Below are 72,089 nucleotides of genomic sequence, written 5' to 3'. Positions count from 1 at the left end.
AATAACCGAAAAAACCAAAAACAGTAAAAAAAATAAAAAATCAGTAGAAATCATCCCCCCAGACAAGATGTGATTCAACCCCCCCGTTTGTTGTTAATAGATATATTGTTGTTACAGGCATTTATATCAGTCAGGATCGTTACGATCAATTTTGAGGCCCGTTTGTGAGGCTTGTACTGTAGGGCTATTTGAGCATTTAAGCAAGTTAATGATAAATTGCGCTCAATCCGGAAGGGTCAGCTGATTTGCGCTCAATTCGGAAGGGTCTTGGGTGAAGACCGATCCGGCAAGCAGTTCAAGGAGCAACAAGAAGGGGCTCAACGACAACAACAATCGACTGTTGGGTATCGTTAACAAGTTTTGTATCCCTTTTGGTACAAAAAGTAAGATAGTAATCTGTGGGGGGCTCGACAGTGCTGCACTGTAGTGACCCTTCACCGAACTGCGAATATCCGAGTTAAGCACCTTAATTCGGAAAATAAACAAACCCGGAGGGGTATAGTATTACTAATATTATTATTCATATAGCCTATATTAATAGTCATATATCGTTTTTCAGTGAAAAACAACGAAAACAGACCGGTTTTTAGGGTCAAAATAGCGATATTTTGATCCCCCCCACAAGTTTTGAGATATCGATATTTTTTGAAACGGAAAAAAGCGCTAAGTTAGTGTGTTACATCGTAACTGCACTACTGTAATAAGTAGAACCGGTTAACTTTAGTTCGGAAGTGGTTGGAACTAGTTTGGTACCAAAAACCAAATTTTCCCAATTTTTGATAGTAAGAAACACTAAAAATTTAGAAAATTTTTTGAAATTTTTGAGGTAGGACAGTAAAAATAGTTGTTCGGACAACGTCCACTAGTGAATCTACAAGTCTTAAAATCCGCTACCCGAAAGCCTTCCGGGTTGCAGAGAAATCGAACATAACGTGTTTGATTTGGTGGATTCATCAATCCGGAGGGGTCCAGGTAGCATAGTTTTTCGCAAATTTTTTCTACAATAGCGTTTTAGATCGGGTCTTTTGCATTGAACTAGAAGAGTATAGGCCTTCTGAGCTCGGATCAATAATTTTTAGGTCGAAAGGACCAGATTTGCGGAAAAAGTTAGGCGGAACCTATAAGAGAGAAAATTTTTTGAGTTCGGAAAAAAGACGTTTTGGTTAATAACTTTGGAACTACTGATCATATCGAGTTGATCTTGGTACCAATAGATCAGAAATTAGCTGAGCTTACTAATAGGATTAGAAATTTTTCGGAAAAGCGAGCGAGAAAATTTTTTGAGATTGTTTTTAGCAAATTACACAAATCCGGAGGGGTACACCCTTCACGTTTTATAAATTTTTCTGAAAAACCCTTATACCTCTACCAAAAGTTGATAGCGATTGAACTAAGTAACTTAGGACAGTTCTAGACAAAGAGGGAGGGCTTAAGGCACAAGACAACCATAATACAGTCGAAATTAGGCAAGTGATAAGACCCTTCACCGTTAGTGTGAATTGTCAAATAAGTGCCTTAACTTCAATCCGGAGGGGTCTAGGAAAGGACCCTATACCCTTCCCAGTTAATTCTAAACAGCATAAAAGCAACGCAGAACGTATCCGGAGGGGTATAAGCTGAAATTAAGAAAACTACGAAAAGCTACTTTGACAGAGCTAAGGGCTCCCAATCCGGAGGGGTCGAAATTTTTCAAAGTCAGAGGGGTCCGAATCCGGAGGGGTCTACTTTCCACAAAACCGGAGGGGTCCGAATCCGGAAGGGTCTTATAGTTGCTAATTCGGAGGGGTCCAAATCCGGAGGGGTCCATATTCTGACAGTCCGGAAGGGTCCTATTTGTGCCAATCCGGAGGGGTATTATTTTATTAAGGACTTAGGTAAACGAAAGAAAGACTAAAAAGCGAGAGGTATTAGGTTATTATTACACAGGCTAGGTATCAGTGACTGCACTGGTAACTTGCCTCTCAAAAAGAACCAGACTAATACAAAACAGGTCCGAACTCGGATATTCGCGACACTAAGTCTAAATTAAAAAGAGCGTGACTCATTGGTGTGGATTGAAACATAATACGTTTTTGGGAAAAGTGACTGCCCTGAGGATTTTAGTAGGTCTAGCTCGGGCAGTCCGAAGGCAGATAGGTAACACAGTACTCGGTGGGTGCAATAGACGCCCACTTGAGAAAATTACTGCCTTCAAAGTTTTGTCTGTTTGGTGCAGCACCAAGCAGGGAAAGCTTTTTCTTTGAAAAGACAGGTTCGACTATTGTACTGCGACCGACTAAGAGTACAAGACGCATACGTTTTTTTTAATATATACATTCATATTGTGTCAATATATATTTTTTGTTTTTGATTTTAAATCAACCTAAACTGTGCTTGATTGGGTAAAGACTACACTATCTTTTAAATTGACTGATAACATCATATTGTGCTAGTTTCCAGATCTTTGGACCGATAATCGGCTAGTGTGAATAAATTTTATACAAACTGTACTCTGACAACATACAGGGATTCGTGGTCACTATTTAATAGAATCTGGTGAAATTTATTGTGTTGTGTCATTATTATTGTTAATAAAACTATAAGGTCTCTTGCAATTGAGTCAAGAGTAGGCATAGGAAAGTGACAAATAAAGAATGAGTTTAGACAAATCAAGGATACCAAAACGAGGTAATAGCTCTAGGAAATTCATACCTGAAAAGCAAAGAAAAACGATGACCGATCCTTTTGTGGATTGGATCAAGCGAACCCGGTCCGATAAAGAGGGGACGGTTTCAGGCAGAATGGTTGAAACGAGAAGTCAAAAGACCTCAGAAGAGCGAAGAGAACTGTTAGAAGTGGAGGTCAATACGGACCATACCATGAACGACAACCAGGGAGTAAATGGACTGGAAGGGAGAGGCAGAAGGCTGGCGAGTGAATCTACTCCGGTAGAACAAGGCCATGATTTTGCCACTTCCACCGGGACGTTGGATCGAGAGGAGATGTCGGAACTGTCCGACATCTCAACTGAAGTAACGGCAACTAGAAGATCTCCGACAGACAACACTATGATGGCAAGCGGAACTGGAAAACAAACAACCTCATCATCGTTCTCAGAAAGAATGAAGAACACCTTCGGAAACATCTTTCCATTCAGCATGGGAGGAGGAGCAGGAAACGATGGGGAGTCCCAGGAGGAAGAGGATGAAGAGGTGCAAGGGGACTTTGGATCTCAAGTCAGTCTCAATAGTTCGATCCAGGAGAGTGAGGCACACGTCGGAAGAGAGACTGGAACCATGGATAAATTTGGTGTAGTGACAACGATAAGCAAAGAGGCAAACACACCGGGCCAGTCCAAGGACTTCGCGATTAGGACAAGTTCGGAGCCACAACCTGAAGAGAGTAGAACCAGAGGGCTTGGCAACGCGTTAGCGGATCCTGAAATAGATAATGATAAAACGTCAAGACAGAGAGTCAAGGCCCGGATCTCTACCAGCACGAAGCTACCTGGGACCGACAGAGTTACACCACCACTAGTGACGCCACTCATGGATAACGGGGCAGCACTAGAGGAAGCCTTAAACAACATAGTGGGCAGTTTAGGAGAACAAAATGAACAGATGTCGATAAGGATGAGTGAACTGGAAAGAGCAGTTCACATTGAAAGAGAAAGTCTGCGGGAAGAAATAAACCGCAACAGACAAGAAGTTGGCAGAAGCGAAAAACGCTTGAAAGAAAGAACGGACGAACATATGACGAGGAACTTGTCGCGAATGACAAGAGAGGCGGAACAGAGGGAGTTACGCTTAAGAGCCGACATGGAGAAGTTAAGAATTCAGCAAGAGCAGTCTCTTGGGTCTCTTGACACAAAGATAGACGCGATGATGGAGAGGCGAACGCAGGCTATCATGGATAGGTTGGACGGGCTACTAAGCAGCAAGAGTGGACCAAAAGAAGGAGAGCCGAACTCGGGAGGTCCCAGCAGGGAACCGAGGGTGAACTTCAATGAACATCAAAGGAGGAAGACAAATGGATCCACTAGAGGCAGGGGCAGTTCATCAGGCTATGCCACAAGGGGTAATACAGCATGGGGCCCGAACAGTAGAGCAAGTTCAACGGGGAACAGACAAACCTCGAACGAACGACCAACGCAAAGCACACATGCGACCGGGAGAAGCGATTCTGGCAACATGGGGCATACAAGCCCGAGGAGGAGTCACATGGGCCAAGCGGGAAACGCTCATGGTGATTCGGATTGCAGGGATGCACCGCACACAGAGCCTTCGACAAGGTGTGAGGACACTCAGGCGGGACACTCAAGGGATGCTACGGCAATGGCCACAGCATTTGAACCCCTGAACAGGTCTTTGGAGACATTCCTGACGCGGTTATCTAGAACCAATGAACGCAGTGAAAAGTCCAGAAGAAACTTTAAGAAGCCAAGATGCTACAAGGACGAATCTGATGGCTGTATTGATACCTGGATAGAGGTAATGAAGCTGCATTTCGAGGAAGAGGACTTGTCGGAGAGACAGGAATGCAGCGCGCTCACCAGCAACTTAGAAGGGACAGCCCTGAACTGTGTCATGGCTAAGAAACAGTATCAACGTGACACTGCTGAGAAAATCTTCGAAATCTTGTTAAACCGTTTCGGATCAGGGGTGCAGGGGCACCAGGCGATGATGCGCTTCGAGAAACGGAGGCAACGAGAAGATGAAACAATAGACAAGTTTCTCGATGATTTGGAAATGCTGAGAAGACGCAGCCAACCGGATGAGTCAAACCGAAGGATGAACCTGGCCGTAGCCTCAAAATTCATCGATGGTGTGAAAAATGATGAACTTCGTACGATGCTAGCAACGCATTACACACCACTATCAACTAATGCGCCAACACCGGAGGAGTTGAGGCTCAAATCAAAAGAGTATCTTTTGTTGAAACCTCCTTCGAGATCTGGATATTACAAGAACAATTATGGCAATTTTAACAACGGACCAGCTAACCAAGGGAACAATTGGTACAAACCGAGGGATGATATGGACAAGAGACGTTCTTGTGCTAATTGCAGTTCAACAGACCATCATGTGTCAGCATGCCCAGCTTACAAACAAGGCATGAAAGCAATAGGCTTTAGCCTCGAGGACGAAGATGCGTCAGAGTTGGATCATGAGGATTTCATGAGAGGAGTAATTGCGAAATTTGGCCCGAGGTGTTTCTTTTGTAATTTGGAAGGTCATTTTAAATCAGATTGTCCGCAATTCTGGGATGCAGTGGCAGACATCAAGCATCCAAGGCATGAAGAAGCTTTGTCAGGAGTGAAAGCAAGCAAGGCTCGACTTTTGAGCGAAGCAGAGGCACGCAGGAAGGACAAACCTCAAGAGCTGGCGGCAAAGAAAATGCAAGCAGTAACAGAAGAGGCACGTGAACCGGAACCAGCAACTGCGGCCGATGACTTCAAGATCGATTATAAGGCAGCCGCAAAGGATGCTTTAAATAGAGTACAGCAGGAATTGGTGACGAAAGAGATCGAACAAAAAGTGAAACTTGAACTGGAAAATGAAAAGCTTCAGGAGCAACTGAATACCTTCGAGGCAATGGAGTTCGAGGAGACGAAAACACCAAGCAGTTTAGATATGAAACTTAAAGTGATCTCCGGTAAGAGGTTCGGCATGGCGCCGCAGGGAAAGAAGATACAGTCGATAATCTCAGTGGCTGGACACTAGGTAATAAGAAATTTGAGTGAACCATCAGAGTTCACTTTAATGCATTTGGACACATATGCAGATTATCTGAGGCAGGTGGAGCCACGCACTGAGTCGAGAGCTGTGCGAGCACTACTAACGACGGGTGGCCCTCGCATGAAGAAACTTCATGGACGCTACTTGGAGGTCTATGGGCCGTATCAAATAATGCTGAACGTGGATGGAATCAGCATCTACACCAGGACTTACATAACAACAGATGATGACCAAATGGGGCAGATCTATTTGGGTGAAGAGGAACTCAAAGTCCGCAGGATAGGCCATGACGCCATGATGGAACAAGACGCGGTACATATTGGATATGAAGCAGATGTGACAGCACACCTGCTTGACACCAACGGAACAAAAATCGGAGTCACAGGGCTTCTGGACACAGGCGCGGTGGTGAGTGTGATGCCGATAAAAACCTGGGAGAGAATGGGCTTCACGCGGGAAGATCTGATTCCTACGAATCTCCGACTAGCCGCTGCAAATCGAGGAGCTATCTACGTAGCCGGAAGAACACCGGTGACAGTCCTTCACATGGGAGGACGGAACCTTTGGATGAGCTTCCTGGTGGTAGAGAATCTGGACGACGCCGACCAATTCATCTTGGGCAGAGATTTTGTCAGAAACTTTGACGTGATGATTGACTTGAACAACGGTCTAATACGGATTAGAAACCCGGACCGAAAGTATGTTAAGAGACCAATTAATAGGATAATAACAGATGAAAATAAGGTACCAGTTTTTTTGGATAGAAAAGTAAAGTTACAACCAGGACAAGCTGTAGTAGCAATTTTTAGAATGAGAAATTTAAATTCGTTAAGTGATAGCAAACAGGTTTGCTTAGTACCGAATCCAAATAGTCAGAGTTCGGTGATTTTAGGCCGGAGCTTCTCGGTAACGCAAAACGGACTGTGTGTCAGTGTGTTGTTGAACACACTGGACACCACGGTTTCAATCCAGCGTGGAAAGAAGCTTGGTTACGCATTGCCGATGAGGACCGACTATGAAGAGACACAAAACTTGAAGAAATATAGTGTGAAAGACTGTCCTTATCATGCCAATAAAGATAAAATTTTAAAGAGGATTGATGAATTAAAATCTATTCGTAAATTGTTTTCAATGAAATCCGAAACGGACGACGGCTTATCAAGCTGCTCGGATTTTCCGGAACGCCCCTCGTCATATGAACTAGATTCTGACAAACCGGTTTTGCCAGAAATAGAACATTTAAAAGGAAAAATAGGTGAGGGAGATTTTGAAAAATTGCGGGACCTCCTAGATCGGAACGCCGAAGTATTTTCAAAACATAAGGCGGACATCGGTTGCTGTAATTTCGTCGAACACGAAATCGAACTAGAAGAGGGCGCCGTTCCCCATAGGGAAGGCGCAAGGCGAATGACGCCACATAAATCGGAAGCGTGCCGAGCGGAAATAGAAATGTTGCTTGAATACGACATGATAGAACCCTCGAAATCACCATGGGCTTGCGGAGTAGTAATGGCGAAAAAGAAAGGGGGGCAGCTTAGATTTTGTTGCGACTTTCGTTACTTGAACGCGGTAACGATTAAAGATGCGTACCCGATACCGCGAATAGACGAGAGCCTATCCAAACTTGGTGATGCAAAGTTCTTCACCACATTGGACTTGGGTTCTGCCTTCTGGCAGGTTCCTCTGCGAAAGAAGGACAGGGAGAAAACCGGATTCGCGTGCGAATTGGGGTTGTACCAGTGGAAGAGGATGCCCTTCGGCTTGTGCAATGCAACAGCAACCTTTCAAAGGCTGATGGCTCAGGCTTTGACAGGAGTGACCAAAAAGTACGGGAATCTCTTGATGTGCTACGTGGATGACGTAGTCATAGCGACACCAACCCTGGAGGATCACATTGATCGACTCGATGAGGTCGTCGGATGTATGAAAAGAGCAGGCTTGAAATACAAACCATCGAAATGTGAAATCCTTAGGGATTCGATCAAGTACCTGGGAAGAATGGTGGACCGGCATGGTGTGAGGCCAGATCCAGAAGCAGTAGAGGCTGTGCTGACATGGAAAGCTCCTAGAACGGACACACAGCTCATGAGCTTCCTAGGGTTTGCCAATTACTACCGAGAATTCATAAAAGGATACGCGGACAAGGTGTACCCGATGCAGAAGCTGATGCGCAACAAAGGGAAAAAGTTCGAATGGAACGATGAGGCACAAGTTGCTTTCGAGAACATAAAGCGTGAACTGTGCGAAGCGCCAGTGCTGGGCATGCCTACAGAAAAGGGCATGTATGTTCTTGACACAGACGCATCGGTGGTGGCCATCTCAGGAATATTGCATCAAGAGCAAGAATGGAACGGAAGAACAGTCCTCCGTCCCATTGCATACGGCAGCAAAGTCTTGAGTGACACAGAGATGAAATATGGCGCACCAAAAGCAGAAATGTTTGCAGTAGTTACCTTCGTGGAAAAGTACCGTGCATACTTGGGGAGCGCTCCCTTCAAGTTACGCGTGGACAACAGAGCGTTATCCTGGTTGAAAACCTACTCGATGGATCAGAGTTATATTGGTAGATGGATAGTAAGACTGGATGGCTACCATATGATAATCGAACACAGGATGCGTGATAAACACCAGAATGCTGACAGTCTCAGCAAGAAAACTGAGTTCTATGAAAGATTGGAGCAGAAGCAGGCCAATCAGGCGGAAGTAAAGGAGGGATTCTCGTTTCTGGACAAAGAAACTTATGAAGCGCTTCCCTTAACGAGATGGTTGGATAAGTCTGGACATCCAATTCCGGGGCATCCTGAGTTACCTGTAGAGAAAGCAGCCGAGATAAAGATCCTGTCAAGGGAGGACCCTGTCCCCTTGGATTTGTTGCTGCGCTCGAACCTGGTCCAGCAAGAACTCTCTCGCGTGAATATAAACAGCCTCTCATTATTGGATAAAACGGTGCAAGTCACACCACAAGTGATGCGGATACTGGGTGGATTGTTGGAAAGAGAAGTGACCAGAGATGACCCCGAGTGGACAGCAGCAGTGGCATCGCTAACAGTCAGTGAGAAAGTGAAGATCATGCCGTCCAGACAACAGCACGAAGAGAACAAGAGGGATTGTAGGACAATAGTTCAGCAACTAGTATCCACAATACCCTAGGAGATTTTAAACAGTACTTCTTACGGACAGAAAGGACGGCAGAGCGGCAAGCAAAAGAGAACTGTCACCTTTGTAAACCGGGAAAAAGAGGGTGAAGAGGTAGAACAAAATCTGCTGCAAGACTATTTGTCCGGGGAGAAGGATGAGGAGAAAAACCAGCGATCACAAGATCAACACCCGGGACAAGGAAATTTGTCCGGGGAGTCCGAGATAGACGAGAAAATTCCTGATGAGAAACAGGACCTAGAGAACAAAGTTTTGTCCGGGGAGTTCAGATGGATGCGAAGGAAATACGGACATGATCTGGAGGAGCGTGCAGTCTCCAGCACAACACCTTCGACGGATGATAAGTCAGAAAGCTCGAGAATGAACACCTATTCAGACAGGGATTCGACCTCGGGATCAGAACTGTCAGAACTGGCGATACACACGCTACTAGTGGAAACTCGGGCGAGAAACCTGGACAGAGAGGTGTACCAGGATCCTGACAGTGATCGCTACCTAATACCAAGCGAAAGAGTCTTTGACAACGCAGCGGATGACTTAGAAACGATAGCGGTATCGAAACGTTCGATAAGCCTGTTGCCGCAGAAAGAGGTAGTCAGGACTGATCTTCAGCCGTTTCAACAAGAAACACAACCGTTGGCGAAGATTTGGTGCGTTAAGATGGAAGAAGACACACATCAGCCCAACGAGCTGAACAGTCAGATGAGAGTCATGAAGACGTACTTGAAGGCGAGATACAGACTCTCGGACCTTCTAAGGGCGCAGAGAAATGATCGCATGACAAGCAACCTAAAAAGGTGGATAGAAAACGGTGCACCTGACAAAGGTGACCTGGAAGAAGACAGCTATAGGATCCTGAGACAATACTTCATGCAGAAGGAGGGGAGATTATATCTGAACAAGGACGGGATCGTGGCTTGCAGGAGAAGAGAAGAAGACAAGGTCTTATACAAATATAACGCGATAGTGTTGCCGCAACTCTATCAGACAGAACTATTATTCAGGTCGCATGATCAGATGGGCCATCAAGGGATCGACAAAGTGTATCAGAGGATCCTGAAGCGCTTTGAGTGGCCTGGGATGAAAAAGGCATGCGAGTAATGGGTGACAGCATGTCTGTCATGCCAACAGGTCAAGGATCCTAGGAAGTTGCGATTTCCTTTACAATCAATTGAGTCGTCTGAATTCAACGAAGTGGTGCAGATAGATCACCAGAAGATATGCATGACAGACAGCGGTTACAACCAAGTCTTGGTCATGATAGATCACTTCACGAAGTATGCAGAGGCCGTGCCCTGCATAACTGCCTCGGCGGAAGAGACATGCGACCACCTGATCAATACGTGGATAGCAAGACACGGATGTCCAATGACGTTTCAATCGGACAATGGAACGGCTTTCGTAGGCGAGCTTACGAAAGAGCTTATGAGACGGTCACAAGTCGCTCAGGCTCACTCCACGACATACCACCCTCAGACGAATGGCTTAGTGGAAAGACAGAATAGGACGTTAGTGTCGATGCTGAGGGTATATTGTTCCAGGTACATGACCGATTGGGACAGATACCTTCCACAGGTGATGGGAGCTTATAATAGCACGCAACACTCCACCACTGGAGTCAGTCCACACATGATGCTGACGGGACACGAGAAGTCTTTACCCTTGACATTCTTCTACCCAGAGTATGAGGGAAAGAAAACATCCCCACAGGTCTACGTGAGGGATGTGATCAGACGCCAACAGGAGTTGAACGACTTGTGTAGACGAAACACTCAGCAGGCACAGGCAAGGCAGAGGAAAAGATTCGACAAGAAAGCAGCTGGTGCAAAGGCTTACTCGGTGGGAGACTACGTATGGGTATTTCAGAACGTTATACCACCGAAAGGGACAAAAAAGCTTCTGAAGAAGTGGAGGGGACCCTTCATGATTACAGAGGTGCACCAAGAGGGACGCTTTTATAGACTGAGTACTGGCCGAGCCGCCCACTACGAGAACATCAAGCCACACAATCCATCGACAGAAGACTGGTGTATACCTGCAGACATGGAAGAATGGGATTATCTAATGATGGATCCTGCTTGTGAGGTCAATGAAAAAGGCACCAGGGAGAAGAACGATGGAAACGAAGTCGTAGAGGAAGGTACGGATACACCATTGGACCTGGATCCAAACGAACAGATCGAAGCGGACGATGAAACCTTGCCCTACGCAGAGGAAGATTGGCAGGATTCCGAACAGACAGAGGTTCCCAAGAACATGGAACCAGATCTTCCGTTCACGATGCAGACTCGTCAGAAAGACGGGACGAGACTAAGAAAGAAATACAATCCTTACGGTGACGACTTTGTAGTGGATAGGATAGATCTAAAGAAAATAGTGGAGGAAGTAGTGGGTTTAGAGGAAATAACCGTGTCACAGGACATTGACATAGTCGATGATCACAACGATGAGTGGGTTGACGACTGGTCGAAACCCGAGGTGGAGTTCGACGATGAGCAACAGCAGTCAAATGAACAAGACCTGACGAACCTGCGTGTCTTAGAGTGGCTGAACGAAATGACATCAGACCCTGAAAAGACCAGCGTTACGATTCAAGACGTAGATCGCGAAAGCGCGAAATACATTAAGACCGAACGAGATGATCCTTCCTGGGCTGCCCAGGAAGGACAACTTCTCATTCCAGCTTCTAATCTTGACTTAATACCCGGTATGCGATCGACGGGGACGCCGATGGATATTTTTGTCCGGGGAGTGGGGGTAGGACTTACCCACACTGAAAACTTGATAATAAAAAAATTGAGAATAGCAAGAGAAACAGGAAACTTAGAAGCAGAAACAGGCGAAGAACCTAAGAAACCTGACATAGGCAGGGTAGTTGAGTCATATTTTAACTTACCAAATGAATATTCAAGTAACATAGTACTAACAGATAGTGATTTCATACTCACAAACAGAACATGTGCGATAGCAATCACCGCAGACATGAGTCTTAGGACGGCGCTAGCGGCAGATTTTAAGAGGGAATACAAAAACGTGGAATTCCTTTGGAAGCAAAGACCAGGGATAGGGGGCGTAGCAGCCTTACCCCCGGCGGTGTCGCAGATACCGGGAAAGTACTTATGCTTCTTGGTAACGAGGGCGACAGAGAAGCAGCACGTGGACCCAGAAAACCTAGTCTTGTCTTTGACGAGGCTGAGGGACTTCCTTGTGGAAATGGACGTGAAGGAGCTTTCGCTTCCAGTGTACGATCCAAATAGAGGAAGACTGCATCCTCGGGAATTGTACGCGCTTGTACACGTGATATTCTCTGATACGAACATACAAGTGTATCTACATAAGAAATATTACTTAAGTATAGGCTGAGTGATGAGCGAGAGGGTGTTAGGCCAAAGACCAAGTTGCATGTAATATGTGATATGTGTGTTATGTTATGTTATGTTATGTTATGTGTTAGGTTATTAAGATCATGGGTAAGTAAGCGTTAGTGACCATGAACAACTAAATGACGATCTTGGGAATAGATCCAAAGTTTGGACTGTCCAATCTTAGGTCGAATTCCAAAATTTTAGAAACCAATTGATTTTAATAAATTTTAGGGTAAATATCTTTTTATCTGAACTGTCTTTAAGCAAATTTTAACGATATATATTAAGGTGAAACTGACAGGTGTGACAGTCGTGATTCCTTTTCTAGATCCTGATTGATCATTTAATTGCTCACTTGAGTCAAAACTTGAAATCGAAATCAAATCAAACTTGGAAAGAACAGTATGGACAATTTCAACCTGGATGAATTGATGGACCTGGCAGAGGCATATGTAGGACCGATGGTAGATGCGATCTATCGTCGGCTGATCGAACGAGACTTCGCTCTGGAGGACCCAGAGGTGGTCATGTTGCTGACCGCCCTGATTAACATCTTGGGGCACGACAACCGTGGGGACCGCCCCACGGAAGTCCTGTTGATGGCAGCATATGGAGAAAGAGGAGTACTAGACCGCCCGAACATGAGAGTGATGAGGTGGAGAAACGGGGCTCTCTCAGGGAGTGACTTGGCGAATGAGCCTGGGTTGGGAAGTTCTAGGACTTACCAACCAGGTGAGATGCCAATGCCCTCCAAGCCCAAACCTGGGCTGACGAGAATGCATCGGGAGATGAACAGCGAGGCGACCTCGTCTGGTTCACCACTGAGAGCAGCTGTGCCACCAAAAGGGGCGAAAGTAACACAGAAGGTTCAGACGAACCAAACCATACAAGATCTGGACGAGATGAACGATCAGTTGAGAAGTACGAAGAAGGAGTTAGACGATATGACGAAGACCATGCTGGCGATGGAGGAAGACCGGGACATGTGGAGAAAGTTGTTTGAAGACTGCAACAAAAAGCAGGGTCAAGAGATCGAACGCTTAAGGCAGGAATACAAAGAGCGATCGGAGCAGGTGGCGGTGACGACATCCATTGAGAAAGTGATACCTGCAAGGGATATTCCTCGTGGGCAGTCCCCGATGGAGCTCTTGACACCTCGAGAAATGAGTCAAACAACGGAGACACGGCTTCCAGCAGAGACGAACCGAGTAACAATCCCGGATCCTAGTGACACCTTGGGTGATCCCGTCGTAGAACAGACAGTGAGAAAACTGATAGAGACAGCTGGACGATTGGTCGCTAACAAGAATGCACCAGGTTCCGGGGTGACTGCACCCTATGGAACGATTGACGATACGGGCAGAGTACAACTCTCCCAGACAGTAATCAGACAAGGGATGAGTAACGTGACACCACTCATGGGGAACTCGAGAATCCCAGAGAGGAAAGTAAGGAAGATGCCAGCGAAGAAAGTGTCTCGTGTAATAGACGTGCAGAAGAATAATCAATTGAAGTATAATTTCACGGGAGTTCCGGAGACAGATCCGAGAGCCTGCTTCAATCGAGCTACCTGGAGCCCAGCTGTGAACCTGCAGCAACCACCACTCGGGACATCTCACCTGATATTGGGAGACAGCTTAGTCAGAGTGCTGTCGAATTTGAGGACCTCATGGGTCACCACGGTGATGGCCTTTGGAGGCGCAACGATTGCCCAATTATATCGCATGGTGGAGCTGATGAATCCAGGGAAGATACCCAATGTGATGATCTTAGTTGGGACGAATGACATCTCCAGAGGATCAGATGAGCAGGAAGCACTGTGGGAAGCAATGATGGTGTGTTTGTTTACTACTCTCTGGCAGAAGTTCAGTTGCGCGGTACTGACCGTTTGCACGGTGCCAATGAACGCAAGAAGCCTGACAGCATCAGGAAGAAGGCACAACGAGGGAGTCATGAGATGGAACAACATCTTGAGAAACCTAGCAAATCGAAATGCCGGAAGAATGATCCTCATGGACATTGAACATGAATTGAGAGCCATGGATCAAGCCAGACTGACCACAGATGGCATCCACTTCGACAGTGTCGAAGGACAAGCTTGGTTGAATCGAGTCTTCCAAGAACGGTTGGATGAGCTGGAAGCAGAACTCTTTGTGAACCAGGTCGAAGAAAGGACGTGCAGGATCGGTTGGGAGAGGCACCGATGAGGAGAACAATTCATCCTAGGAGAAGGATAGGACCTGTCAACCAACCAATCGAAGAAGTAGCCGGCACATCTAGATCGGACACTAGATCGGAGACGACGAGTACCAGTCGAGAGGAAAGACCGAGCAGAGGCTCATTGATGTGGTCGCGATCCATACCGTCTCCTTGGCATATATACAAAGAAGAACTAATGAAGCTGGACCTACAGAGAGTGAGCTTCATCGAAGATGCAAGGAGGATGCTGAATGGAGCGACGCTATCCGTCAACAGATTGTACTCGATAACCGGCGTAGACTGGTTGATAGCCGCTAGCATAAATTTCAGCTCCACGACGGCCTTGAGATTTGCCGACTTGGAGGGACTGCCCTCCAACAACACAATAGGACCTGTGAATGCAAGACCGTTGCAAGATGTGAGATTGAACCATGATGAGAGGAATCGTGAAGAAAGGCCAGGAAGATTCCTGACGGCGAGAGCGCCGATTGGACAACACGTGAAGATATTTAGGCAATTGACGACACCACCTGGTCATGTGAAGGAGAGAGTGTACCCAAAACTAGTGAACCAAGATGGTGATGCCCAGAGATATGGCGGATTGACAGCGATAAAGAAAGATGAGACCATCTTCGCCGCCTACGACAAAGCAGAGATGAGAAAGGCCAAAATCATGGTAGTAGCGAATTCAGAGTTCGTGTACACCTCTAATTCTTTGTTTTGGCCGGACGTCATAATGCTGGCCGCAGTTGACCTAGACCTATTGCAATCAGTGTCATTGGCTATAGGGGTACAAAGGCAGACAGAAATGAACCCGATAACGATTGTGTTTGCTGGCATCAATGACCATCTACACAGTAGAGGTTTTCTGAGCAGGCTCAGAGATCCTGCAACAGCAGAAAACGCAGTATGGCCCGCGATAAAAGACATCCTGGAGTCAATGGGTGAAGTGGTAGACGCGACAAAGGAGGGATCATTCAATAAAGTGACGTTGAGAGTAGTATTTGCGTTGTCTCCGGGATATGCATATCTCCCGGATGGACTGAAATTTGTGTATGCAATGGTAGCCTTACTTTCGGAGGGAAAATATGATGTGATCATATCAGCCCCGAATCGCATGATAGAAATGGAGAACCTGAGGCCACTTAAGGCTGAACTGCCTGCAGTATGGTCAGATATCTCAAACGCGATGAGAGGGTTCAAGGACCACGCGCTACACATGTTGGTGTTGGACGAAGTGCTGGGGTTGGAACTGTCCAACTTCAGTCGGCAGCTCAAACTGAAACCAGGAATAGATGACGACCATCGAGTGATCACGGCGATGTCCAACGACTTGTGGTTCCGAGCAATGGAAGTGGCGAGTGAAGACACGAGAAGAAAGAATTCACTGGAGACGAGAGCTCATCTGGAAGCGATGGTGCTGAGAACCAAGCCGGAAGCAAACCAGTGGCTACACCTGAATCCGAGAGTATCGGCATTGGGTGCAGATGCTTTTCAGCAAGGCCCAGTAATGATCACTAAGATACACGCCTACTTGTTGAAGGAGGTGAACCTGGCGGAAAATGCCGGAGAAAAGACAGCTGAGTTCGTGAACAGAATGTGTCAGATTACTCTGGAAACCTTCTGGACCCAGGAAGTGAAAGGACAGGAGGGATTTGAAAGGACAGACAGCATGCTAGAAGGGTTGGGAGCCGGATGGACCGCGTCCTTCTTGGCAAAAGTCTACCCGAAAGTCTCGCACTACTTGATAAAGGAATTCCTCCAAGCGGTAGTGAAAGTATCGATAGTGGAATCAATAGCCCTGTTCGTGACATTTGGAGCGGAGAATTTCGTGAAAGGACCGGTGATACTGCTCACGGATGGAATACAGAACCTGCGACTAGATGGACTTCTGACATTGATCGCAATAACCCACGGAAACTTGGGAGGACTGATGAAACTGGCACGTTGTCCAGAGCAGATGAAAGAGAGAGTGAGGAATCTGGATATGAAGAAATCCACAGACTCGTGGAACAAAATAAGAGACCTGAGACACACTCTTCCAGTATCTCTTGCAGCAAAATCGCTTTGGAACCGGAGAAGACGAAACAATTGATAGAGAGGAAGATGTTAGACGACATGTTGGAGGCATGCCGCTATTAACAGATCTGAGCTTGGCTATGAGGACCGATCCCTTGGCGCTGATCAGAGGAGTCACGGAGTTCGTGACAGTGATCTATGGACCAGCAGTCACCTTTGCGTTCCCTGACGTTAAAGTGGAAGCATATAGGAGGTCGGATCTCATACCGAGAAACATCAGGTTGGCAGCTGCCAATCAGGGAGCGATCTATGTCACCGGACGAACCCCGATCATTTTACTGCAGCTCGGAGGAAGACATCTTTGGATGAGCTTCCTAGTAGTAGAGAACTTGGACGAATCCGACCAGTTCATCTTAGGAAGGGATTTCGTTCGCAACTTTGACGTCACGATCGATCTCAATGACGGATTGATTAGGATCAAGGATCCTGAGAGAAAGTATGAAAAAAGACCCCTTAATAAGATCTTAATTAATCAGGCCAAGGTGCCGATTTTTCTGGATCGAAAAGTTAGATTAAAACCAAACCAAGCCGTAGTAGCGACGTTTAGGATGAGGAACCTGAATGAACTCAGCAATGACAGACAGGTGTGTCTGGTACCAAATCCAAACAGTAAAAGCTCGGCTATTTTAGGAAGAAGCTTCTCACTCACTCAGAGCGGACTGTGTGTGAGTGTGTTATTGAACACAGAAGCAACAACAGTGACAATACAGAGGGGAAAGAAACTTGGCTACGCTTTGCCTCTGAACACAGACTTTCAGAGTGTGGAGAACTTGAAAACTTGCACCTGAACTTGAGAACTCTGCACCTGAACCTCATATCGGCAGTGGACGGTAGTACACTGAACTGGTGTGAGCAGCACGCATTGCGAGAGCTCATGAGTGAAGATCTGTTATTTGCGAAAATATCGGAGCCAGAGATGACAGTCATCAATTTTGACGATCACTTCTGTGACCGCATGGGAGAAGTAGAAAGAGGGCACATCGAGGTGTTTCCAAAGCTTTGGAATCTGAGGCCCTATGACAAAACGAATGGTGAAATGACCAGAGTGCCTCGTCTCACAGCAGCGTATCACAAGGTGAGAGAAGAGACGAAGGACTGGGGCGATTACAAGAAGCTACCCGAAGCAATCCCTGAATTCCCTCTGATAAGAAGGATGTTGCTCGGAGCAGTCTCCGTAGTACAAACTCTTAGGTTGAGAGCATTCGAAACCAATGAAAGGAGAGTAGGGAATTTCTCGGCGACGATGGATCCATACTTCGTGGGGAGAAATGCCGCCGTGTTACAGTACACACGATTTGCGTACACGGATCAAGCGACGAGAAGGCGAATAAGCAACGCTGCTACTCCCAAGCCTGAAGGATTTGATGAGGAATGGAGGGGACTAGGCTTAGCTCCAATGAGGATGAGAGGCAGGACTGAATTGCCTGAAGCCTCAGTAATCCTGACCAGTGTGAGAAAAGAGATGAAAGCTGCGGGAGTATTGCAGACGAGAATTTTCCTAGCACCCTTCGGCTGCGAAGAAATCAAAGTGGTCCATGGAGAAGAGGAAGATAAATCAGCCGGTACATTGCTCATACCGAGATTCCAGGAAGAAGCTGACAATGACAAACAAGGACCATCGAACTCGAATAGGGACAAGTCAGAAGGAGATGACAGACAGGGTGGAAACCGTCAGACTGAAGAACCCATGCAACAAGATGAAGCTGGTGGGGAGGACGACAGGGCATCGACAGGAGGAACATCCAGCCTGGATTTCAATATCTTCAGTGATCTTGAGAATAATGCAGACACGTTGGAAACGACTGAGCCAGCGGATGAAGGCATCTCGACACTGGAACCTCCGTCAGCCTTTGAGGAGATGAAACGGAATTTGCCGGAGAGCAGCTCTCCTGGCAATTCAAGAAATAACGACCAGAGAATCCTTATGGAATCACCTCGAAGGAGAAGAATAGAGGCCTCAGCCAGAGTACCTTTCTTGGGAACGCTGCCCGAAGAAGAATGGGAAGTACATCACCGAGACCACGAGAGTAGGACGGGATGTAAGCTGGACAGAGTGGCGTTCATGGAAGAAGTCTGGACTGTGATTCAGAGCTATGGGACCCAGTCCATTCTCAAAACAGGTCTCAATCAACCCTTGATGAGAGAAGTACTTGACAAGCTTGATGAGTGTGAAGGGAGACTGAGTGAGTTATTGATCGACTCAGCCACTGATGAGAGTGAAGCGAATTCTCCCATCAAGATGACACCGCAGGACAATGAAGGAGAGGTGGTGTACCTGTCAAGGACCAGGAGAGGAACGATGCGATCGAAAATGGTGATTGATAAAATCAATGCGATGAAAATGAAGTTAGGCAGCAGAGTGATGCCGAGGAGGATTGGAAAGACGAAAGTGGATTCGGAAATATCGATGAAAGCTGGTAACTCAGCGAAAAGAAAACGAGTCGAGGAAGTCATGGATTTGGGGCAAGGTGATTATCAATTGTCTGGCACAGATAGAATATTAACTGATATAGCGATGGTGCCACCCATTCTCATGGCGGGGATAAAGTCAACCGGTTATAAATCCAAAAGGAGTGACCGCACTCTGACTGGAGCAACTTTAGAAATGGAAATACTCAGTCAATGTGGAGAGAGTAAAATGAGGGACTTCAAACCATCTCCATTGAATCATGGAAAAGGAAGTGTTGCAGGACAACTGACACCAGTGGAATACAACCGACTAACAGTGTCGGAGACAGTGTCGATAGATGAACCCACCGGTGGATACATGGAGATGTTGGAATACCGGAACTCGGCTAGAGGGTATGTAGTGGCCCTGGAAGACGAAAAGGCCATGGAGGGTTATCTGGAAATGATGTTGCAAGGCACCACCCTCAAGCAGAAGGCGTATGGAACTTTGGCGTCGTCTGACGTAGAGGCGGAGACGATCGAGCAGTTAGTGAGCCTTCCATGGAAAGCAGTAGTATTGAGGTATTTCGAAGAAGAAATGAGGACTACGCCAAGAATACATGCTCTCGTGGCAGTACCTTACGTAAGGACAGAATTACAACTCAGGCTCGCCTGGTGCATGATGGGACTGACTCGCGAAGAATATGATTCGGAAGAAAGGAAGAGATCAAAGGAGGAAAAAGTTTTCCTTATGACGAATCTGAGGGATCTGATAGTCCAGGAGGGAGCAGCAGTAGCGTGTGCAAAGCGGAGAGACGCTCTCTGTTTCATTCGATTCCTGATAGAGCAGATCTCAGTACCTGCATTAAGCACTTGTGTTAAAATGTTGAAGGAAGGCGATGAGCGAACGAAAGCCATGTTCTTACTAGCAATGCTGGATATGCAGCAAAGTAAACCGATGAGGGTGAACATGAAAGAACCTGAAGAATTGGAACCCATGAAAAAGATAGACGAGATCAGGAGATTCTCAAACAAGGAGTTGAGGCTCACTAAAGAATCTATGGGAGCATTGCCGAAATCCAGTGAATACTGTGGACCGATCAAGAAGAAGTCATATAGCTATGTATCCGGGATCATAGGGATAGCGTACAATCCTTTCCTGAGTGAAGACATACGTGATTGCTTCTTTGATTATGAGCAGGCGGTGTTACTAAGGTTCTGGACGTCCAGAATTGTAACGACTAAGAGCGTTAACAATCCACAGGCCAAATTGGGATTGGTCTTGGAAGAAGAGGTGACTGCACCTTCAGTACCAAAATCCGACAAGAGAGTGGAATTTGGGTTGGGATTCTCAGATGAATTACTGAGAACGAGCTTGATGGCAGTGTGGGAATTGATGAAGCCATCGTGGTGTCCTAGTCCCAACGCTGACTCAATATTACGGGCGACACAGGACATACAGAGGGAACTGAATGCGGACTGTAACCTGCGTGACCTCAACATCATATATAATGTGATGATAACAGCCTCTAAGAGCAACGGAGAAGATAAAGTGGAGTTGCCTGGCTGGGGACCAGAAGACTGGGTCAAACCTGGTAGCTGCCTGGCGGAAGTCTGTGGACTAGAGGGTCACGTTTGTGGAAGTCTAGACTGTGTGAAAACCCTGGAGAAACAACACAAGCAGTTGACAGTATTGTTTGGAAATGTAGTGATGAAAGCAAGAACGGAAACGGAACTGATAGCAGATTGCCATGGAGGAACCGATGTGAATCTAGTGACAGCACTAGGATTCTACAGCATGTTTGGTTCTTTAGAGTCACTATTGAATCTAGAACAGAAACATGAGATGGTCACAGCCATCAGCGTAGAAGTATTCCCAGGAGTTCTGCAGACTGAGCAGAAGTATATAGGAAAATGGAGGGAAGCAATCGAAACAGAGATGAACATCAGACACAGTGAAACTTATTGTAGACCATCAGGAGCACGATATTTGGTGGGTTCAACATTGGCTCCAATGTGCAAGAGCAGATACCCTGTACATTTCGTGGCTGTGGACGTGAAGAGTACAAGAACGATCGTGGATCAAGCTTTCTCAGTGCCAAAGTGCGTGAGATTGGCGAGAATGTCTGAAAAGTCTTACGTGTTACTATGTAAGATGTTCTCAGCAGTTCCAGAGAGAACCAAAGAGGAGTTGGAGTCAATACTAGGAAAGAAGTTCATGGGATATGTGAGCGGGAACTTCAGTGACTTTGAAAAACAGAAACAGAGAGGATCAACTGTCACAGATTACAATGCAGTAGATGAGAATGATGAAATCCACCGAGTGATGATGGAAGTGGAACCATTGCTGGAAGCTTCAGGAAAACGCAATTGGAGGAGCATCATGTTGACACATGACGAGTTTCCTTGCCACTGCTTGCTGCAGACCTGGTGGTATCCCAAGTGTAGTAATTTGGTGTTGATCTGGGACTCTGGAGAGCTGCTCTCCATGGGTTTAACAGATTCATCACAGCCCATAACAATAGTGATAGTGGGAGTTATGATGGCGATACGATGGCTGGAAGCTCATGTGAGAGAAAATAATAGACAGGAGGCACCGACGAGAGAACAATTGCAGAAATTAGATTGTCTAAAAGATTTAGATCTTTTTGAGACAATGTGCAAAGTTCTATACATTCCGATGGAAGTGAAGAAGATATGGGCAAGAAAACGATTGATGCCATGGTTCAGAGCTAACATGACTGCATGGTTGTACGAGTATGCGAAAAAGCATATGTCGAAGCATGGCAGAGTATACAGTGAATATCAGCTGGACATTGGGGCAGGAGCTTTCAAGCGAGCTTTCGTGACCCATCGGAATGCAGTGACCACCGCTGTGAAAAGAATTTCCAGGACGAGCGAGCGTAGTGGAAATGAGAAGGCAGAGATGCTGAAAGAAGATTTGGAGAGAAACGTGACGTTGTGTCTCCACAACAGCTTCTGTAGAAACAGAGAATCAAACGTGGATCCCCTACCTTGCTGTAAACAGAGGGTGGAAGAGCAGAAGTGTTGGAGGACGGCTTCCAACAGCGTCAGGATAGTCAATGACGTGCTACAAGACACGGAAACCGAGAGTGCGGAGTCAGCGTCACAGGAGGAGGAAATGGAGCATTGACGAATGGTCGAGAAAACAAGAGGCGGCAAGAAAGAAAATTAGAAGAATTTAGAAGTTTTAGAACTTCTAAACGACGAAAAAAGAAGAGAACAAAGGGATAATGAAGAAAAATTAAAACTCAGAATTGTTTTATGTGTGTGAAAAACTCAAGTGAGAAACCAAGCAACCAAGTTGTAATTGAAAACTGAAACATTTAGTTGAGTTTTGAAATTGTTGCATTCATAAATTTGCAGTTTGGTTTTAGTTGAAGTGGCTTTAGAGACACTCACTTATTATTTATTTAGAAAGGCTTGAGGGAAGAGTATATTTAAATATTCCAGCCTGCATGATTGTTTTTAATCACTTAGGAAGACTGATCACTTTGTGGTGACATGAAAAACTTGAGCAACTTCTTGAGGAGGGAGGTTGTTGCATTGTTCTTTCTAACCACAAGGTCTCTTGGTTTTAATATTCAGGACAATAAACAAGCAAGATTTCCGAAGGGAAGGAGCATAGTAGGATAATTTTAGCTTGTTGGTTGGCAGGACTGTCCTGCAAGCCAACACCTTTTAAATCTAGGAGAAAAAGTTTCAATCGGGACATTGACACTGGAAGTCAGAAAATATGTTTTATCTTAAGTCATATCCTCAATGTGCAGATTAATGAAAGAATTTGAAGGCTATAGTGATGTAGTATGATGCCATTTATATTCTGCAGTGAGTCGATGTGACGTAGATAAAGGTAATTTCGTGCATTTTGTAAATTCTGTTCGATGACACTGTAACCATTTTACGAACATTGTGCGATTCAATGAGGACATTGACCGGACTGTCCGGGGAGTATGTGACATTCGACCAGAATGGCCAAAATGCAATTTATGCAGGATTCGAATTTTGAGCAGTAAGCCTTCCGAGTTGATGATTTCGAAGGATTAGCGACGTTATTGGAACGTTTAGCCAAACGGTGAGGGCTAGAATATTCTAGTATTTTAAATTTTCAAAAATTCGAATGATGACGTCACATTTCTGAGAAATGCTGAAACGGCCATTTTAACAAAAAGCGAGTGAAAAACAGAACAACTTTTATCTGTGATTGCCAACAGAACGAAAATCGAGGTTAAAGAAAAACGACAACGAACTACAGAATAGCGGAGAACGTTCCAAGTTGCAACTATTGTGCTGCTACAATAGTTGCAAGGCCGTTGCCAACAACGGTGAAGGGTGAGAACCAGCCTTCCGGATTAGCAAGAAATCAAGAGTAAGGAGCTTGATTCAGCGGATTCAAGAATCCGGAAGGGTCTCGGGACGGAAACTTTTATTAACTCACATAAACTTTTAGCATCCTGTCATGTCCTGACTTGAATTTAACTGATATTTTGATTAGTTTTGACAAGGATGAGGTGCTAGGAGTTGGGGGAAAGGGTTGATCCATCTTCGATGGAGATGATGGTTTTTATCTACTGAACAAAAACAATAGTAATATAATAAGTAGTAGCCCTGTTTTTAGGAGTGACCTCGTGGTCTGGGGATACAGAGACCCAGCCATGAGCTCACTATTTTTGCATGTAATTCAGTTAATTTGAGCGTTCTGGTCGAAGCCGGAGAGCAGTAACGTTTTTGTCGACCCGATGTAAGAAAGACCACCGAAAAGTACTGGCTTGGTAGAGACGGTGAAAAACATGCAAAGCTCTGTTTAGACGCTAGCCAGTCGTCTTAAGACTTAGTTTTGTTATCCGTCGATATGTATCTTCCGGGCGAATGTTACATTTTCAACATTTAAATTTTTCGACTTATTTTTCTCAATGTTTTTTTGTTTTACTCTGACTGTCGAATACGCCTAATCTCATTTTTCGTCCCACCACGTCTTTTCATCCCACCACGCAAAAAACTACTGATTTGAAAAACAATTTTTTTCTAAGGCTATGGTCGGATTATTCTGTGCTACTTGCACAGTAACCGGCTATCCTTGTTTCGTTTTTGGTCTTAAGTATACACTTAAAAACGTCGGCTGTGTTTCCGCATTGGATTGCCGCATCTCATCTTAATTTTTTTTCTTATATAAAGAAATTATTGTAACACTGTTTCTTTTCTCATTTAAGAAAGGAAATGAAAATGTCCTGTCTGAAAAAGTTGGAGGAAAAAGGGTTTCTCTGTAGTGTAAATATTGCAACATGGTCTGAAAAAATGGATCTCCTTGCCGTTGGGTTCAGTTCGGGTGAGTTCTCGTTGTTCCGATTATCATGGCATAAAGTATGGCATTGCAATGCTCCTAGTCCAAACTGTGGAGCTGTCACTTCTATAAGTTGGCGGGTATCAGATTCTAGGGTTATTGCTGTGGCCTTCGAAAAAACTAGCCAGATTGTTATAGTTGATATAAATTCATCTCACTGTGTTCATCGTCTTATGCTAACAGAAATTCCGAACTCAGTATATTTTGGATGTCTTGGTAGCACTAAGGTGTCAGACTACAGAGGAAGCTCAGAAGTTAATGTATTTTTGCCACCACTACCGAACTTGAAGAAAAATCTTGCACCAGATGCCCTGATTTATCACGAAGGTATTATTGAAAATGCGAAGATACTTCAGAACCAATTAAACCGGCAAAGTTATGATGATAAATATAGCGAGTTAGATGTGTTAATTGTCATACAGGAGAGTTTTATATACTTCTACAGTTGTTGTTTGTATCCTATCTTCAAAATTCCAATCACAGATGTTGGTAAAATTTTAAAAATAAATTTACCGAGCAAACATTTTCCATTTCTAGGAGTCTGTGCTGTTATTAACCACACTTTAATTACCGATCTGTATAAATTAGATAACATTACCAACAATTTCCCGCTATTAATTGACGAGTCCAATCATATTTATAATATAATCAGTTGTTTTGACTATATTTCAACATGCGTGCAAGCTATGTTAGATAGTTGGCAGGATGCTCTTGGCGAGGTGCAATTGAAGCTTGCTCGGTTTTCTCTCGAGAAAAGGTCGCCTGGTACAGTTGGAGACGAGTTCCTAATGTTGCTTCTGTTCGGCAAACCAAGCAGTGAACTTCTTAATTTCCTTGTTAACGAATTGACCAGTAAAGGTTGCGAGAACTTGCAACACTCCATCACATCAAGTTATTCAATTCTCTCAACTTTTACTGCTAATAACATTTTACCCGCCTCAAGAGCCATGTTATTTCATGCTCAAAGTCTGTATAAAATTTGTCGGAAGACGTCGATTATAGAGTCAGATAAATCCCTCGTTGTCATGCACCTTTTGAAATCGGCGGCCTCCTTAGCTCTCAAGGCCAACGAAATGCTAGTAGTTATGGAGAAAAGTCAAATCGAGCTGAAAAGTTTCTTCAAATGGCTGCATTGCATGTTGCTGAAGTTGTCGGATGAAAATGTCCCTCCTGGACTTAATCAGACTTCCCAACACGAGCTTGTGGAAATTGCAAACTTCATAAAGGAAAGTTTGAATGAAACTATTTATGATGAGGATACACCCGAAGGAAAGAAAAGAAGAGCCATTTTTAGGTTAGAAAAAGTAGGGCAGTATTTGTCAAAAGATCACTTGAAAGAACCATGCGACTTTAAGAAACAGGGTAATATGACAAATCATTGGCTCAACTGCTTCATCAACGGAGATTTCGAGAACGAAAATATTATTTACGATCCTTGCACTAATAAGTCATTCAGACAAGTTTTATCAGATTTAGAAGAAATTATTTCAACTGAAATTTCTAGTGTCTTTTGCACGGACGCAGTTGACGCCGTGGAAAAACTCGAAACTATCGTGTTGGACAAAAAGTTTCGTTACAACGAAAAGTGCTCAAATTTTTTTGATTCTTTGGTTCATGAGAATTACTTGAACATTGTCTTCAGCGATAATAAGCTTATAAATACGATGAAAGTCTGTTACTTGGCTGAAGATGAAGGAAATATGCCGAAAAAACTGACTAGAGTAATTGAAATGCAAACTAATACATATGATAGTGTTGAAGTTACTTCTGTACGATTTATGGAATCCAAGTTGTGTATGTTGCTTCACGAGTTCGGAGATCGAAGCGCTTATCGCCTGGTATTGACAGATCCGTTCTCTGATTCTTCCAAAAAGTGTTCCAAATCACTGTTCAAAAAGGCACCTAACGAAGAAGAACACTTCAAGAGATTTCCGCTCTTTGATTCAGTTCACCGACTCAATATCATGAACCATGTAAGTTCTTGAAAGTTTTTAGTTAGGTGTTAAATGAAGTCATTAAATTTTTTGGTTGAGCTGTAAAGATGATTCATAAAAATAACTTCGTTTAGTCATTTTTACATTTTTACACAAGCTAAGTCTTGTGTTGTAATACAAGTTTAAATAATTTAGCCCGCATACTTTGTGCCTAACTTATTTTTTCAATTATATAGGCCGCTTATTTAGTAGCATGTTTTATCCCCTTAAAATATGCGCATTTTTTAAACCATTAGATGTGTAACCACTAGAAGGCTGTTAAAAATCGGACCCGTCAGGATGACAAATTCTTTGTAATCCGGATCTCCGTGTTTCTAATCTTGTAGATTCATTTTTTTTACAGCTTAATATCCTTATTTGTTTTTATTACAGTTTTGAAGATTCTTTAGAGCAAAGAATCAAAAGATTGCTTGAGAAACGTCTAAATTATTTAGACAAGTTGTTTTTTCAGAATTCTATCAAAAGCTCTATCGCGATTTCGGGTAGTTTGGCCCTCTCATCAAATGTGGAGTATTCGCAACTGAGTGTCAGTTCCGATAGGAAGTTAGCTTGTCTGGTTCAGCAGCAAAATAAAAGGATTCTTTTCATTGACCTCGATTCGCCACCAGACGACGACGAGGATGAGGGAAACGACGAAGATGAAGAGAACATGAGTAGTGAGATGTGTGATTTATCAAGTGATACCATTGGCCAACCTAGTGCGCAAGTTGGCAATTTTTTTGAAGATGAAATTGAGTTTGAAGATGGGTATGAATATGAGCCAGAATGGCTACCGAATGCCGATTAGAACCTCGGGATCGATAAACACTCTTGTTTGTAAAGACAGTCAAAATTCTCTTTGACATGTTTGATTGTTTACTGATTTGATTTACAAATATGAGCTGACGCTGAAAATATTCTATTTAAAATTTAGAACCTGTTGTTTTGCGCCAGGTAAGTGAGCTAGAGAATGTCGAGCATGAGTATAATAAACAAACGTCACCAATTGGACAGAGGTAAGAAAGCAAAAGCAAGAAAATTGCAAAAGCATGCCTCAAGAAATACAAGATTTATATAAAAGGAAATTTGAGTTTCAGCGGGTTGTGCAAGAGAAGAAATTGTTGGCCACAGATCAATGATATTTTTTTCTAACAAATCGATTTTTTTTAAAATCTTAGTAGGAGTATGGTTAATCATGTACTGGTGAAATGAAGACACTTATTTAGGCTTGTTGTTTTTTTTCAGGAAAATGTCTCAAAGTTTGTTCACTTGCTCAGTTTCTTGAAAATTGATGTAAAACAACCATCTTTTAGGTAGTAATTAGATGAATCTCGTTTCAGGTATTAATTATTTCAAATAAATTACGTGAAAAACTATGGATTTTTTGGGTTCGTGGTATTCGTCCGGCTCTTTTCCAGCTCCCCCCTTTGATTTTTTCCGATAATCAGTTTACAGAAGTCTGTTTAAAATGACTTTTGATGCACTAAATTGCAAAAAAAAACGTGCAAGCGTCATCAAGTGAACAGATTGTTTCAATATATCTTAAATGCAAAAATCAGCATGAACAATTTTTCAACAAGTTTGTTTCGTAATTTTACTAGGGGATGGGAGACTGGAAAAGAGCCGGATGAATACCACGAACCCAAAAAATCCATATTTTTTCACGTAATTTTTATGAAATAATTAATACCTAGTCCATCCTTTCATTTTTCGTTTGTTTGTCTGTAAATGCCATTTATAATTTTTGGCACGATTTTCATCGGCTTACTTTTTTAAGCATGATTTTCATTAAGACAGTTTTTACCATAAGTGAAAGATCAGTAATTTGTAAATTTACCAAGTCTGATTTAAATAATTGTAAAAGTTGTTTGATCGTTTTCTTATTAAACAGTGTCTGTTTATTTTATATCGGCTTAGCCAAATTGTATTGCGTAATTTCGATGGTATTTCAGTTCGGATGGGTCGTTAAAAACTTATCTCAATTTTTTTTAAGACAAGTTTTGTTTTGGCTCAAAAGGAGTCGACTCAAAACTTGTCGATTTAGTTGCTGCTCGTTAAATGATTCCCAATGCTTCTTAAGGCGGTTTATGAACATGATCCGATACAAACATGAAGTTTTTAAAGGTTCAGTTTTTTCTGAAAAAGTCATAAAGTTTGTTCAGGCTCAAAAGTCTTAAAATTTATTTTTTCGGGATTTGACTTTTGATTTATATTAAAGTTCTGTTCGTCTCCTTCGCTAACAAAAGGCAAACTCTCCGATCGAAGGGCAAAAAGGTCATGACAAACGTGATTGACTTCTAGTTTTGTAAGTGGAATTTAATTTTCAGATTTCCCAGCGAAATAAAAAAATTACCTATCGATCCAGTTTTCTCAAATTGGGTTAATTTTATCGAGAAATTACTAGTCATAAACTGTTCTAGAATTTCTAAAAGCTGTAAGGGTATCTATTTTTTGCTTTAAATTTCGAAAGTTACAATTTTTTCATAAAACAATTCAGTTTTTTTGTTTAATTGCGTTCATCAAATCTCTAACTGTGTGTTGGCTATGTTCAAATAATACAATACTTTTGTCGCTTTTCTTGGAGTTCATTGACTTTTTCCCAACTCCGTGTTGGCCATGTTCTCGGATTTTTCGCTCCACATTTTTTGTGCAAACTCAAAAATCGAAATTTGTTTTTATAATGTATTGGTTACAACTGTAGGCATGATAAGCTTCTGATTATACTAATGAGCGTAGTATTATTTTACATATTCATTTTTTTCTTTCTAAAGTCACAAATAAAAGTGTTCATTTGGTGACACTTTTGTTATATAGCAATGGCGATTTGATGTCATCTGGTCGCTGCTTTATTGTCGGCTAATGTTTGCCAATTTTCAAGCAATCGTGGAGTAGGTACGAGGACGTGTGACTCTTAATGTACAGGTCCGCGGTTTTATGATAATACTATGGGTTGCAGATGATAAAATTTTGTTTATTGAATCATTTGTCAAAAATAATTGCTGTTTTTTGTGTTCTGTTTTATGCTTCTTGGGTTTCATTTCGATGTTGAACTTTGCTCGTTTAAGTGATGATATGTGGAGAGTTTGTTTTCTCATATTTTTTTTTGGTTTTGTTGAAATTGAATTTTCTAAACGTACTAAAATTCTTTGCTCCTAAAGTTAGCTCAAAAAAGCTCAATATCATTTCGAAAAACTAATCTTGAGATTTAAAATATTTATCGGAAGTTTTCTTATCAAGTGCCGATAAACAGGGTTTAGACATTTATTGATGTCTCGCATTTTTCTTCAAGAAAAATTCCTAAATTTTGTTCATGACTATTTCGGATTAGTGTATTTTATTTCATGCATAAAGATGAGTTAGATTTTTTAGTTCAATTTCAGTTGCTAAAAGAAGGCAAATAACATTCTCCACTTAGGAAAAAGAAATGGCTTGAAAAATTGTGAACGTCTTCCATTTTCGAAAGTTGAATTAAATTGTTATTCATTTTTTCCCATTTTATCCATTTTTTTTTTCGTTAGTTTCCTTCATTGTTTTTATCCATTTTTTTCGTTAGTTTCCTTCAAAAAAATGTCAGAAACTTTCATCTAAATTTTTTCGTTAGTTTCCTTCAAAAAAAGTTATCAATTTGCCTAATCTCAGCGACACGTTTCAAATGGCTATTGTCTATGTTTAGGTTTATCAGTATTCGCAAGTGAGATTATTGTTTGAAAAGACGGAAAAAGTGCAATCCGCTTATAAAGGGTTCAGTGTGTCCTAAAAGCTTCGAAATGGTTATTTGTAGTCTTTGGTTCCGGTAGATATTGAACACTCTAATTGTCTGCCATAACGTTAAATAAATTAATTTGGGTTCTAAATAGGTAAATTTCTGTTTCATTTTTTCTGAAGCTTTGTGGTTGAAAAAATGTAAATAATTTTTCCGTTTGCTTGATTCTTCGTCGCTGAAAAAGTTTTCACTTTAAACTATTGCTTGAATTTTATTGCGTGTATCTGGTGTATAGATATAACACATGCTTGAGAGGACCAAGGCCAGAGGTTCAAATCCGACAGGAGCCTGCTGCTTTTGACTATTTTCTGCTTTTTCTGACTATCGCCCGTCTTTTATTTTTGTCGGCTAGTTCCCGTAGCACTGACTTTTTCAAGAGACAATGAAGGTATTGAAGACTTTCATATAAGTTTTTGTGTTTTTTTGTCATGGTGATTTTTTGGCAATTTTTTTTCAGAAAGTCTTAAAATGCTCTAAAAACTACTGAAGTTCATTCATAAAGTTTTTTGGTTTATACCTAATCGGCTCAGTAGAATTGATGCGTATTGCGTCGTTAGATATGCGAAACAAATTTTCTATGCATGTGAGTTTTCTGAGGGGCTAATTTGAAATGTTTGAAGAGTTCTATGAAGAATTCTTTTGTGGCTCAACGGATGTCTGCTCAATTATCGTCGGTTTTGTTACTGCTTCAAAGTTTTGTTTCGATGCAAATTTAACTTTCAATTGTCTTATTTGGTATGTTTTTTTTAAGCACCAGATTCTCCAAATAATGTGGAACAGCGAAATTCATAAAATCGAAATTAGTTTCGTACTAAAAAATGACCAAATTAGTTGCATATTAGACGCCGGAGATTTTCCATCCTATTTGAAATAGAGAGCGTTTATGTGCATTGTCAAATTGCTTTCAGGGAGCGATTTTTGGTGTTAGATACAATTTCATAGCACTAAACCTGGTAATTTGCTTTTATGGAAGCAATTGTTTTCGAAATAAAAATCATATTTGTTTTATGGCTCGAGCTTTTTCTTCGTATTTTCGCGACACGTCTACTTGCACATCAACAAGGTGCTCACGTGCTTTTAAGCAAAGTCTTAAAGTTTGATGTCACTGAAGTTTGACTTGTGGTGGTTTGACTTCTAAATTCAATCCAATTTGTGAAAAGGAAGGCAAATTACTCCCTCTAGTTAAAAAAAAAACAGAAATGGCGCAAAAAAAAGAAAAACTTCTGTTCGAAAGCAGATATCAGTTTTTGGATTTTCCAGCGGAATGAATAGCAATTACTAAATAATCTATTGATGCTGTTTTCTTTAACTGGGCTAGTTTTGTTGTAAGAGTTGAAAAAGTAGCTTGAAATATTTTGTTCATACTTGATTCCAAGAGTCTCAACTGAACATGTTTCGGTTATTCAATTGTGGTTTTAATCGGCTTATTGAAAGATGGTTTTAATCGGCTGAATCGTTCTCTGCAAAGTTTTTATTAGATATCTTTCTGCAAAGTTTTGACTGCCAGCAAGTTTCATCGTAGATGTAATTGTGTTTGATTTACTCTTAAATTTCTGGAAATATTAGCCGAATAGCCTCGTTTTTATCTGTTTTCCTTTTTTTTCGCTTATGAGCTTTATTCGGCCTAAATTGTTTCGTTTTATGTTTTATTGGCTTACTTACAATAACTACCAGGCCCCTTCCCTTTTGGTCTAGTGGTAAAGTACGTGCCCTGGGATCCTAACTTTGTAGTCCCGGACTGTCCTTGTTTTTTTTCGATATTCTAAACTATTGCTCATAATTTTTGTGACATCAATTTTGTTTTCGCCTCAAACAGGCGTCGACCGAAGTTATCCTTCGGTCATTAATTCAGAATGCTTGTTAGTGCGATGGATTGTGTTTTTCGACATAGTTTCCTCAAATTGATCATAATTTGAACATATCGAATTGTTGCAAATGCTTTTTTTCTCAAAGAAAAAATTCAATTAATTTTATAGGCTTAATGGCTTCAATCTTATTTTGTACACACTATCTGGCAATGCTTTGTTTGGTTGTATCGCAAGTCAATGTTTTTTTTCTCCATGAAACACCTAAGTGGTTCCATTTGTCTGTTGGCTATGTTTTCCGTCTTTATTTCCGTCGTTAAACTTTTGTTATCAGATCTGAGTGCTAACGCGGGTATAGGTATAATCTGAGAATGTTATTATATGGAAATGAATTCTGTCAAAGATAGTTATTTCAAAAGATCATTATTGATTCATGTGGCCCAAAAAGTCATCAATTAAAAATAATTTTTTGGATCAACTGCTCTTTGATTCAGTCGAGTCTCTGATTCAGTTGAACTTATAAAAGTTTTTTTTTATCATAAAATTGCCTTTTATGAGTTAAAGTTTCTTATATTTTTACTCCTGTTGTTCTTTTAGTGGTTTCTAATTTCGTCATGAGTTACTCGTGGTATTGTAATGTAGTTTCACAATAAGATGGGGTTTATCACAATCTGTTACCTGGTTCAATTACCAATCAGTTTTTGAAATTTTTCTTTATTGGGATGGAGTATGCAAATTGTGATTTTGGTGTCTTTCTAATCGCCAGTGATATGAAGCTGCGTTTAACATCTATTCTAGCACCATTTTGTGACTCATTTTTCAGTGATATGCGGTGTTAAATTTAGTGATTGTGGTTCGGGCGATTTAGAGTTATTTTAAAGACGAGAAAAACTAGTTTGGTTTATTTTTTAACTTCGATGATCAGCTTGTTAGTAAGTTTCCTTGAATACAACGAAGCTACTTGTTTAGATCGTAGTGTTTTTTCTTGAATTTTCAGAAAAAGTCAAATTTGTTCACGCGCGAGTTTGATATTTTGTCTTTTCATTTCTTTGAAGGTTCATTCAAGTTCATTCCATGGAAGTGATACAAATTACGCTCTCCAAGTAATAATAAAAGTGCAAGTGGCGCCAAAAAACGTATCGTTGTGTATTCGTGTTTTTTCCAAAATCCCTTACGACTAATATACTAATGATTTATTATAATATAGGGATTCGTTCGATTTCAGATTTAAAAATTGATAAGTTATGTCAAAGAACAGAAAAATCAGTTAGATTTTACTTCTTTGTTTTCGTGTTTGTTTTCCATAAGCAAATCACAAATACACGTCAAATATAGTGATATATAATAGGAGAGTTGAGTGATGTATCATAATATGGTGATTCGGTCGATTCCAGAAAAAATTTAATAAGTTATCTCAAAGACGAGAAAACCAGTTTGATTTTTTCTTCGCTTCGATGATGAGCTTGTCATTAAGTGTCATCGAATTTCTTTTTTTTTCAGATCTTGTTCACGCTCCAGTTTGGCTTTTCGCATTTACACTTTTGATTTCGTTGAAGGTTCAATTCAAATTCATTTGCTGAAAGTAAAGTATGGAAAATTACGCTCAATTAATTATAGATGGTTAGGTTAATGATGGTTAGGTTAACGAAGTTCGTTTAAAATTGAATTTTCTAGCGGCATAGTTACCCTTGTGATAAGCAAGGGTATTGCAATCGGGTAGAAGACTTCTTTTTTACGCCAACAACGTTGTTCGCAGCATCTCCAATTTGAGGCTTTACAATTAAGAAGTTGCAATTTTAGCTGTTTTCTACTTTGAGACAAAGTACTCATTCTGGTCCTGGACTCCTTCACCTCTTTGTCCTCGTTGCTAATAAAATCCTCTTCTCTCTGTTGCAAATAGTCAGTATGTTTTGAGTTTATTAGTGTTTTAAATATCCCAGCTTTTCGAAATTAGTTTTTTTAGTTGGTTGTAATTTTTGCAAATCGATTTGTCTAAAAAAATTGATTTTTTTTGTCTTTTTTTTTCGGCTTAATAGGTTTCGTTCTATGATATATGGGCTTAGTGGCGTCATAATGATAATGAGCCGTTTAATTAGAAGATGTGAACTTGAAAATTTTTTTATTGCTTTCAAATTTTTCTTTAGTTTTTTCGGATTTCAGTTGTTGTCTTTTTTCGGCTTAGTAGGTTTCGGCTTATTTTTTATCTTCTTAGTGGCCTCTCATTGAGCAGTTTCATGAGCAAAAAGTTTTCTGTGTGCGTGTGTGTGTTTTGAATGATAGGGAACCCTAAATTTTTTTCAGCTTGAAGGGTTTCTGCTCAGATATTTTCGGTATTGCTACTGCATGGTAAGTTTTCTTCCCATGCTAATTTCGCATTCTTTTGTCCGGGCATATTATTTTCAAATCTTTCTCTATGCTTTTTGATAGATCTAGTTGCATGTACAGTTATAGAATTTAGATTTTTTTGGCTGATCGTTTTTCGGCTATATTTTTGTCGATTAAGCTCTCGGTTTAGTTTTCCAAATGTGTATACCACCTTGGCTTCAGTACATATATGACACTCGTGGATACTATATGGGCAGTTCATGGTTTTTAACCAATTTTGTTTTGCCGAATTTTTTCGGTTGAACTTCAGCTTATTGCCTGCCTGATTTAATTCCGTCGCCTTATTTACGATTTATCTTGTTTCTACAATTTTCCGATATTATTTTTGACATAGATAAAGACCCTGTCGACAAATTTTCGAATCCATTAGTTCAACACCATTGGGACCTCGTTTTTCTAGATTTTTTTTTCAAATGTAACATCGTTGGAAATCCTTTTTTATTAGTTATTAGTTCTTGAGCGTCATGCTCTTTTAACCCTGTATTTGTTGTATCACAAGAGGTTCGAAGCTCAGTTTAGACTCTGTGTAAAGAGTACTGATTGACCCGAAAAGTTACATTTAGCAATTTTCCAGAAAATATAATCACAACTGCAAATCAGTTTTTAAATACAAATTTTGTCCGATATTTGCTCTGAATTGGTTTTAAAACAAAAATTTTCAGGCAGCTTTATCTCGACATTGAGAGAAATTTTGTGTTCAGTTCCTGCTAAGAGTAAAATATGGTAAGTATTGTATAACTGGAAGTGTCTTTGTAATACCTCATTTTGCGTGCAAAATTACCCAAATAATAAGTTTTTACCACGTTAGCGGAACAGTAAATGACATCGTTATTTTTTGAAATCCAAATCTTTATTGTTTCTATATTTTTCAGCATAGTTTTTTTGGCATCTATCCGTTAACATTTTGCCTATGGTTATGTTTTCGCCACACAGAAAAGTATACTATAATGAATTCTCGAAATTCGCAGGCTATGAACTTTTCTTGATCGAGCAGATAACAGAAAGGGTATTACGTTCTAAACTTTTTACTTTGCAAAAGCAAATATGTTTTAAAGCGTGGACTACATTTTTTGTTCAAATCTGTAACAATTGGATTGTTTTTTACGCTTGCGATTAGCAAGCGTTATCAAACTGGAGTAAGACTTTCTTTCGGGTTAACAACTTGTTTAACAGAATCACTTGTATCTTGGTGTATAATGAATTCAATCTTCTATGCGTGTCCGGAACTTAGTCTAGGGTTGGAGAGAACGTCTGGGATTGCAGAAGTCGTGGGTTCGAATCTGACCAGTAACTGTTTTTTTTTTCAAACGGGAAACATTCCAATTCAAAATAATGTTGTTTTATAGATTGTCTGCTAATGTGTCGGCGTAGTTACCACGTCGTACAATTGTTTTTTCTTCGCAATTTTTAATGTAATTTGTTTTAGTGTTTTGAATTACTTATGCAATTTTTAATTTTACTAGCTTTCACTTCGTATATTTTGCTGTTTTTTTTTTCGCCTAAAAACTTCATCCGGATTAACTGATTTCGGCTTGTAATTTTATCGGCTTAGTAAGTTGTGTTCCGCTGCTGATTTAACTTGAATTTCTTGATCGGCATGTTTGCCTAGAATTCTAATTTGTTAAAAAGATATAATATGAAAATTGTGGAATTGGGTTTTTTCTATTTTAATATTTTGAGACATTTTGTAATTTTTTTTTTCAAAATGTTAGTTTTTTTCACAACCCATCGATTTTCAAAGAAGGGATAGCAATCGAATGATCTCCTACTCCCTTTTGTGCCTGCATACTCTCCTAGTCTCTTTCTACTTAACCCATCTGTCTACAGCCTTCGAAAAATCTTTTGGGGAATATATTACTCATCTTTTTGATTTTTTTCGTTTCCTCAAAGTACCTTCCCAAATCTGAGGTTGTAGGTTCAATGGAGATATCAGGTATTTGGAAGCTCCCCTGCATCAACGGCCACTCACAAACTTTTCACGCAAAAAATTTATCATCTTAAGACGTTTTGAATTTTCTCGAAAACGTACCTCCCATATCTTAGTTTTTGGGTTCAATCCAATAAACGGGTTGTGGGAAGCTTCTTTGCAAATGCGACTACATCCATTTTTTTGACACAAAATCTCACAAAGTCAACCTCGGAAAAGTCAAAATTAGGTTTTTTTGATTTTTTCAAATTGGAGTTTTTGGGTGCATTCGAAATTACAGGATGCTTTAATCCCGTTTGCATAAGCGGCTCTGCCCAATTTTTTAGTTACAAAAAGCTAGGATTCTCCGAAAAGTCAATTTTTGTTTTCTTATACCATTTTTTGAAACTATTTGATTTTTTTTCGAAAATTATTCTCACAAATATGTGTTTCTGGGTTCAATCGAAATTACAGGCAGAGTGAATCTCTGCTTAAACAGCTACGCTGAAATGTTTTTACAGAAAAGGCTTTTATTCTCGTTAAAGTCAAATTTTGTGTCTTTGTTGAGTCAGATTTGTGGCCTTTGAAGTCAGATTTGTGACATCAAGGGTTGGATTGAATTAACAGGTTGTTAATGCCTACCTTTGTAATTAGCTGCACTAATTTTTTTTTAGAAAAATAATTGCTTTCAAAAAAAGTTATGAAACGTTGACAGTTTATTGGAAACTTTTTGACTTTTCGTAAAATCTGTCCTGCCAGTTCTCAGGTTCAGTGGTGAATCCGGTTTTGGGAATCTTCTCTACCGAAGTTGCCTCGGCATACTACCTTGCATATATCGAAAGTGAAGTTTTAGAATCTTTGTGTCAAAAATTCTTGATTTTTCCTAAAAATTACCCTATCAAATGAAGGGTTCAACCGAAAGAACTAGTTGAGATGATTTTTCTACCGAACCGGCGGCTTCTCATATTTTGAAATATAAATGTTACGTCCTGGAAAAAAATTCCATTATCTGTAAATTTTTTCACTCTTCTCACTTATTTTAGTAGAGAAACAAGAGGTTTTGAGAAAAGTCCTTTTTTTGAAATTACCCATTTCATACCACATCAGTAAAACAAATTCAAAAGTGTCAAACACGTACCTCCAGCTTTAGCTGGACCCTTTTATTATTTTGAAACATACGAAAATTTTGGTTCACCTAGTTTTTTATATTTTTGTTGTATCGCTTCGCCTCTGTGTAAGAAATATTAATTGTTGTTGTTCTGCTTTCCATTTACTTTAGTAGACAGCAACAGCTAGAGGCTCCAAAAGCCAAGGTTTTAATTCCGACCGTACTTTTTGCAAGCTGGACCGTACTTTTTGATTAAATCAAGTGTTCGGAGTGTCATGTGACTGCTTAGTTTGTCGGCGGTTCAGTTAATGTAGCAAGAACGATTTTTGAAGTTAAGTAATTTTTGCTATGCTCGAAAACCGTTTTGAAGATCGTTTGTATGACGCTGGTCACATGTGTTCTTTTATAAAAAATTTGTTTCAATTTTGACGACCGTTTATTGCACTTGCGAGAGCAAGTGTCTAGTAATCGGGAACTAGATTTTTCCCCTTAAACAGGTTTTCCTACAAATCTGTTAAAAAATAAATTTCCTTTTTTTTGAAGCTAAACTTTTGAAGATTTCTATTTGATCTAGGTGTAACGGAGTATAATTCTTATTTTTCGATGATTTTTTCGTGCACTCGGCGCCATTTGTGTGGTAAATACATTCCTTGAGATATGAGCCATGAAAAACTATTTGTTAAACCATGAAAACTTTGCAGTTTTTATGCTGAAAATGTGTATTTTTTTGTTATTAGGATAGCGACTGACCAGATTATCAGAAATCGTATAAAAAGAACCATATTTTTTTTGCTTTTTATTAAAATTAAGGTTTAATCTGAAAGGATAGGGCATGTCTTTTCTTTCTGTAATACCTTTGGTGTTATTAAATTCTACACATTTAATCTGGTCTGTAAAAGCTAGATGTCATAATAATTTGAAGTGTAATTATGTTTTTCATAAATTTGAAAAAAAAATGGCTATCCTCAAATAGCTTAGTTTCCTATAAATTGTTCAATACGTATTTATGGTAGCCTTGGTTTTTTGAGCGTGAATAGTAGCTTATTTGATATTATTATAGTCTACTGGCAATTTTTGAATCGAACAACACTGCTATGGAAGTATGGGGATGGTTCAAAATGTAACCAATTTAGACGCAAATAAAAAAAAATTTCAAAATTTAATCTGGTTTTCAAAAGCTTGTTTTTCAAATTCAGATTGCTTTATTAAATTGTCTGTAATGCTTTTGTCTTGTGAATCAAATTGGATTGACAGCATTTCATGAAGATTTGCTGGTTTTTGCTTGGAAATGTTTTGAATATGAGCAGGCTTTTAAATTGATGGACTAAGTTCGCCATTGCAAAATCCTGTTAGTTTTGCAATAGTCTATTAACGCTTGTGTCTGCCTTAGTCTAAGTTTTGGGAATGGACATGAGAACAGTTTTTATTTAAATAATGCGATTTCCATTTTTTCAAAAATATTTCTGATATTCTCGGTTACTATTTGCCAATTACCGTATATTTCTTTTGCCACTAAATTTGATGCTGTGACATTTGAACAGACAAATTGGCAGTTGGGTAAAGTATCAAAAAATGTTCCGAAATTTGGATGCGATGAATGCAGGAACGTTTGAACAAGTTCAACGAGCTCGTGATAATTTGAATTTTGTCTTGCCATTTTCGTTTTTTTTGGAAGGATTTATTTGACTAGGAGCTTTGTTAAGGTTATATTTCAAAGTCAGTTTTTATGAAGATAGAAAAACAAGGAAATTATATATAACTTTCATATATAATTTTTAATTCTCTGTATTGCAAGTTTTGCGACGCTTCACTTCACCTGTGTTAAAATCTTTTGTATTTAATTGTCAATGAACGTAATAAGGTCATTGATAGAAGTCGTGTTGATTTTGTCCTTTTTTTGAACAGAAAGTCCTGAAAATTGTTCAGGCTCTAACTTGATTTTCGCGGTTTTACTCATGTTTTGAAGTTAATTTTAAATTCATTCGCTAAAAGATAGACAAACCAGGCTCTCTGAAAGCGAACATGTAAGAAAAAACGTGAAGACTGCAAGCTTCAAAAATGGATTTTCAGTTTCAGAATTCACACAATTAAATATTGAACTAGTTTTCTCTAAATGTGTTTGTGTTATCAAGAAAGTGTCAATTACAAAGGATTCTGAAGAGTCTTAAGATGACATCTTACTTTCTAAAGATGATTCTCTTTCTTTGAAACCTGACAGTTGAAATTTTTTGTCACGTTGATTTATTGAAAATTTTCCAACTGTATGTTGGATATTTTTTTGTTTTCTCGTATGGTGTCGGTGCCCTTTGTTTGTTTTAGACCAAAAATTTGGGGTAAAAATTGTTGCTATTCGAAAATCATTTATTTTCATTGAGTTGAGTTTTTTTAGTTTGGTTTCAAAAACTGAGTTATTTCAAAATAATGAAAGATTTACTGAGAATTCGGCTAGCTCAATAACTTTAAAAATATACTGCGACTTCCTTAAAGTGGTTTTTCTCAGTTTTCGATATAATTATCATTGAATGTTGGAAATTAGATGAATGGTGGGAAAAGTAGGCATAGGGTTCTCGGAGGTTTAATTAATCCTAAAGTTTCGAAACTAATATTTCAGTTTTTGTATTTTGGGATGAAAACCTACAATTTTCTGTTTTATCAATTATTAAAGTTATTTTTTTGTGATGCGTTTGAAGTAATTAATTGGGAGAAGAAAATGCAGCCTTTTTGCTTTCGAATTCCTCACTTTCTTTACTCCGGGAAAAAAAATTTCCAGGAAAAATTCGAAGCATCATTTAGCGCTTTGTTTGCTCGAAATAAGTTTCATGAAAATTCTAAATAATAATCTAGAATAAATTTTTAAAAGTTTTGATATTTTTTTTTGGTTTTTATCATTTTTTGAAAATTAAATTTATAAATAATTTTTTTCCTTGTGCACAGCAATAGGCTACTCTGTTCGGACCGATGAAAGAGGGGAGGAACTGTCTTTTTGTTTTGTCCTAACCCAGCTTCTACAAATAATCGTCAGAATGTGTCAGTCGAGAGATATGTCATATGAAAATCCCTTAATTCGTGATTCAATTGACATTTGCAAAATGATTACTCATTGTTGAGAAAAATTGGTTTGATTTGAAGTCAAGTTTTGAGCAAGTAACGTTTCTGTAAATAAAATCCGTGGAGATTTGTTTTTCTCCAGTAAAACAAGCTTAGAAGCTTCATTTCGCGGTTCCTTCTCAATAAAAATGTTTTAAAATGAGGTTTTTTTTTCAATACAACCTAATTCGATTGTCATTAATTTACTAAAAGTCAGTTTTTTATGTCATACCATTACGCGCATTTGAATGAAAAACAAAGTATTTTTTAAATAAATATAGTCGAACTTCGTGCTGCTTTGATCCAGTCGCTGTGCAGAAATAGCTCGACCATATTCATGAAAAATACTTTTTTTTTCTGGTGAATGTGCGTGATGGTATGAGAGTGAAAAAATGAGAGGCTATGCAGCGTCTCTTTCTATACGCCAACTTTTTTACTTACTCCTAATTATGCAGATAAGTTTCAAGAAGTTTCCGGATGTGTAAGATTTCCAACGAATTTTCACAATTAGATATTTTCTGTTTCTTATTCAGGAGATAGTCATAACGAAGTTTTATGCCGCGAGATATCCGAAAAATTGATTGTGTTCCTGATTTTTTAAAATTATTCGTGGGCCTGCGTTGCATTTAATAAATGAATCTTTTAAATTTGGTCGCTCTTTTTGATGTAAATTATCAACTAATTTTGAATATGTAAGCTTGCTAAAATCATGTTCTGCTGATGATTAGCGGCATATATTTTGGCTTCGCAAGTGACGTAAAGCTCCGCATCGCCACAAAAACAAACGCGAATGAGGTTAAATATCCCCTCGTTCTGCGATCTTGGTTATGGACTCAATAGGTTGTATAATCTCCAAATTATCCGATTTTTCAATGAATAGAAATATTAGAAAATAGAAGCATGAAACAAAGAAGCAAGTTGATTTGTTGTTGGTTCACTAGAAATGGGCAGGGACTTTCTCTTCGGGTTGGTTTTTATTCGTTTGCTTTTAAGAACAATTTCCTACGCAAGATTAAGTACCACAAATAATTATTGGATGAGGTCGTGTCATATATGTTATTAAAGCACAGTAAGTCGTGATTCGAACGACATAAAAATTTCAATACAAAACTGCGGAAAAAAACCGGTTCGACTTTTTGAGCTGTCTAACTTTGAGTGAAGCGAGTAGGAAAACTAAAGCGATTAGTTCTGATAAAAGTCTTATAGTTTAATTCATAGGTTAGGCCGTGAAAATTTTGCTTTTCTCAGTAGCATTAGTGTTCGAAGTTTTTGAGCAAAAGTCAAAAAAAATGTCAGCAAAAAAATTTTTGATTGAAAATTTTTCTATTAATTTTTTTTGCAAAAATAGTTGTTGATTATACCTACTTTACAATTGCTATAGAGTATATTTAATTTTTAGGCTTTCGTTCAGATCCTCTCATCACGCCAAGAAACAAAAGTGGTGCAGTCTCAAAGTCAATAGCATCTCTGCTTATGGCGTTGTTCATATTAAGTCAGAAAGCAAATACGCATTAGTTAGTCCATTTTGGCAGTTTTAAAATGAGTATAAAATGCTCGTATCAGAGTGAATCCCTGAATGTTACGACTGCCTTCTAACGTCCTAATGGAAACGTTTTTATTTTGAAAAAGTTGAAAAAATGTGATTTTTTTTGTTCCTTTTTATCCCTGCTGTTTTTATCCCCACCCGCTTTGAAAAGTAAAAGTGATAATTTTTTCGTCTGGTAACGAGTAAAAACCAACCAAATTTCCTGCTTAAATTTAATTTAAAATATTAATTTCGCCGCGTACGCTCTGATAGGAAGAGATAAATCGCGCCTTATTTATCCCAAATCGGCCATTTTATAACCTCCATTGTGGCAGGTGAAATATATTTTCAATTTTGAGCTAAAGACATCGAAATCGTTCCGATGTTTCAAAAAATTGCTAGTTAAAACGTAGAATTTTCTCTGGAGAAAAAACCACGCAAATTTTCCGAGCATACATATTCCGTGACTTTCTTAAATTGTTAAAATAGCCTAATTTAATTGGTCTAGATCAAAACTTTTTGGTTACTGCAATTACGGTCCCCGTGAAATTTAAACGTTCTTGCTAAATGTGCTTTGAATTTATTTCTTTGATCCTAGATGTTTTTCAAGAAAAAAATTATCAAAAAAAGTTAACAAAATATTATTCAAAATATTTCAAAAGACTAGACAAGGGTCCACCCTTTTGTCATCGATTGTCATAGTGGTAAAAAATGACATTTCAAACCGCTCTTTTGAGACACCTGAAAAGCGGGACAAACTCACCCCAGGCCATAGCTGCTTCTCATTCTTGAGTGGTCGGAAGAAAAATATAATTAGTGAAAAAAAGAAATGCAAATTAGAAACTGAACACCTTTAACAGTTGAGAGTCTTCATCTTCAGTGTCAAGAAAATGTTTGAATTTCTAGTTAGAGCAAAAACGACTTAAGCAAGTCGCCAATCAGACTACGCTGGATATTTTCAACGAGTAAATTCGTGTAACGAGTTTCAACGAGTAAATATTCTGAACAATATTTCAGCTATTGGAAGGTGTTTTGGAACATTCATTGCTCCCTCTCGCTCCTTCCCTAATTCACCCAAAAATTACCTAGAATAAACAAAATAAAATACATACAAATTAATCCTTTTTTGATAATGTTTCTATCAATATAATTGTTGTCGAAACGTTCTCTGCTGCTTCTGCAACCATCGACAAATCTTCTTAGTATGTGCACATGTGCAAGCTTTTGGCTAACGTTAATGAAATCAGATTTCAAATTTAAAATGCTTAAATCAACAATTCAGTTGCTAAATGAAGTTATAGTTATACAGCAAGTTAAAAAGATGAAACTTTCAGATTACTTTTCTCTGATAAACTAGTTAGCAAGCGTGGATTGAAGTGGTCTCTGGATTTTTGTCTTTCGTTGTAAGCTGCATTGAGTCGTTTGTCCAATTGGGTGTGGAAATGCCTCTGGACGAAGATTTAGAAGACTACGAGTCCACGCTGGGTGATTTGCGGACGAACAGCAAGCCGAACATCAATGCTCTGACTCTTCTAGCCGAAGACTACAGAAATAAGGACCATTCTTTGGCCGAGGGAGTTGTTCGTCTAATCGAGACACGTCTGCAACGGGTATAAATCACTTAGGCTTCGATATCACCGCAAAAAATAAGGTTGCTTCTGCTTCCGAAAAGAAGCGCATATATTGAAAATGGTGCTTATTTTATTATCTGATTGCTTCAATAAACCAGAAAGATTTTGGAAAATTCTGATACAATGAGTGCCGATACTTAAAGATATTGTGAACCATTGCAAAAATAAAACATAATGAATTTAACTTGAAGCATATTTAAAGACAGGGGTAAAGAAAAAATAGTCACATAAAGTTCAATTTTCTGTTTTCTTGAAAGCATTTAGATAATTAGTTATCCCTGATGTTGGCGGCTTTAATTTGTACATTTTGACCGTGTACATTTTCACATTCCTGTTCAGCATTTTGGATTCTGCTGTCTGTTTAGTTCTGGCATCAATTCAAAAGTATTTGGACTCAATGTTTTCAACGAAGGTCGGAAAGATGCTTCAGCAGTTAACCGACAAAATGAAGAAAAAAAAATAATACGAACAAAAGTTCGAAGTTAACCATATATTTATATGGAGAAACGACTACCGTGGTAACCATTGACGTTGTATTGCTTGTATTTTTGCTGAAGAGATACTAGGTATAACTTGTTCCATGAAAAACAAATCTAATGAATAATGAAATTTTTAATTTTCAGGCGAAAATACTACTTTTTGATTTCAGAGAAAAACAACGCAACATATGTCAAAATAATCACTCGATATTTTAAAACCTCTACCACAGATACCGAAGATTTAATTTCGCCATATGGACGTTCCGCGCCCCAATTATTTCCTTATCTTTCTACAGGGCATAAATATTTTTCATTTTCTCTTAAAACATTAATAATTGCCATATTTGAATTACTCATTATTACGAAAAATATAACACAAAAGTTAGGAAACCATTGTTGGATCTAAGTATCTATTGTTGGTATATAGAAGCGATTTGGCATGAGCAGTGATGTCCAGTTAAAAAAGTAAACCAATGTTTTAAACCATTAACCAATTAAAAAATTTTTAACCAAAACGGTTTAACCAATTTTGCTTTTAAACAGTGATAAACAAGTTTTAAAACTCCCAGTCTTATAATAAATGATGCAAGTTTTAAAAGTTTTCGGTACGCGAATATTGTCGGACTTTATCAAAACTGCTAATTATCGATCGATGGAGCACGAATGAGTGAAGGTTTGGAGTGGCTTGGGAAAAAATGATTCCTGAATGGAAAAACACACTCCTGAAAAGCTAATATATGAGCTAATATTAATTAGTTACTTATAACATGTATTTAACCAAATCGGTTTAACCAATTTTTTTATTAGTTAAATCAGTTTAACAAACCATTTTTCAAAAATCAATTGGTTAAACAATTGGTTATATTGGACATCACTGGACATGAGGTTCATTCTATATTTCCATGGCAAAAAACGACCTTGGTTTAGTTAATTTCGTATTTTCGCCATGTTTTCATCATGTTTGCAAAATTAGACTTCGCTTCCTTCTGTGTGAAATGAAATTTGAATTGAATATGCTATGCAAAGGCAACAAGAGTGCTCGTATCAGGGCGAAGCCTTGAATGTTTCGACTGCCTTTTAACGTTTATGGAGCAGTAATATCCTTAAAAAAATTAAATGTAATTAAATAAAATGAATTTTTTTTTATTTGAAATTTTTTATGAAAATCATCCCCCCACACGCCATATAAAGTACAAAAGGATAGATTTCGCTCCTTGTAACAAATCAATTATGGCAAATAAGCTTCTTTCAACCAATTTGGAATGATTTCTAAGACGCAATAAATCTCCGCTTACGCGTTAATAGCGCGAAATATATCGCGCGTTAATTGTCCCAAATTGGCCACAATGGCAATCTTTAAACCCCCATAACTTTACGAAAAATGATCACAGTTAAAATATCTTTTCAAATTTAAGCTCAGGACAACAATACTTTTTGAATGATATAAAAAAAATTCCGTCAAAAATGGCTAGTTAAAAAGTCAAAATTTGTCTGAAGAAAAAAAACCCACCCCGAGCACAAATATTCCGTTACTTTCGTATCGAAAGTCGGAACAATAAAAAATTCTTTGACAATTTAAGTCGTATCGTTAAAATTCGAACAAGAAATTTGGATGTGGGAAATATATTTTTTGTTTCAAACTTAGCTCGACTGATTCAATTTAATTTTGAAATAGAACAAGACTGCTCGTATTAGGGTGAAGCCCTGAATGTTCCGACTGCATATTAAGGTTTATGGAGCAGTAATAACATTTAAAAAAAATTAAAAGTAATAAAACAAAATGAAATTTTTTTTTTCTAAAATTTGAAATTTTTTATGAAAATCATCCACTCACACGCCATTTAAAGTACAAAAGGATAGATTTCGCTACTTGTAACAAATCAATTATGGCAAATAAGCTTCCTTAAACCAATTTGGATCGATTTTTAAGACGGAATAACTCTCCGCTTACGCGTTAGTAGCGCGAAATATATTAGTGTCCCAAATTGGCCATAATGGCAAGCTTTAAACCCCCATAACTTTACGAAAAATGATCACAGGTGAAATATCTTTTCAAATTTGAGCTCAGGACAACAAAACCTTTCGAATGATATAAAAAAATTACGTCAAAAATGGCTAGTTAAAAAGTCGAAATTTGTCTGAAGAAAAAAAAACCCACCCCGAGCACAAATATTCTGTTACTTTCGTATCGAAAGTCGGAACAATAATAAAGAAACATACCATGAAACTTTGTGGATTTGTTTCCTGAAAATAGTTATACTTTGTTAATTAATTTGAAATAACAGTAGTTTTTCTGGTGAATTTTAACTTGGACTCAGAAAAGAAATTAGAGGCAAAAGATAAACCGGAACTAGTCGCAAACAGCTGCTCCGGTGCTCTGAATCATAAAACAAAATATTTTTTTTTGCTAACAGTACGACCTCAATTAACTAATTAAGTTTCAAATTTAGTTAAACCACCGTCGAAAACAACGGATTTAAGCGACAGAGCTCATTTTCTGTTTCGAGAGGGATGGGGAACTTTCGAATTTTACAACACACTAAGTTAAACTATGTTATGTTTCTTGCTGCCGCCTCACACCCCTCAAATAGGGTAGACAAGTTTTTACAAATGGTCCACCCTTTGAAGCTATTTTATGACATCAGTTTTTGGTTGACCAACTCTAGAACTTGAAATTTTTCTGAAGTGCCTTGGGCTTCTAGATACACTTAACTTGAGGAGAGAGCGCAAAAAAATTTTTCGCGTAAACATCTCCCAAAAAATGCCCAAAACGGCTTTTTGGATTTTTTTTTTTCATTAAATTGTGTCTTCATAGGGGTTTAGGGGAGCTCAGAAAATCAATTTGGTTTATCTACAAAAAATTTGATGGAATTTCTAAAAAAAACATTGAATAAATGAAAATTATTGGTTTAATTTCTAGGCCAGAATTGCAGATTGGTATGACATATTTTATAGGTTTAGAATTCAGATTGAGAAAGTTTAATTTCAGTTTAATTATCATTATTTTTTTATATGTTTAGAAATGTTTTCGCTCGGACGATTTGGGAAAAAAAAGATGCCCTAGATTAAATTTTTTCGCAGGATTTCACGTATCTGGAAAAAAATTCGTAGGTGATTTAGTGCGTTGTCATATTGAGGGCCGTTCCTTCGCTATTTCGATTTTGCTAAGTTATTTCAAAGAAGCCCTCTCAATGTTTCAAAAGCTGGTCTAATTTTTTGGTTTAATCTAATTAACAGCTAGGGATTGAATATAAAGTATAAAAAGAATGATCTCATCCATCTTATTTAAAAAAAATCAATCTGGTTTTAATGTTTCAATCAATTTTTTCATCTTTCTAGCTGATTATTTTCACCTTATCTTATTCGTTTTAAACTGGAAAGCAAAGAACGCTTGCTGATTAATGTGCAAAACAAACGTGTTTTCATAGTAAAAGTACAATAATTGAAGTGCAAAAAACTTTCTCGTATAAAAGTGCAAATAATGTGCTCCATTAGTAGTTTCAAAATTTGGTTGTACTTCCTTGAAATCCCAGCGGTATGAAAAATTGCCAATTGATTCATTTTTCTCAATAATCAAATTTACTTGACTATCGAGGGTATTAGGTCTCTTGTATCTATTAGAAAACTTCAACAAGGATAGCCGGTTGCAGTGAAAGTAGCTCAGAATGTTCTGACAACATAAAACAAAACTAAAAGTAAAAAAAGGTTTTTCCTTTTTTTAAATCAAGTTATTGATAATTTTGTGCCTGATGTGATGAAAACAATTCAATCGCCTAGGTTGTTTGTGATTTAGTATATAGAGACAAACAAAAGATCGGAAAAGTTTTTGATTGCAGTTCTATTTTTTGGAGAGTATTTTTTAGAATACTTTTTTTTGCAAAGGAAGCGTTGAAGGAATCTTCCAAAACTATCTTTTCTAGAGTAAATCTACGTTTTTCCTTTTTTGAATGAAATATTTTCTTCTACTCGCTCGCTTTCTTTTCTCAAATGCAGTCAAAAACTCAAAAATTTCACTCCGGTTTTTATGAACACGGAATACTTTTTTATTTTTTTTATTTTGTAATTTAGCTTGAATAGTATTTATGTTTCAAACTATGATTCCGATGATAATATGCGGTACCTGATTTTGTGGGAAAAACAAAAAGAACTAAAATACGCCCGAAGACAAATTTCGTCCACATTTTTAATGGTCATAACAATTGCTGCCTACTAGGTTCGGTTGCATCACTCTTGCTTGAAGATCGCACGATCTGGAGATCGATTATAAAAAGCGGTTGTATTTTTTGCGAATTGGACAGTTGCTGCCCTGATTAACTAAAGTTTTCGGATCATCACGACTCTGCTTTTTGTTTGTCGGCTTAGAAACTGCAGTCTGGCCTTTCTTTTGAATTTTAAGTATAATTCAAACCTTTGCAAAGTCTTTAAGCTAATATATACGAGAAAAATTAAGTCAAATGCAAACTCTAAGAAGCTAGCAGATTTGTTTGTTAAAGTACTTTACACATTTCTTATGCCCATGAAAAATGTTTTTTTTTAACGAATCCATATTTCTTAAATCTAAAAGCAAATCAGAGTGATCATTCTGTTGCATCTCGTTTTTTGATGGCTAGTGTTTTCTTGATGTCAATTGATCATGGCGCAGATGAGAGGACGTCTGACATTAATTTTTGAGGTCGAGGGTTCGGTTTCGGCGCAAACCAAAGGTTTAATATTTCAAGGCTCATTTTTACTTTGCTTTTTAAGTTTTAGAGCTAATTTTTCCCTTTTCTTGTTTGTGTTTTCTTGTGTGTGTGTCTTGGTTGAAATTACTTTCGATTATGTTTTTATACAAGCAAGGCGCAGTGTGAAACTACGATGTCCATTTTGTTTCAAGCGAAGATGCAAATAAAAGTGTACGTTAAAATAGTTCACTTATCCTATTGCTTTGTAGCATGTATTCATTAGCCTTTTATTATCATGTTTTCCATTTTTCTTTATTAATGGCAAGCTCCTGTTTGATAATAATGGGTTTCATGAAGATGTATAGGTTTGTTTTTTTAGGCGCTTTGTAAAGTTTTTGTCTTTGCAGAAGTTTCAGCTTTTCTCGAAAACTACTTCACCGATTATTACACAAGCCAGCTTGCGAGCGTTAATGTATGAGTACGAACCTTCTTTTTTACCAACATAACTCGCAAATAAAAGTTTTCTTTAAAAGTGTTCACAAATTTGATGGCAGTTTTGCTATAATCACAATCTGTAGCATTGGAAATTTCTAGCGTCTGTTCTCGGCTTTTTTCGTGGCTAGTGTTTGTGATTGATTAAGCGTCCGTAGCTGAGTGGTTAGTGCGTGAGACTTATAATCTCTAGGTAACAGATCGAATCCGAGACGTAGCCGAATTTTTACCTATTCGAAGCTTATTTGTACTTTTTCTTTTTGTACTTTATAGAGCCGCTTTTTGTCGTGTTCTCGCTTGTGTTTGCCAAGCGCAGCTTCGCTTGTGTAAAAAAATGTTGTACCGATGGCACACTATGTGGCTGCTAATCTCGCCAGATTTGATTTCGAATATTCCTTTTTTCGATTATTTTTTTTTTGAAAGAATTCCATGCCAAATATGAGATAATAGGCTCAATCGATAGAGCATGTTATGAGGATCTCCCCTACATGAACCGTTACGCCCTAGTGTTTGTAGAAAAAAGTTAAGTCCTTATAAAAAGTCCAAATTTTGAAATGTTGACTGTTTTTGGAAACTATTTTCCGAATAACTACCCTGTCAAATCTGAGATTGAGAGTTCAATCAATAGACCAGGTAGTAGAAGATATCCCTGCATAAACGGCCACGCCCTTATATCTACACAAAAAGGAATGTTCTTAAAAAGTTGGCTTTTTGACATTTTGGCAGTGTTCACGAAGTTTTTTCTTTTCTAAAAACTACCCTTCCAAAATGTCGATTAGGGTTCAAACCAAAGAAAAGAAAACAGGAATCTTCTCTGCCCAACTGGTTTTAAGATATTTTGTTCTCTTTGAATTTTATACCGTTTTTTGAGATTTTTTTATTTTGTTGTGATTTACTGCCAAATTTGAAGTTAAAATTTCGATCGAAATAACAGGTTGTGGATTTTTTTCTGTTTTACCCGCCAGTCCTTAATTTTTTTTGGAGAAATCTTTAGTAATCAAGCAGAATTCCATCTTTTGACCGTTCTTGTGAATTTTTTTTTTCACTCTTCTTGAAAGTTACCCTGGTAAATTTGAGGTGAAGGGTCCCATCGAAAAGACAGATTTTACGGTTGTGTCGTAATTCACAGCCATCCCCCTGTTTCAGTAGAGAAAGCGTTGTGGATATAGGAGACGTCAAACTATAGATTTTTTGACCGATTTCGGAAACTTTCGGTAAAACTACCCAGATAAATCTGAAATTTTAAATTCAACTAAGAGAATGAGTAATAAGAGTTTTCCATAATAAGCGGATAATCTCTTAATTTGGCAGAAAACCATTCTGTTTTTTATGTAAAGTCCACTTTTTGAAATTTCGAAAATTCCTTCCGCATCAGATTAACATATTCTAGAGCAATTTCAAACTGCTACCTCCATTTTCAGACTGGCCACTAGTGTTTGACACTCTGCCAATGACTCAGTGTTTGCCAATTGATCAGTTGAAAGGACGTAAGCCGCTCATTTTCAAGGTCTTAGGACGTAAGCCTCTCAATCTCCAGGTTCAAATCCGGCGTTCGAATTTTGAAATTTCTTGTTTTTTCTTTCCCTTCTCTTTTTTTTGCCATTTAAGAGTTGTTCTTGTTGTTTTCTCGCTTGTGTACGCAAAGTGCAATTTCGCCGCTTTTGCGAGTGCAAGTGTGTTCGAATCGAGAACCAGACTTTTTCTACACTTTTCTTACATCTTAAAGTCTTTTCTGGATGAAGTCACCTTGCAAGTACTGGTCTGTTAGAAGTGAGTTTTGAGGAGTTGAAATCAAATCTCAATAGAAAAATGTGTTCAATTCAATACGGGAGCCAATTTTTTGTTATAATTTGTCGATAATTTGTTATCAAAATGGTTGTTCTAATTTTTAAAAGTAATGAACATAGTGAATTATTTGGGTCTTGCTGATTTTTTTTCTCAGGCAAAGTCTTAAAAGTCTCTCATAACTGCAGATTCGCATTCATACATATTGATGCATTTATGAATGCTCTTACGTATGCATGCACTTTTTGAGTCGTATTGAAATTCATCTGCTGAAAGTGACGTAAATAGCACTCCAATTACGAACATTGAAATCGCGCGAAAAAAACGTGAGCGATTTTTAGTTTCGAAAGTGGAATTTAACTTTTAGCTCCAGCGGATTAAAAATTTTACGTATTGATCCATTTTTCTCTAGTTGGGTTCATGTTATTTAAAAAGCGCCAAGCATAAATTGTTTAGAAATTCAAAGAGCTTAAAGGGCATCTATTTTTTTCTTTGAAATTCGAAAGTATGGATTTTTTCAAGAAAGTCTTTTTTTTTTCATGTTCACTTGCGTTCCTTACTCTTTTCCAATCTTCGATTGGCTATGTTTTTGTTCTTAACTTTTTACATCCAACTTTCTTGTTCCGTGTCTTCCTTTTTTTTAAACCGAATTCTACTTTTTTTAGAGCAACAGCTTACGTTTTTTTTTGTTCTTTCATCCAACTTTCTTGGTCAGTGTCTTCCTTTTCTCCCGAATTCTACTTGATTCGAGAGCAACAGCTTACGTTTTTTTTTGTTTTCTCATCCAAATTTTTTGCGCAGTGTTTTCATTTTTTTTCCGAATTCCACTTGATTCGAAAGCAACAGCTTACGATTTTCCGTATTAAACTTTTTGTAACATTTTGGTGAAAGCTGCTTCATTTTTTTTGTTTATTTGATCGAGAACCAGACTTTTTCTATACTTTTCTTACATCTTAAAGTATTTCCTGAATGAGGTCATCTGGCAAGTACTGATCTGTTAGAAGTGAGTTTTAAGGAGCTGAAATTACCTCTCAATAGAAAATTGTGTTCGATTCAATACGGGAGCCGCTTTTTTTCCGATTGCCGAAAGTGGGAGGATCTTTGTCTTCAGGTGTGTGATAGCTCGTTTTTGTAGTTAAAAAAAATGTCCACGCAAAATTAAATACCACAATTAATCGTCAGAATAGGTTGCGTGATACATCATATCTAACCTCTGCTAGTTTTGGCTCGAAAGACATAAAATCATGAACGACAATCCGTGTTGAGAGAAACGGTTTGAAATTTTTCCTTCTTGTCTTCTTTCGTTCTATTGAAACGAGCGAGTAGTTGTTCTAATAATTTGTTATCAAAGTGGTTGACCTAATTTTTTTTGTTTCTAACTTTTTTTGTTCTTTCATCCATCTTTCTTGCTCAGTGTCTTCCCTTTTTTTCCCGAATTCTATTTTTTTGAGAGCAACAGCTTACGTGTTTTTTGTTTTCTCATCCAAATTTCTTGCTCAGTGTCTTCATTTTCCCCCAAATTCTACTTGATTCGAAAGCAATAGCTTTAGACTTTCCGTATTAAACTTTTAAAAAAATCTTCTGTGAAAGCTGCTTTCTTTTGTCTTTTTGGTTGTCTATTTGACCTTATAGTTTGTAATATTTCTTCTTGTATCAAAAAATGTCTAACTATGTCTAATTCTTAATTCTATTTCTTAAATAAGTTTTTTGATAAACTGTCAAAATATGCTTTTTTTTAGCTCTAGCTTATCGTACATATCGAATTTATTCAACTAGATTTTGTAAGCAGTTCCCCTTTTGTAAGTTTTTTTTCCAATAATTGCCTCGCTGTCAAAAAAGTGTCAAAGAGCCTGCTATTTTACTGAGTTCATTTGCTATTTTCTACTTGTGAGCAAAAAAATTATTTGAATGTTTCGATGAGCTAGACTTTTCGTCAGTGATTGGTATTCATATTGTTTTAAGTCGTAGTTTTAAGCCACAGTCATTCTAATTTTATTGAATTTAGAGTTATGTTTAATTCATTTGATCCAAAAAAATAATGCGCAAAATTTGGGGAAAACTAATTATTTTACAAAATTCATGTTTTTTTTTCATTAGTTACCGTGGTCGGAAAAATCTAAGCTGCTTGCATAATCTTCTTTGTTACATCTAGCGTTGATTCATTTTTGTATCACTTCGGAGTTTATCAGAAACCTTGAAAGTATAGTTAAAAGTTCAACCCGAACCAAGTTTAACCCGAACTCGCATCTAAAAGCGGAGTTATGTAGTACCGATTTTATAACATGCTATTGAATCTTACTTTCCAAAATATCCTGGTCTACATTCTAATCCATACTCAAACGTCCAATTATTGGTGGTTTATCAGTAAAATGATGCATCAGTTACCCGAAAATGAGCGGACCAGATCGGTAAACTAAAATTGTCATGTTTAATTACGTAATCACGTGAATTGAAGACATTTGTACAGTACGACCAATTTTTAAAAAATGTTGAAACCAAAGCTGAACTAAAATTACTCTTGTCATGAGCTCAGCAGCTGTTTTTGAATGTATGTTCTAGTGCAGGAAAGAGCATTTCTAGATCTGTGATTCCGCGATTGATTTAATTATTATGTAAATTGGTCTACTGATCTGTTAAATTATTGGAACTTTGGTTAAGAGAACGCACCCCAAATACCATTTTATATTTTTTGGGTATAAATGCATTGCGATGATCATCTCTAAGTAACAAGATGGTCATGTTTTTATGGGTGCGGGACTCGATTCAAAGAATATCGCCGACTTGTTGATACGCTGAAAATGAAAAAAAAACTTAAACTGGAACATTTTGAAACGTGGCCTGTAATGGTACTGAAAATTTTTTTTGCAACCGGGCTATCTTCAGTAACTAGTACTAGATCGGTTAAAAATTACATAAAAGTTTAAATTTGTTTCGTTTTTACTCGCAAACAGGGGGGGGGGGCGGATTTTCAAAAAACTTTCGAAAATTTTGTCGACCTTTTTTTTTAGGTCGACCAAATTGATTTTCCGAGCTCTTCCAAATCACTAAAAAGACCCTGTTTTGCTCCAGGGAGATTTTTGATAAAAAGAGGTCAAAAAATCCGTTTTTGGGCACTTTTTGGAAAATTTTGACCAAAAAATCGCGTTTTCTGGCGCGCGCTCCCACCTCAAAATTAAATTATATTGGCGCCCAAGGCGCCTTTAGAAAATTTTCAGGGTCCGTCACCAATTATGGATATCTCAAAATAGTACAAAGGGGGACCCTTTGGGTCGGTAGCGAGTCGAATCCCTGAGAAGAGGGTGAATGCCCCACAACCCCCCCCCCCCCACCCAAATCCGCCCCTGCTCGCAAAGTAAGCAAAGAAATTATTTCTTCGTTTTTTTTCAAAATTTTCTTAGCTACTGTCATGTCAATTAAGGGAGTTTTTTGGTCGCTTTGAGCTGTAGAAATTGCTTGCTCAATACTTCGCATTTTTGTGCTCACATTTAGCATGCGGTTAAATGATGAAAGAGAGATTAACTAGGTAGTTTATTATTCATAATAAAATTATTAACTTCCAGAAGGCTTTAAACAACTACGTCATTTTCGTTTTGTGGCTTTATCGTCCTTTATCCGACTAAGCTGAAGTTTCTATTCAGCCAATTCGAGAGTTTTAAGTATCAAATAAGAAGGGTATGTACGTAAGTGGGCGTGTATTTAGGTGGTGCCTACTCAAAAACTACCTCTCATGTACCTGTTGGACTCCATCGTTAAGAATGTGGGGGAGCCCTATCGTCAGATGTTCACTGAAAATATAGTAACCACCTTCTGCAACACCTTCGAGAGGGTAAGCAATGGAGGAAACTTCTCGTTGATCTTTGCTTATTGTGAAGAACTTGAAGAATAGTATTTATATCATCAATATTAGGCAACTTAGCTTTTTATGGGGGTATATAGCATCAGTACAAAACCTAATAAGTTGGTCAAAGTTAAACTTTTTCACCCACTTGTCATTTCACCCTTGTCTTTTGAGCTTGACTCATTTAACCTTAGTACACTTCTACACAACTAAACACTTGTGACTTGTTATATATTAGTCCTGTCTGTAGTTTTGTGTTATTGTACAAGTGTTCAGTAAAATATATTTTTCTAACTTTCCATAATATGGAAAACTGTAATTTGCGTTATTTGATTGCAGGTCGACCAAACGACTCGTGCAAAATTGTACAAGCTGCGGACTACATGGAACCCTCTTTTCCCACATAAAATGCTGGGCTCGATTGACTCCAAAATTAAGGCTATGGATCCCTCCTGGCCTCTGGATCCCCAGAGCAGTATCAAACCCCCAGTTGCCCCACCTAATGTACCAGCAGTTGCTCCCGGTCACACGCAGGCGGCGGGAGTTGGGGTAGGAGGAGGTGCTAGTAGTGTTCCGACCAGTGCCGCAGCCCCAGCAGCTACAAACATTCATATCAATCCGAGAGTATATCCTCACTTTGTAAGTTTTCACTTCTTTCATTACATGATGAAATTATGTTGCTTAGAAGTAATTGGCCTAGGCTATGTAATGGTAGAAGTTTTCTAGTTATTACCTTCGCGATTAGCAAGTGTGTTACAACCGGGTACTAGACTTTTCCCCCCGTAAACAACTTTGTTCGCAGGATCTCCAATTTTAGGTTTCACAATTTAGAAGTTGCAATTTTAGTCAAGATGCACTTTTAACATCTAAATGTGTTCCTAATGCAATGTTTGCTATTGGGAATTTGGATTTCCTCCGAACTTTTGTCGGCTTACTTGCTGAATGTTCTTATTTTTAAATACTTTTTCTAATCATTGGTTAAACGTGTTTCCACTAGTCTTATAATGAAGTCAAATTCAATCAACCATCCAGCCTACCTGGCGTAGAGGTAACCAATATGCTTGAGACGACAATAGCCTGGATTTGAATCTGGCCTGGACATTTTTTGATTAAAACAAGAATTTTTCGGGATTTCGTCTGTCTGTTTATTTTAGTGGGATTAGATCCCGTATCACTTTTTTTGTAGATTCAGCTTTCTTCTAAATTTATGAAGGGAAGTAATTGAGTCTCTTTGCGAAAATTTCGCATTGTTTTGAAAATTTTGTTGTTTTTTTTTTGAAAAGTTTTTCTTTCGTTGTTTAATGCGCACGGAATTATTACCCATGCTGTTTTTATGCTTGCAATTAGCACTGTCGACTTGTTACTGATTCTAAGTTTTGCTATGATGCAAATTTAACATTCAGTTGTTTTATTTGGTATGTTACTTTTTTTAAATGAAGTTTATTCCAGACAAAGTGATTGAAAAGTTTTAAAATGTTGATAGACTTAGCTTTTCTCCACATTTTGAAACCTTTTTTCGCGACTTAGCGGCTTTTGTCTCAATTTCTATCTGCTAGATTGTCGTACTATGTTTGTGTTGTATTGCAAGTTTTCTGCTTTATGGTTGTTGACTTGAACTATGTCGGTTTAATTTTGATTTTTTATGCCTTCACTACAGATATAGCATTTGTGGATACTATGTGGGCCTTATATACAATTTTTTCCAAAAAAAATTGTTGAAATTTTTTGTTGAGTCTCAGTTTATTGGCTGAAGGCTTTATTTCTGTCGGCTTTTCTACCTTATTTTTTGTTTCCATCAAATTTCAGTTGTATTCTTTTTTCTAGATTAATAAGAGTCTGGCACTCTATTTTCGTATGCTGAAAAACAACTCCATAAGGAACTGTAAAAAACGTAAATACATTTAATCATGGAAAAAACTTTTTGTTTTTTCAATTTTTATTTTTGTTTTTTTTTCAGTTTCATCGTTGGAAATAATCTTTGCTACTTTTGAGGTTCATGCTGTTTTAATTTTATACTTTTTACATCGCAAGTGGTGCGAAGCTCAGCTTCGCTTCTGTGTTTATAAAGTTTTTACCAGAGATTTTTATTTCAAATTTATATTGTTTCATAGACGGTATTTATCATGATCATTCGTCTTGCGTTTTAGCCATTAGCAAATCAGCTGGGAGCTAATCCTGCAATGTATTACGGACATCCTGCGGCTCCTATTTCAAATGCAAATGTTAGTTGCATAAAACATTTGTATTTAAGTAACAAATTTTGAAAAATTATCATTTCTATTTCTAAATGCTGGAAAAATTAAAGATTTCGAGACTTGTTTCAACGATATGAGTAATACTTATCGACGATTAGAAGAAAAAAATTAAATACAATAGGTTGGGATATTTATACCGAAAAAAAAGAAGATTGAGCTATTTGTTTTTAGGCTGGTTTGATGACACAATCCAGCAATCAAGCGGAATCCAGGGATCCCAGACTTCGTGGAAAAATGTCGTCTGCCCCAACCTCTACAGTACAGATGTCTGGCTTGCAAACAGCATCGAAAGTGTCGGCACCCCTCCTTAATGCGACATCAATGATGCCAGTACCAAGTACATACCCTTATGCCGGCCAAACGTTATCCAGTGAACGTACCGGTGACACGAACACGGCGCCGCCTATGTTTCCATACTTCGCGATGCCACCCGTACCTGCTAGTGCTTCTCAAATTGCGCCTTCGGTCGCCGCTACGGTGCAAGTTCAAATGCCAGGTGGTGGAATTGTACAGCTCACTCCAGAGCAGCTGAAAGCGGCAGCAGCAGTTGCGCCGATACCGGGAGTCGAACCCAGTCCTGTGAAACTAGACGAGAAAAACAAGACCGCCAATGCAAAAGGGCCCGCTGGTGCTAAAACAGGTAGGCCCGGAGACCAGCAACCGAAGAAAAAATTTCCTAAACAGCAACCCAAGCGACCTTTGTCGCCCTGGAGAGTTAAACGAGCTAGTCCGCCAAATTTCATGAAGGACGAGAAAAGTTCCTCGGATAGAGAACGAGAACGGAGTCCCGAAAGACGAAGAGCAGGCTCGGAAGGGAAGAGGAAGCGACCGTCGGGTAGCGGTAACTCGAGTAGCGGTGAAGCGAAAGACCCGAGAGGGAAATCTTCAGATAGTTTTCAAAGGGGTCGATCATCTAGCCCTGGGCCGGCGAAAAAGAAAAATAACATGGGTGACAGCCCTAAACAAAATCAAGAAGAAAGGGATAAGAGCGATGAAATAAGTATAGAGTATGGAAGCAATGTACCTGTGAAGAAAAGTAAAGAAAACAGTAACTCAAATAGTGCGGATGAAGGCCTAAAAAGTTCAACTGATACCGCTGTCAATGCAGAAACGGAGCAAGGAGGAGGAAAAGCGAAGAGTTTTGTTCCAAATCAGAGGAGAACAGGAAGAGCGCAAGCTGAAGTTGCGGCTAAATTGTTGAGCAAACGGACAAATAATTCGAATACAAATGGAGCTAAAAACCCGAGAATGTCTGCGCCCAATGCAGCACACAGCAAACCAAAGTATGCTGGCTTTTTCTAGAATTGAATAAATTGAGTGGAAAAAATTAAATAAATTTCTAGAATGGAGATTATTATCATACTGTTTTAGGAGAACAGACGAAGAGGGGTTCATTCCTATCAAAAACGATGTTCAAACTGGAAGTAAGTCTTGGATAGGAAGTGGGAAACGAGGTAAAAACTAAGATTGGACCTCAAACTTATGCCTAAATTGAGTCCGAATATTATTCCTGATGGCTAGTGTAATTACAACTTGACTTGAATTGTGAATTACAACTTGACTTGAATTCTGACAGATGTGCTTAGATTTAGTGTCCTCCATAAACATCTTTTCGTTCTTCAGAAAAAGACGTGGACTACAGGGGCATCCGGGGAGCTGCTAGCAACCCCTCGAACAGGGGAGGCGCGACTCATAATAGTCAGCAGCAGCAGTCGATCCGGATTGCGGGTATGCGTCGGGTGGGCACTGGAGTTCCGGAGGTGATCACTCCCGAACAGGTGTATGCAAGGGCGGAGATGTTGCTGAAAAGTGGGAAGCTGTCGGCTAAGCAGTGCAGGGAACTGCAGGAACAGATCAAAGAAGTACAGAGACGACGTGAGAAAGGTTGCTTATATTGTTGATGAGAGTGTGTGTCTGCATGTTTGTAGTGAATGCAGTGGTAGGTTAACACTGGAGCCTTTGCAGGAACGTCTCAAAACTGTATAGAAAGTCTAACAGTTGCGATGATCTCTCAGGCGAATGCTTCTGTGATTGTAGATGCTATTTAATGAATCGCATATAAGCTTCGAATATAGACTATGAAAGTGTCAATGAACGTTCAATTCGAATTGATTAAATTTGATAGATTTTAATTTTTATGATTTCCTCGGCAATAACTCGGTTGAACGCTGTTGAATGTCCTCGAATTTGATTTCCTTGGCTGAAATTTTCCGATAAAAGCCTAAATGCTGAGCTAAAGGTTTAAATTATATGAAAACATCATTAGTAAAAGAAATACGAAGAGACCAAGTAATAAAAACATCCAGTAGCTTAGTAGCTTCATCGCCGACGAAAACATGCTTCATCGCCGACGAAAATATGCTTCATCGCCGACGAAAATTTTCCGATAAAAGCCTAAATGCCGAGCTAAAGGTCAAAATTATATGAAAACATCATTAGTAAAAGAAATACGAAGAGACCAAGTTATAAAAACATCCAGTAGCTTCATCGCCGACGAAAACATGGTTTTTTTTCTCGTCTACGAACCTTGTTTTACTTGCAAGATTGGATTACACGCACAGTTCTCCCCGAGAACGGGTCATGTTGCGCGCCAAACTATTGTGGTTTTGATTGAAATTGATTGTTGAAAATTACAGGCAGTAGGAATTACTTCATTAACAAATTTTTTTGTTTTAGACACCGAGAAAAAGGCATCGACTGATTTCGACCTGAGGAATTCACCCGGACGTCTAGGTAAATATGGTTTTTTTTTCTTGTTCTTTTGGTCATAATGAATGCGTAAAAGCGAAATGTTTCATTAATGCATCTTTAGTTTCCAATAAATTGCTGGCTCAAAATTGGTTCAAAATAGACGCAATTAAATTGTGCTTAGTAGGATAATAACGCCTTAGCGTATGATAATGCTACACTCTATGCTTCAGTGCGCACTCCTGCAGTCAGGCCTCCGATGGAGAACCAGCTCAGACAGTGGCCGGGGGGAAATCGAGGACAGAATCCTTCTGTCGGTGGTCGATTCGGGCACCCTCCTCGAGGCCCGCCCCTAAGGGGTGGGGAGATGAGGGGATTCAGGCAAAGACCACCTCAGTTCATGGGAAACCAGCGAGGGCCCCCATCCATGGGCAATCAAAGACCTGGAATGCCACCTCCGCCTTACAGAGGGGGAAGGATGCCAGACCCTAGATGGAGGAATATTGGACCACCGAGGTTCGGCGGCGAGAGAAAAGACGCTCCTCCTCCACCAAATATGTCCATGCGTCCCCCACAGTTTTTACCCAATCGCCCTCCGACGGCACCCATGCCCCCGCGACCACCCGAATTTCCTGCTCCGCCAGGAATCAATCAGAAAGAGCTGCCTCGAAATTTACCACCCACCGAAAGTACGCTTTTGTTTTTTTTTCTATGACTCTAACCAATATCTTGATCAGGGGCGGATTTAGGGGGGGGGGGGGCGGACGCCTACCCCTCAGGGATTCGACCCCCTGCCGACCCAAAGGGTCCCCCCTTTGATACTTTTTAAGAAATCCATTTTTGGCCGACCGACCCTAAAATTTTTCTAAAGGCGCCTTTGGCGCCAATATTTACTAATTTTGAGGGGGGGGGACCGCGCGCCGAAAAAACGCAATTTTTCGGTCAAAATTTTCCAAAAAGTGCCTAAAAACGCCTTTTTTGGCCTGTTTTTTTTTAAATTTTGCCTGCGGCGCGAACAATTTGGCCAAAATTGGGACAAAACCGTGCTTTGGGAGAGCTCGAAAAATCAATTTGGTTGACCTAATAAAAAAAAAGGTCGTCAAAATTTTCGAAAATCCGCCCCCCCCTCCTCGAGAAAATCCTAGATCCGCCCCTGATCTTGATATAAAGTCTCCAAGCAAAATATTTGTTTTCTTATACTACTTACACGAGCACCGTTTCTTTTTAAGACCACTTTACTTTCTCCTATCTAGCTCGCAATTTTCTGTGTTCAAGTTATGCGTTCAGTATCAATATTCGTGTATAAAGGCAGAGAGTATTCGATTGAAAGGCAGAGAAGTAACCAATTCACCACCGGTGACAGTAATCAAATAGTAGTTGGTTCAACTAGTTGGATTTCTAGTTTCGAAAGTGGAATTTAATTTTTAGATTTCCAGCGGAATAAAAACTTTACCTGTTGGTCCAGTTTTCTCAAGTTGGGTTCATGTAATCAGAAAAGCGCCGGTCATAAATCGTTCTAGAAATTCAGAGAGCTTAAAGGGCTTCTATTTTTTTCTTTGAAATTCGAAAATTGAGATTTTTTCAACAAAGTCAGTGGTTTTTTTGTTAACTTGCGTTCATTACTCTCTTCCAATCTTCGATTGGCTATGTTTATTATGTTTAGTTTATCAATTTGGACCTGGCTACGGCTACTCGCCCGAGTGGGACAGGTACTATGACCAGCATGGACTCACATGGCCCAAAGAGATGCCATTTGACTCCAGGTTCGCCGGAGCCCAAGTCAATAGAGCCATAGCACCCGGAAAAATGCCTCCGAACTCTGGTGGTGGACCAATGATGCCGCCAAACTCAATGGTTGGGAATCCTGCGAACCAGCACATGATGAGACCTGGTGGACTCCAAGGGAGTATTTTACCCACACCCTCAGTGAACGAGCGGTTGAGTTTTGGAGGGGTGTCCTTGGACGAATCGAATGTTGACTTGAGCTCACTCTTCAATCAACTCATTGATATGGGTAGGTCCTTAATGTGGTGAATAAAATCAAAACTAGGGCTTATTATCGAAATTTCAAAAATGATAGAGTAATAATTTTGAGGTTTAAGCATGCACGGAAGTTAGATTTAAAGACTTAGTAAAGATCACTCGGAATTCGGTAGAAAACCAAAAGGCACTGTTTTTGAGTTAATAAAAAAATTTCGTTTAAAATATTGGTGTAGTTACTTTTTGTTGCCTTGGCTGCTAATTTTGATTGATATGAGTAATTTGTTTACACGATCCTTGCTCTAAATGCATGGAAAGGTTTGTAGTGTTAGTTTTGGTTGGCGTGTTGCAGGAATGATCTCCTCGTCTTCGACTCTGGCAGATGGCAATGAAGACACAACTAATGCAGCTGATAGTGGACAGACTGCAACTGTGGATATTGCAGAGGAAGAGGAGGATGAGAGCATGAAGTTCAAACCCCCAGACGCAGACACGGAGCCACTGGCTCAAATTGAGAAGATATCTTTCGAAATCGAGTCTCTAAAACAGTCAGTATTCCAGTATTCAGATGTTTTGAAATGCGATAAAACATCGAAAGTGATTGAGAGTTGATGAATATAGTTCAAGCTCTGATATAGGCCTTCATGGTTTTTTAGGAAAAGTCTTAAAAAAATGTTTAGGTACAAGTTTACTTTTTCGTAGTTTGACTTTTGATTTATTTTTAAGTTCAGCTTTTTTCCTTTGTTAACAGGAAGACAAACTTCACTATTGAACAGCAAAATTGTAAAGGTCACGAAACACGTGATGACTTTTAATTTCGCAAAAGCAATTTAATTACCAGTTTTCTCAGTGAAATGAAATTTTCACCTATAGATCCAGTTTTCTCAAATTGGGTTAATTTTATCGAAAAAATGTCAATCATAAATTGCTTTGGAAATTCTAAAAGCCTTAAGGAAATTCTAAGAGCCTTAAGGAAATTCGAAAGTTGTCCTATTGTTTTGGAAATTCGAAAGTTGAGTTTTTTTTTTAAATTATGTCCGTATATTTTTAAGAGTAATAAACGTAGCGAAGACTCTCACTAGGTTTTGGTGATTTTTTTCGTTGTTTTTTTTTTGGAGAAAGTCTTAAAATGATCTAATAATTGCAGATGTGCATTCATATACATTAACGCGTATATAAATGAACTTAGATATATATGGACTTGTTGAGCTCAATATATATCCATCTGCTGAAAGATAGGTAAATTGCACTCTCCAAATACGAACGTGGAAATGGCGCGAAAAAACTTGAAAGACTTCTAGTTTCGATAGTAGAATTTAGTTTTTTGGTTTTTGAGTTAATTTTACCAAAAATATTTCAATCATAAATTGGTCTTGAAATTCAAAGAGGGTCAATGCCATAACTTTTTAGTTTTGAATTCAAAAAACAAGTCAGTCTTTTTTCTGTTTTCTTGCGTTCATTGGCTCTTTTCCAACTGTCTGCTGGCTATGTTTTAACCGTTAAAGTTCTACTGTTATTTGCTGCTTGACAATAATACGCAAATTTTTACTCGAACCATTTGTTCGTTTACTTAATCGCTTTTTCTGCTGACGAGTTCTCTGCTAGAGGTCATTGTTCCGAGCACCATTGATGTCTAGCTCAACTAATTTTGTGAACATAAATCATTAACCAAGTTATAAACATTGACAAATTAAATTGTAAAACCTGTCATACTTATCGCAAAAGATGCATGTTTTAACGGTAGTTGACATGCAAATTTTTTACAGTTGGTAGCTAAGTGTTTTAAATTTCCTCATGATGCTCAGTGAATATTGAGGAAGATTTGTTGTCACATACTCACATTCATTCTGACTCCATTTTTTTTTCATTTTTTACACAAGCTCATCTTAATACGAAGTCCACTTTTTTCTAACCCAAGTCGAAAATATTGGTGCTACTTCTAGTGACACTATTATTTTCACAAAACTGTTTAAAAGACCGGGGAAAAGACCGTCTACTTCCTTGAGTGCCGTATATATTGCTAGTCTCTTTTTACCGAATCACACAGCATTCAAAAATTGCAGTTGGGGGGAATTTTTATGCATTTTTTGGATTTTTTTTTTTCATTTTTTCAAAACCTAGCCCATCAAATCTGAAATTATCAGACTTTAAATAAAAAAGTGTTATTGAAATCTTACCTGCGTAAGTTGCTACGCGTTGTTTCTGTAAAAATTAATTATGGCCTTGAAATGGCCAAATTTTGAACTGTTGATCGTTTCTTTTTCTCGAAATCTACCTTGCCGAAAAAGAAATCTGAGATCAAACATTCAATCGCAAGAACGGTGTTCGAGAGAAATCCTCCTTGCTTAAATGAAAACGGCTACGCCCTTATTTTTTCATAGAAAGAATTATAGAAATATGAATTGTCTTTTTTTGAAGTGTTGACCTTTTTTGGAAACTTCTGATTTTTCTCTAAAACCACCTGCCAAATCTGAGATTAAGGTTTTAATCGAAAGAAAAGGTAGCAGTTTTTTGTTTTCATAAGCTGCTAGGCATTTTCTATTTGTAGAAAATCAGTTTTGACTTAAAAACATCTACTTTTTGAAATTTTGAACTTTTTTTCGAAAACTACCACTACCCTGCCAAATCAGTGAGTAAGATTTGAATTGAAGCATTTAAGTGCTTGCAATTTTTCTGCTCTCTTTTTGCTGTGCCTATATTTCTGTAGAAAATCAATTTTATTTTTAGAAAATTCCGAGTTTTGAAATGCTGACGGGTTGTTGGAATTTTTTTGTTTTTTCTAGAGAACTACGGGCCAAATCTGAGATTAAGGGTGAAATCGAAGATCAAGTATAGGGACATCCCCAGCATCAAAGGACTCTACTTAATTTGGCAAGCAATCAGCAATGGAGTGTAGACGTGGAATATTTGACAATTTGACTAATTTTTGATTTTATGGCCATGGAAATTGTCAAATTTTTGAGGTTTTGCTCTTTTTGCAATCTTTTAGACTTTTTGCAAAAAATTATTTTGCCAAATCAGTTATTAAGGTTGCAAAAAAGAATATATTTTGCAGATTTTTTTTATCTAGCTGCATTTTCTACTTTTCGAAGAAAGTTTTTGCATAATCAAATGTAGTTTTTTTTGAAGATCTGCTAGTTCTTTTGGAAACATGATTTTTCTCGATAGCCACGCCCCTAAATCTGATATAAATGATTCAATAAAAAGAACAGATTAGGTCAAGTTTTGAAGTTTTTAGACTGTTCTCAAAAATTAATTTGCCGATCTGAGATTTGAAGTTCAATCAAAGGAACATGTGCTATCAATTTTTTCTTTTGAATCAACTGTTTTTTCTCTTTATTTTACAACAGCAGTTTTGGACCTAAAAAGTTAATTTTTCGAAATAATCACAGTTTCGATACTCTCGAAAACTACCGTGCCAATTGTACAATTAAGTTTTCAATGCATAGAACAGGTTGTAGATGTATCCATTGCATAGCTTGATTCTACCAATTCTGGGATGAAACCTGCTATGGACCTTGTAAACATCCAATAAGTGAAATTTTGATCCGTTTTGTGGTCTTCGTTCAATTTCTCCAAAATGCCAGTTTTTAGGTTAAGAAATTAATCAAACGGAGATTTTATTTTACTGATTTCACTTGTTTAAACTTTCTGTCAGTACTTTTGATAAATAATCAGCCAAGAACTTTTAAGTTTTTGATTTTTTGAAACATGCGCGTAAAGTTTCGCATCAGTTCGCTTTAAAGACGTATGTTTTACTGTGAAATTTGAACGTTGAATGTTATTCAACAAACAAGTCAGTTTTTTTGTTTTCTTGCGTTATTGACTTTTTCCAAAAGTCTGTTGACCATGTTTTCTTAAATCAGTGTGATTGGAACGTTTTATGCCACTTGCACAGCAGCCGGTTATCCTTGTTTTTTTTGGTGTTTTCCATTTCGAGAGCGAGTGACTTCATCGAAAACTAGATTTCTTTCCCCATCTTATTTGGTCTATTGGTAAAGTGCGTGCTTTGGGAGTCTTTTCTGGGGTTTGAATTTCCGCTAGACTGTTTTGATATCTGGAATTTGAGTTTGTTTCTGGGAAAATTTCAATTGTCGGACGATTTTTTGGAGGCTGGCTGGTCGGCTTTCTTTCCAAAACTTGGGCTTTGCTTGAAGACTCCGGGAGTTTTCACCATTTTAGAGTGTATTATCGAACATTTGTAAAGATGCAAGTATTTGAGCATCAAGTTTTTGTATAATTTCCGTTTTTATTACTAAGAGTTAATAAACGCAGCAAAGACTCATATACAGGTTGCGATGATTGTTTTTGTTGTTTTTTTTTCAGAAAAATTCTTAATCACGCTCAAATTTGGCGCGGTTTGACTTTTGTTTTGTTTTAACGTTCAGTTCATTTTTTGATAAAAGGAAGGCAAACTCCACGAAGTTGTATTGGCCTCGAAAAACGAGATAGACTTTTAGTTTTGAAATTGTATTTTAATTTTCAGATATCTCAGTGGAATAAAAAATAAAAGTCTCTTTTGATCCAGTTTTCTCAAATTGATTAATTTATCGAAGCAGTGTCAATCATAAATTGTTCTTGAAATTCAAAGAGTTGTAAGGCCATAAATGTTGTCTTTAAATTTGGAAAGTTGAAGTTTTAAAAAAATAGTATGGACTTGTTTCCAACTGTTTTTTGGCTATGTCTTTTTTGCATTAAAAGTTCTTGGACTTAAATGTTTTAATGCTGGGCCGTATCGTATGTTTCTGGACTTAAGTAAATCGACATTTTTTTCTTAAATAGTTTTTTTCTACTTAGTGGCTTCCGTCTCGTTTTTTATCCGCTAGCTTGCAATTCTTTTCTGTGGTGTATTGTTATTGTTGCAAAGCTCTAATGCAGACCTGTGTCAGCCATGAAGTGATTGCAGGTACCAATTTGGAGTTATCCAACGCATGTACAGGGGTCTACAGTGCAGTTCGTGTGGGATGCGATACCCCATCAACAAACAGAGTCAGTACACGGCGCATCTCGACTGGCACTTCCGGCAAAAGAAGCGCAAAGCCGACGGATACGTGGGATCTTCCCGCGAGTGGTTCCCACTGTGTGAGGATTGGTTCGTGTTGTCCGACCACGCCGACAGACTCTCGGCTGGCTTCGGAGAGGAGTCGGCAGCTCGTGCTATGATGCAGACATCGGCCAATGACAACGTGGCCAGCAGCAGTGAGTCTGTTGAGGCCGAAAAGATGAGTGTCTGCGCCGACTCAAAGATCCCCAATGATGAGGTGTGTTTGCAAAATTTGTATCGAGACTTTCTGAATTTGCCCGCTCTTTTGGTACGAACTTTTAAAGAATCTCAATTATGTAGTCAATAACACTTAAAGAGTCGTAGTCAATAACACAGACAACAATCTAATATGTAGTCATTAACACAAAATTTATGAGCAAACGCAGCACAGAGCTAGGAAAGAAACAATTTTCATCGACATACTAAACTTCTTTTTTGAAACTAATTTATGATATGCATTTTCGCACGTAAAAGACGAATTCGGGGCTGAAGTAGTCTTTTTTTTTAATTTGTAAATAGTGATTCGTGGTCAAAGCCTTCTAAAAAACTCATAGAAAATTCTTCTGATTGCAAACAAGAGCCTACCGCATAGAATATGGTAATACAATTAAGGTATATCTGATACTTGTTTCTAAGGAGCATGAAAATGCTAAACGGTTTTTTAACTACTGAAGATGTGAGTTGTATTGTTTAGATATGCAAGATCTGTCGCGAGTACTTTGAGCAGTTCTGGCATGTGACAGCAGAGGAATGGCACTTCCTGGACGCGATTCGAGTTGAGGGAAAGGTTAGTTATTCAATTTTTCCCGAAGGAAGTTAAAAAAAAATAGATCAGATAACATTTTTCAACATATTGCTGGATTTAGTTTTTCTTGCAGTAAAAAAGCTAAGAAGCTTAAAGGTAGTATTAATATTATGCTAGAGTGCAAGTGATTGGTTTATTTTTAGACGGTTCATTTCTTCTGCTACAAAGAATTCACAGATGGAGGAAATGGACCGACAAACATACCATCAACGCCTCGCAGTATATCGGCAGAGAGCAACAACTTCGCTTCCAGCGATTCAAAGGAAGCCCAAAGCCAAAAAGAGCCCACCAGGGAACCCAATCTACATTCCCCTTTGGCCAAGGAACCGCCGCTCTCTATATCGACGAACTCAGAAGAAAAGGAGAAAGCTAATACGAGCGAAAGTGCACCTAGCAGAAATGACAAGAAAGACGAAACTGCCAAACCTCAGCATAGCTTGTCATCATTAAACTCGATACTCACGAGTTTAGCGGGCGATAAAGAACCTGGGTTTAGTGAAATTGTCGCGCATGTTGATGACGATGATGACGTTGTGAAAGTCAAAGAAGAGCCCAAAGATTTCGACGAGGTTGCAAACGAAGTCAGTTCGTCACAAAACCCGACAACTGACAGCACCGCCTCCACTTCGGGTCAGGGCAAAAAACCAAAGGGGAAAGAAGCGCCTGTTTTGATTAGAATAAAAGACGAACCTATGGATGAAACAGAGGTTGAAATGCAGGTCGCCCAGCATCGGAGTCGGTAAAAAGAACCCGGACCAATCAGGTCATAGGCGACATTATGTGCTTCGGCTTCATTGCAATTGACAGGGGTGCTCTTTGGTCTGGAAAAAAACGGCAGCGCTTAGGATTCAAGGTTGCTTACGCCAAGATTGTTGAATGATTTAAAAAGATTAAAATACGGATCGCAAGTAAACTGTCAAACTGAACTTGAATGGTTAATATTCTCTTTTCTAGCTAAAATTTGTTGTTAGATCTCAAATTGAATTTCATGGTTGTCCGTTTGCTTGTAAAATTTGATGATTTGTTTCAATGAAATCGATGTATGTACTTTGTGGAATTTTGTTGGAAATGTGCTTTAAATATTAATGTTCGTTAAGTTGTCGTAGCTCTCCAAATGAACGAATTATTAATTAAAGCTTTTGTTTAGTCTCTTAAATTCAGAACCGTGAGCAATTAGTGTAGTTGTAAATTTTGGTCAACTTTTTTTGTTGAGGCAGGCAATGAAAAGACGGAAAGCTTCATGATAAAATCTTTTTGTGCTGGAAAGTTTCAGTAAAAATTTTGAAGTTAAAGTTGTTTGTCATAGGAATTGTTTTGTTTTCAGATGTTATTTTTTTGTGTTTATTTTGTGTTTATTTTTGCGTTGGCTTCCCGCGCTGAGGTTTCAATGATAATTAGAGAATAAAATCGATTTTGGTATAGCCATTATAATCGATTATAATTACACTTTGGCACCACGCAATCGATTATAGTCCAATTTTTTCTAAAAACTGAAACCAATTATAATCCATTAAAATTCATCATGATGGATTATAATCTGTACAAAATTATTGCAAATCATTTGTAAATTTGCACTGGTTTCTGCCATACGGCATACTCGATTTCTAAACCTACTCACAATTATGTATTTTTGGCAAAACGATACCCATTTATCGATTTTATTGGTTTAAATTTATTTCTGTTAATAGTCGATGATTTCTGTTATTAAACAATCGATTCTTATTCCATTATTATCAAGTATTTAACAATTTTACGCAGACGCGCCTTGAAAATACATTATAATCTATTATTATCCATGGAATTTAATTGTGGGTTTGTAGTTTCCATTTGCATTCTGTTTCAAGTAGCTTGACCGAAATATTCGTTTGATTAAAGTGCTTTCCTTGCTCCACAGTTTTTTAAGCATGAACGTAGTTCAGACTTCTATATAGGTTTTTTTTAAATCAAAAATTGCTATTATAAGTTATTCGAGAATTGCAAAATTTCAGTTTTTTTTCAAAAGTTCTTTTTTCTGTCAAATTGCGTTCATTGACTATTTTCCAACTGTCTGTTGGCTATGTTCTTACTTAACTGATATATTACAAGCGTTTAAATGTTCAAGAGAAGAAGCTCATATTTGGGTAGTCTGAGGCTCAAAGCTCGTGGAATTACGGAGCTTTTGTATTTTAAAAAAGATTTTTTTTAGGATATTATACTTTTTTCTTTAATTTTTCTTTCTAGATATTGTCTCCATTTGAGTTTGCGAAGAGAAGTATTGCCGTTGGTTTTAAAATTAAGTCATTTTTTTATCTGGAAAATTTTTGCCATAAAATATCATTTGTGAAAGCCTGGATTATAAATATGTAGCAGTTGCTCTTCTATTTTTTCATGTTTTACTTCGACACATCGACCTATGTTTTTATATCGCAAGTGGCGGGAAACGAATATAGGCTCCTGTTTCATTTTGAACAATTAGTGTAAAAAAGGCTAATATAGACGTGATAAAGATGCCTAAATTAGTGATAATGGAACCTTTATGAGTGATCGTGAACGAAGGGATTTATCACTGATGTAGTCTGATATTCTTGCAGAATAAGTCTTAAACATTGTTTTGGCTCCAATTAGAGTTTTTTGCGGTTCAGTTTTTGATTTATTTTAAGATAATTCAAAATTATTTGCTCAAAGGAAATTAGGTAACGCTCTTGAGAAACAAAATTCAAATAATGCAAAAAAGGTGAATGAATTTATTCTTTATCAGAGGACTGACTGGCCCAAAGATAGTGACTTAATTTCCCGAATGCTTGCAAGAAAACACTTGCGAAACTGCTTCAGTCAACGAAAAATCCATGTGTTCATGCTTTCACTGGTTTTTCACCTGCGTTGTTTTCTCACTTTAAAACATGTTTTCAAAGTACCTCTAATGCTCACTTGCGAGCGCGCATGTAAAAAATTTTTTCTACTTGATTGAACGCTCACAGCAAGTTAACTAGATTTGTTCATACAACAAGTTTCACGCACTGATCTTTTGATGAACTGTGTATGACAGAAGTCCAGCAGGATTAAAAAATCACTCAACCTTCAAGTCTTTGTACACTGGGTTTGTTGTATGAAAAAAAATGTCTCAAAACTATAGCTTCAATGTGACATATTTTTGGGAAAACCTCCACATTTTAGTTCAAAAAGCAACCCTGTGATTTTGTTTTTTGGATTTCTTTGTCTGGACTTCTCCATTGTTCTTTGGGTTTCTCTGTGGTTTTATCGGGAGGTCCATGGCTGCGGAACCTCAAGAAGTGTTCTATTGCTTAATGTTTGGGTTTTTTCCTGATAGTTTTGACAGAAATTACTAAAGTCATAGTAGTTTTTGTGTCAGCCGCTTAATGCATCAATCATATGAAATTTAGTTTTTTTTTAATAATTGAACTAACTGGCGCTGAAAAGTAGCAAAAATATAACTAACCTATAAAAAACTAGAAGAGCACGTGTAAATTAGATGTGCATGCTTTAGATAAAAACGCAATTATATTCGTATCTTTTTTAAAGACGCGTATTTTTTTTGGATTTATGCATATTGGGTAATGTATATTGGGTAATGAGCACTCTTCAAATTGAAAAAACTTTCTGCGCTAATTTAAGTACCGGTCGTTAGTCAAAATCTGCCTGCAGCTTGTCAAAATCTGGATCAGATTGATGAAATTTCAGTTTCTTTCATGGTTTCTCAAATCAGTTTTTTTTCAATTTTATTGCTTCAAATTTTGTCTTTTTCGTGAGAAGAAACATTTTTTATCCTTAGACTAAATACAATATAATGTTTGTTTTTGCGGTAAAAATATAATCTCTTCAAAACTGAACAGAAACTTAAATGCGAAAATGAAAATGAAAAAGCAATGAGCGACTTGACAACAGTGAGTTAAAAAATTTATGACTGATTAAATGGTCAAAAGGTAACTAGAAATTGCCCCAAATTTTGAACAGTTTTTATTTAACTTCTACTTTTAAATGAAATTTAAATACAATGTCAACTGTTTTGCGTCATTTAACAGTAGTCAGTTATAGGCTTTTTGTTTTCATTGTCAGATAATGAGCCCTAAATTTTGGAAACACCTCAAACAAGATGAGAATTTTTTTTACAATCTTCATGTTCGGCCGGTTTTCCAAGCTTTGGTAAAACTTAAATATTTGTCAGCGGTAAATGGTTGCAGTAAAACCAAAATTAAACTTAAATTAAACAACCAAAATTGATAACCCCTTTCGATACGCTATTTCTCTTGGGCCATTATAGAATAAAAATGCAGGTAAAATTCTTTCAAATATCGAAAATGTAGAGAATCTTTGAAAAAATTTTCAGACAAAATTACCTCGAAAAAAAATTAAACGAAATTAAGTGATATTTAATTATAAAGTCATTACTGCCGTGATTCGAACTGCCTTAAAAATATTTTATACGACTGTTTAATACGAATTTTAAAATAGCAAATTGGAAAAAAAATCGCATCTAACAATTTGTTAAAGATAATTATCAATTTGGTACCACGAAAGCCTTTTGTAAAATTTCCGATTCTTTTTTGAAAGATGTAAAAGGATTACTAGTTGCAAAAGGTACCAAAAGACGTAACTTTGTTTTCTCAAAGCGGCTC

At 38.4% G+C, this 72,089-nt stretch overlaps 2 protein-coding genes across 4 annotated transcripts; both read left to right on the top strand.

Annotated features, from left to right (window-relative positions):
* Nucleotides 1–24,139: 24,139 nt before the first annotated feature.
* LOC134850682 (anaphase-promoting complex subunit 4-like) lies at nt 24,140–27,179 on the top strand. Its single transcript, XM_063866614.1, has 2 exons — nt 24,140–26,239; nt 26,712–27,179. The coding sequence occupies exons 1-2, from the start codon at nt 24,143–24,145 to the stop codon at nt 27,045–27,047; spliced, it is 2,433 nt and encodes an 810-aa protein (XP_063722684.1). The 5' UTR covers nt 24,140–24,142; the 3' UTR covers nt 27,048–27,179.
* A 15,977-nt stretch (nt 27,180–43,156) lies between these two features.
* On the top strand, nt 43,157–68,591 carry LOC134850646 (pre-mRNA cleavage complex 2 protein Pcf11-like). Of its 3 annotated transcripts, none has more exons than XM_063866613.1 (14): nt 43,157–43,428; nt 54,567–54,692; nt 55,044–55,343; nt 56,852–56,926; nt 57,131–58,242; nt 58,331–58,383; nt 58,583–58,843; nt 59,636–59,692; nt 59,881–60,336; nt 61,311–61,661; nt 61,980–62,175; nt 66,534–66,888; nt 67,366–67,458; nt 67,620–68,591. In XM_063866613.1, exons 1-14 carry the CDS (start codon nt 43,261–43,263, stop codon nt 68,217–68,219), a joined length of 4,203 nt encoding a protein of 1,400 aa, XP_063722683.1. In that variant the 5' UTR covers nt 43,157–43,260; the 3' UTR covers nt 68,220–68,591. The 3 variants fall into 3 exon arrangements, with proteins under 3 accessions (XP_063722683.1, XP_063722682.1, XP_063722681.1); XM_063866612.1 differs by having other exon boundaries at nt 58,331–58,413; nt 58,583–58,834; XM_063866611.1 differs by having other exon boundaries at nt 58,331–58,413.
* Nucleotides 68,592–72,089: the final 3,498 nt, after the last annotated feature.

Source organism: Symsagittifera roscoffensis, chromosome 1, assembly GCF_963678635.1.
Source record: "Symsagittifera roscoffensis chromosome 1, txSymRosc1.1, whole genome shotgun sequence".
NCBI classification, from domain to species: Eukaryota; Metazoa; Xenacoelomorpha; order Acoela; family Convolutidae; genus Symsagittifera; species Symsagittifera roscoffensis.
The sequence above is the reverse complement of the archived record's forward strand: the minus strand, read 5'-3'. Positions and strand labels throughout refer to the sequence as shown.

Bases quoted from the DNA above. Each gene is read 5' to 3' on its own strand.
- LOC134850682 (XM_063866614.1), top strand. From the start codon at position 24,143: ATGAAAATGTCCTGTCTGAAAAAGTTGGAGGAAAAAGGGTTTCTCTGT. The intron at 26,240-26,711 runs GTAAGTTCTTGA...TTGTTTTTTCAG, and splicing joins GACTCAATATCATGAACCAT to AATTCTATCAAAAGCTCTAT.
- LOC134850646 (XM_063866611.1), top strand. From the start codon at position 43,261: ATGCCTCTGGACGAAGATTTAGAAGACTACGAGTCCACGCTGGGTGAT. The intron at 59,693-59,880 runs GTAAATATGGTT...TCTATGCTTCAG, and splicing joins GAATTCACCCGGACGTCTAG to TGCGCACTCCTGCAGTCAGG. The intron at 60,337-61,310 runs GTACGCTTTTGT...TATTATGTTTAG, and splicing joins AAATTTACCACCCACCGAAA to TTTATCAATTTGGACCTGGC.